Source organism: Zingiber officinale, chromosome 8A (assembly GCF_018446385.1).
Source record: "Zingiber officinale cultivar Zhangliang chromosome 8A, Zo_v1.1, whole genome shotgun sequence".
Taxonomy (NCBI): Eukaryota; Viridiplantae; Streptophyta; class Magnoliopsida; order Zingiberales; family Zingiberaceae; genus Zingiber; species Zingiber officinale.
The window spans coordinates 92906966-92979054 of record NC_056000.1 but is presented as its reverse complement, the minus strand read 5'-3'; the positions used below and the strand labels follow the sequence as shown (position 1 = coordinate 92979054).

General features: G+C 39.3%; 2 protein-coding genes, 1 non-coding gene and 1 pseudogene across 7 annotated transcripts; 3 read left to right on the top strand and 1 right to left on the bottom strand.

The window, feature by feature from the left end:
- Positions 1-6284: 6284 nt before the first annotated feature.
- LOC122009853 (protein ABSCISIC ACID-INSENSITIVE 5-like) lies at positions 6285-8137 on the top strand. 5 transcript variants are annotated; one of them, XM_042566164.1, is made up of 4 exons: positions 6285-6434; positions 6534-7537; positions 7625-7726; positions 7834-8137. In XM_042566164.1, the coding sequence occupies exons 2-4, from the start codon at positions 6548-6550 to the stop codon at positions 7921-7923; spliced, it is 1182 nt and encodes a 393-aa protein (XP_042422098.1). In that variant the 5' UTR covers positions 6285-6434; positions 6534-6547; the 3' UTR covers positions 7924-8137. The 5 variants fall into 5 exon arrangements, with proteins under 5 accessions (XP_042422098.1, XP_042422095.1, XP_042422096.1 ...); XM_042566161.1 differs by having other exon boundaries at positions 6291-6465; XM_042566162.1 differs by having other exon boundaries at positions 6295-6434; positions 6511-7537.
- A 16006-nt stretch (positions 8138-24143) lies between these two features.
- Positions 24144-26737, bottom strand: LOC122011062. The gene is made up of 4 exons (XM_042567503.1): positions 26188-26737; positions 25417-26015; positions 24706-25082; positions 24144-24507 (listed from the first exon to the last, which is right to left on the bottom strand). The coding sequence occupies exons 1-4, from the start codon at positions 26735-26737 to the stop codon at positions 24144-24146; spliced, it is 1890 nt and encodes a 629-aa protein (XP_042423437.1).
- A 5097-nt stretch (positions 26738-31834) lies between these two features.
- LOC122008566 lies at positions 31835-35911 on the top strand (annotated as a pseudogene).
- Positions 35912-54111: 18200 nt separating this feature from the next.
- On the top strand, positions 54112-54217 carry LOC122013149. The gene has a single exon (XR_006120487.1). It is a non-coding gene; the product is annotated as a small nucleolar RNA R71 (small nucleolar RNA).
- The last annotated feature ends 17872 nt before the right edge of the window (positions 54218-72089 follow it).

The following is a 72089-nucleotide window of genomic DNA, read 5'->3' as shown; positions in this document are numbered from 1 at the left end:
GAGGTTACAAGCCTCCATAGCATTTAATGTGGCCGACCCACATTAAATGAGGAGGTTACACTTGTTGCCATGTCATTGAGTGAGGTGGCAAGATGTGGACCAATAGTGTTGATCCACATCATCCTAAAGTGCCACCTCATGGGGGTTACAACTCTTAATTGTCTCCACATTAATTGGAATTAATGTGGGGAGTTACACCTCCAAGATGTGGCCGGCCACTCTAGTGGTGAATGAAAATATTCATTTTTCATTCAAGTGTGATTAAGTCATCTTCTTCCTCTAGAGCTCTCTCTTCTCCCTCTCCTCCTCTCTTGGCCGAACAAGACAAGGTGCTAGCACACCTTTGTTTGGTCTTCTCCATCAAGGATTGTTCGAGTGGATACTTCTAGAGGACCGTATACTTGACGGTCTAGAGATCCGGCACCTTGGACGAGCGGGAACGCGAAAGGCACGCTTCGAAGGTATAACCCTTATCTAGTGTAGATCTAAAGGTTTTACAAACTCGTACAAGAAAAGGTTTTTCGAAAAGTTTTTGTTTACGAATCTTTGCACGGATCTACGGCTTTGGGTGACTCGGGGTTTCCGCGACGCGAAAAAGCGGTTTTCGCGGCCCGAAGAACCCAACAAAAATTCTGCATACGACTAAACTAATGCGTAAAAACCTCGAAAGAGCTACTTATACTGCAGGTGAGGGGTTTCTTACCTCCTGCGCTAGATTTCTTACGATTCTAGTCGCTAGTTTTCTGGTGGAGAAGATCCCTTCGGCGATCTCCTTGCGTCTATGCGTTCTTCTCACGGAGAGGAGCGCCCTCGTATCCTTGATATCGCCGGGAGGTACTCCTACGCTCCTCAAGATGGAACCCTAGGTGTAACACCTCAAATTTCATGATTTAGAGTCCTGAAAGACCTTATTAAAATCTAGAAATATTTTAGAAAAATTCTAGAGATTTTTAGGAATTTATAGAGTATTTTTATGCAATTTTTGGAGTTCGTTTGGTATTTTTATCAAGAGGAAGAAGTTTAAAAAAAAAGAAGAAATAAAAGTGTTAAAGCTGGGTTTTGAACCCAAGACCTCGGACCCGAACCAGATATTAACTGGACTCAGCCAACCAGCTAGTCTACGAGAGTTTTGTTAATAAAGTATGGAATAAAATCTATATAAGCAGTTTTTTGGGAACAGAAATACCAAAATAAAAGGGAGCCGAGCAGAGTTCGAACACGCGACCTTTAACTCGCGCCAAACCGCTGCTGACCAAGTATTCCAGCCGTCGGTTCTGTTTAGAAAAGGTAGGAAAATTATTTAACCAGTTAACAGAATATGGAGATTATAAAGAGGGATAAGTTGAGGTGGTAAATTCCCAAACCGAAAACCCTTTCCCCTCTCCTTTCCTCTCCCGATCGCGAGCGACGGCGACTCCCTCTCGGGCGAAGATGCAGCAGGGGACTTAGGGCTTGGTCTCCGGCGCCGGAGAAGGGTTGTTTCCGACCGATCTTCACCCGTGTGTGGCCACTCCGACGAGGGGAGCTTGGAAACACAAAGAGGTTGCTGAGAATTGAAGCTCCTCCGAAGCCCTAGTTGCCTCCTTTCGGCTGTGAGTCCAAGAACACGAAGGTAAGTTGCTTACTCACCTGCGGTAAGATAGTTTCGAGCCTTTGATTTAGAGTTTCTCTAGTTTGTGAATGTGCCGTGAGTTTTATAAAGAAGATTGTTCTTCCCTTTTAAGCTTTCGGATTTGTTGTAAAGAATCTCGGAATTTCTAGGGATTTAGTTTCTTCTTGCTTTAGAATTTTTGTTGTGAAGATTGGGTTTACGGCTACTGCCGTGAGACTCAAAGTAAGGATATGGAAGAGTTAAGTATGTTGAGTTGTTGTTTGCTGCCGTGAGCTTCCTTGTTTTGAATGATTGCTGCTGTGAAGTTGCTTGTGAAGCTTGCTGCCATGTTTTCTACTGTGAATTGTCATTTTAGATAATTGTCGTCCATTTGTTTTTGGTGGGCAGACAGTGAGCATGAAGAAGTGCATAAACTAGTACGTAGTTTCTTTGTGGACACTACAATGGGTAGTTATATGAGCAACTTTTCTTTATGATATGCTTAGTTTGGAAGAATTAGATTGTGTAGATCTATTGGGTGCATGTTTTAGTACATCACGTGTTAACTTTTGTGATAATAGTAGTAATTTTCCTTATGCTCAGCTGGGTAAGGATTAATTTAGAATGGGTAAGTGTATCAAGTGTATGCTATTGGTTTCATGGATTAGGGCTATGAGTAGTATGCTGTTAGAGACAATTTAGATCTCTTCTACTCTATAAAAGTGTAAGCTTCAGGTTTTCAAGCGTGAGTTTCTTTGCTTTCTATGCTTTCGGATTGCATTGTACAGCATTAGAACAGCTAGAGATTATTGAGTAGCATGCATTCTTTGCTCTCTTTCTTCTATCTCTGTTGTAGCAAGATTTAAGGTTTTAATTTCAGCAAGTTTTAGATGTAGCATAAGCTTGTATGATGTGCAGATAAGTATAGCATGCAAAATTTAGATAAGTTTAGTATGCAGATTTTGTTAAGTTTAGTATGCAGATATTAGATAAGCTTAATATGCAGATTTTAGTTAAGCTTAATATGCAGATTTCTGTTTAAATTGGTTGCAGATTTTGTTTAAGCATTGCAGTGTTAGAAGTTGTTTAAACATTTCAGTTTTGTAAGAAGCATTCTTTAAGAGTTTAAGAAAAATATAAGAAAGATAAAGAAAAGAAAGAAAAAGGCCAAGGCCTTAAGTAGATCCCAAGGTCAAGACTTTAGGGATTTTGGCACACAAGGTGCTTATTAAAATGTCAAGGCATTATATAGAAGTATTAAAAGATAACAAGTATTTTACTTTTATCAGTGGCACTGTACTGGACTTTCAGTAGTCCTTGGGCTGGGCTCCCATAGTCGGTCCCTAGGTTTAGATAACCTAGTATGCAGGACTCTCAGTAGTCCTTGGGCTGGGCTCCCATAGTCGGTCCCTAGGTTTAGATAACCTAGTATGCAGGACTCTCAGTAGTCCTTGGGCTGGGCTCCCATAGTCGGTCCCTAGGTTTAGATAACCTAGCAAATCCTACTAGATTCGGGACCAGCTATCTCGGGTCTAGTTAGGGATTAAGATAGTACTAAGTCTGGGCCCAAGAAGAAGTTGATTATTATTTTGAAGTATTATAAGTATAAGTTTTGAACAAGTAAAGCAAGTTTTACATAAGTATAAAGTATTTAAAGAATAAGTCTTTAAACAAGTGAAATAAGATTCAGAAGGTGTTTAGAATTCAGTAAGCTTAGTTCTTTATGCAAGCATGATAGTATAGACTTGCCTTACATGTTTAGCCTTTCAGTATGTTTCTTTACTAATAGAAGAGCATGAGTTAGTTTACTGTTCTTTGCTATTTATGAGCATGATTAGCTATACATGTTTAGTATTTCAGTTAGTATGATTCCTTTGCTATGTATGAGCATGAGTAGCTTTACATGTTAGCATTCAGTTTTAGCATGTTTTTATTTATATACATGCATATCGAGATTTTGTGAGTTAGATAGCGCTTACTAAGCAAATTTTGCTTATAGACTACACTTCCTCTTACTGCAGATAAAGGAAAAGAAAAGATTTAGCAAGGAAGGCGACAAGGTGGCGCGGATGGTGTGTGATGCCAGGACTATGGAGAGACCTGGGAAGTTTTGAGTTTTCATGTTTAGTGGATAGAAATAGTTGAGTTGTACCTTATGGTTTATGTCTTTTTAGATTGTATTTTCATTCCGCATTGTTAGTTTAGTTTTATTCATTTGTTATTGCTAGAATAGTTTATTTTCTTTAGTTGTTGTGTCTTATAAACTGCGTGGTTGTTTGATAAATGTTCCAGTCGCCTGTGACTGTGTATATTATGTTATGTATCAATGATTATGGTCACCGGTACAGGGGAGATTCTGCCGAAATTTTTCGGTAGGGTTTCTTCGAGGATTTTAATTATACCGGTTAAGTAGAGTTAGTAGATAAGTAACGGTCATTCTTAGAGAGTAGTAGTAGTAAGAAGGGTGGTCGTTACACTAGGTCTCCTTGAGGTTGGCGCCGAGAGATGAGGGAGAAAGAGAGAGGATCGGCGGGTGAGGTTTGAGGGACAAGCTTTCTCGTTTAAGAAAAATAACAATTCCTCACTTAAATTCCCTATTTATATTAAGTGGGTAATCCGGCCCAACTCAAATATAAATATAATTGTTCCCCTTTCCTTTTAGCACGGTCCTGCTGGGTTCACTTGGTTACTAAAGCTATCTAAAGGTTACCGGACCCGATAGGTCCCGGGTTCGATTCCTACTTAAGCCATTTTACGTTTCTATTTATTTTTGCTACTTCCGCTACTCTAAAAATTCTGTAAAAATATTCTAAAATTCTAGAAAAATCATAGAAGATTTCTAATATAATTTTGAGAATTTTTCGGGCGTTACAGTTTCGCCAATGAATAAACCCTTTTGTTCATGTTGTAGTTCAGGCATAACTGCTCAAAACTCTTGGGTATTTTAGTTATAAATGTTACTTATTGTTTGTTTGTAATTTGACGCAGGAAAAGAAGCATGGAAGGTGACCGAAGCTCCTGAGACATGATGATATGCATTTTATTTTCCTTTGGATGCCTTGTTACATTTGTTGTTTGGATTATGATAGAACTTTCATTTTTGGATTTTAGGATTTGTTGAACTTATGTTTGGATTTTGGTTATTTGTATATATGAATATGATGTGTTTAGTTTTGGGATGATTTGTTGAACTTGTTGTTTGAATTTTTGTTATTTGTATATATGAATATGATGTGTTTAGTTTTGGGATGATTTGTTGAACTTGTTGTTTGAATTTTTGTTATTTGTATATATGAATATGATGTGTTTATTTTTGGGATGATTTGTTTGGATGTTGGATATGAATGTATTGGATATAATTTGTTGAAGATGTTGTAAGTGTAATATGTTAACAGGATAACAAAAAAATCAAGAAAGATTCTGGAATTTTTTTTTTGTTTTTGGGACAAATTTTGCGACAAATTTACTTTTGTCGCAAATTTATAGTAAATTTGCGACAAATGATTCGTTACAAATTTATGACAAATATGAATTCATCCCAAACTTTGTCGTAGATTTGGGACAAAAATTAGTTTTTCGTCGCAAATTAAAGAAACATCTTTTGCAATGAATCAAGATTCGTTCCAAAATTCATCGCAGATTTGAGACAAAATTTAGTTTTTCGTCGCAAATTAGGAACAACTTTTGGGGCGAATCCAGATTCGACCCAAAATTTGTTGCAAATTTGTAAAGGTTTTTTTTTTGTTGGACGTGGTTAAAGTGACATTTTTTGGGACGAATCCAGATTCGTTGCAGATCTGGGACGAATCCAGATTCGTTGCAGATCTGCGACGAATCTAGATTCGTTGCGAATCTACGACGAATCCAGATTCGTTGTGAATCTGCGACGAATCCAGATTCATTGCGAATTTGCGACGAATCCAGATTCGTTGCATATTTGCAATGAATCTGGTTTCGTTGCAAATTTGCAACGAATCTGGATTCGTTGCAGATTTGCAACGAAAATATGTTTTTGTCATAAATTTACGATGAAAATAGGATTTTTTTTTTCCTGTAGCTATTTGTAATTATGCATCGTTTTTTGCCACGAAAAATTTTCGTTGCAAATTTGGAATAAAAATATATATTTGTCGCAGATATAAAATTATGAAATTTGTAATGAATTAATGTTCGTTGCAGATTTGCAACGAATTCTGCTTTTGGGACGAATATAATTTCGTCCCAAAATTCGTTGTAAAATATTTTATGATCAATTTTTTTAATAAATTCGTCCCAAATTTCGTCCCTAAAAAATATTTTTTTTTTTTTGTAGTGTTCCTTCTCCAATTACTAAAATTTCTACCATGAGGGCATCTAATCTTTCTCTTGTCTTTGTCATCTGATCCGTGTACAATGATCGACCAACCTCAAAATCTCACACTTAGCACCTTCAACGAACAATCCGGTTGAAAACCATACATTTATATCTATGCCGATCTAAAGCGTCCAATCTTCTTCGAATAGGAAAATGAAGATTAAGATGTCACATCAGTTAAAACGATTAGGGGATATATTTTTTTCTTTACCTTTGCGGCTTTTATTGTCCTCATAAGGATACGTCTTTTTTTCTTTTTCGCAGGGAAGATTGAGATGTCTATCTTCAAATCAACATCAATCTCACTAAGTATTCAATAAATTTTTTTAGCTTTATCGGCACGCTTATCTGTTTGTTATCTTCTTTTTCTGGTTTGTAATCTGAACGTGTTAATTACCTTCGGAACTGGTTCGATTTTTGTTCGGGTCTTCGAGGTGCTTCCGTTTCCAGGCGGTGATGCATACCATTCTACCTCCATTATATGCAAGCGTCAGAAGCAATGAAATCTTTGTCATCGTTTGTCTGATTCTTCTTTTTTACTTTCATTTTTTCTTTATCTCCGCAGTGAAGCAAATCATTCTGCTGCAGCTCGCTCAGTGGACATGGCATCTCCAACCGAGATCAGGAACATGACAGCCGAAGATGCGGAGGTCACGTCAGAGCACCGGAAACCGGAGCCAATTCATCGGCAGCTCTTCTCTGGAGAGGAAGAGGATCAGAAGGCGACGGCACCACGTGCGTTCGACCTCGATTTCCCCTTGATGCGGCAGACATCCATCTACTCCCTCACGCTCGACGAGATCCAAAACGCCGTCTGCGAGCCCGGCAAAACCTTCGGGTCCATGAACATGGACGAGTTCCTCACGAACATCTGGAACGTCGAGGAGGTCCAAGCCACTGCAGCAGTGGGCAACCTTCTTCAGGATGATCGCGGAGTTGGTATGGCGCAGCAGACGCAGCCACTCCGTCGGCAGGGATCAATCACTGTCCCTCAGCCTCTTTCGAGGAAGACGGTTGACGAGGTTTGGACGGAGATCCATCGAGACGCGGCGCTCCGTCCGCAGCAAGCAGAGAGGGTTCATCCAGACAGCGACACCGAGAACTCCCCTCGCCATCCCACCTTTGGTGAGATGACTCTCGAGGACTTTCTCATAAAGGCCGGCGTCGTTCGGGAAGGTTACGTCCCGCCAGGAGCCCCACCTCAGCCAGTGGCAGCAGTACCTTCTGCCCTAGTTTCGCAGCAATACGCGATGGCTGGGTACAATGACCAGCATGGGTTGGGAGCAGCGGCAGGGGGCGTGCCCAGCGCTGGGTACCCGCTAGTTGGGAATAATTTTGGCGGGAGGTTGGGGGACGGATACGGCGCGTCTGGGATAGGGTTGCCGGCGAGCCCATTGTCTTCGGATGGAATGGGCGGTCAGTTCGACCATACGGTGGGAGGATTCATTGGAGACGTGTTTAGGAACGGCGGCGATTGTGGAGTAAGGAAGCGACTGGCCGACGGGATTGCGGTGGACAAGGTGGTGGAGCGGCGGCAGAGAAGGATGATAAAAAACCGTGAATCAGCCGCACGATCTCGCGCCAGGAAACAGGTAGAGTTCTCTAGCTCTAACCAATTTACGTTTTTTTTGGCTCCGAAATCAATAAAAATGCAAGTAATTAATTCGTTTTGCACACAGGCTTACACAGTGGAGCTGGAGGCGGAATTGAACCAGTTGAAAGAAGAGAACGCCCGGCTGAGAGAAAAGCAGCGGAGAGTCATTGCAATAAGGAAGCAACTGGTAGCTAAATGTTCTACAATTCGGCTCTGTTTTGTAGCGCATTCAATTATATTGCTTAATTAGTTGTCAAGAATAAATGTAAAATCGACTCTTTTCTGATTGAATAGTTGGTGGAGGCGATGGCAGAACAGGCGCGGGCAAATGTGCAGAAGTCGATGAGGAGTACTCTGCGACGCTGCCGCAGCAGCACTTGGTGAAGAGCTGAAGGTTGTCTGTCTGATGGACGGAATTCATGCGGATGGCTATCTAACAGGGATATATAGATCTCCACGGTTCGATGTTTCATGTTTGGTTTAAATATGTGATCAGATGTATAAATCCATGTACGTGTGTATCAGCATTTAATTTATCATGTTTTTTTAGGTTACTTTGTTAATTATGGCATCAGCGTCAATAAGCGCACAACAGTTAGTTTTTAATTATGTTTTTTTTAACGTTCGTGTGTTCGATAATGTGTCGGGAATAATTCAGAAAAGAGATACGTATCAGTAAGTATGTGCATGATTGAGATATGGAGTGCTATTATATGAGATTTTGAGATCGAATTTTAGTATATTCCATCATGTTTTTTCTTATGTTTTGGTCATCTGTACTAATGACTAGTAGTCATTCGTGATTATCTCCTCCGTATTAACCTAAGGACAGGTTGACGTGGGCCGCTGAGGATGAGCCAATCATCTTTTACCACATGATTGGATCTACAAGTTTGACAACTCAAATTATTAAATTATAGTTAAATATTAGGTAAACTCTTGTAAAAGGAGTAGGTGAGGACGCGTTCCCGTTGAAAGAACAGTAGACGTCGATTTGACCTAGGGTTTCGTTGAAATCCGAAAGTCAGAATTGGACAATTTCGAGACTGTCAAATTCATTCAAAATAATATATTTTGCTTATTGTGCTAATTTTATGGTGTAGGAAATTGGAGTTGGAAAATTGGCTAGAAAATGAGCATCTAGGCGCCTGGACATCTAGGCGGCTGGACTGGGATGAACTTAGGCACTCGAGTGCAGTTGAGGTAACACTCACTAATTAGACGACACACGTTACAGTCCAGGGGCTCGGAGGTGGATAAAGTTCGCCGGATAGAACTTCACTGAAGTGTTAGTTAGAGTCCTAGAGCGAATCATTTGATGATTGTATGGACTCATTGTATCATATTCTTGTATATTAATAAAGGCATTTGTTTGGTTATTATACTTATTTGTATTAGTGCCAAATAGACTAAGTATAATAGCGTCCTTGAGTAGAAGGTTCATACCTATATCAATCGATTAGTTGAATCGATAGTGAGATGATATAGGGAACACTACTCTAAATCATTCCTAGTCGAGTATTAACATTCAGGGACAATGTTAATGCAATAAGACTAGCATGTAGGTCAGCTCGATGACTTGATCTCACAAGTCATGGATATAGAGATATCAAGCTGACACATTGGAGAATATATACTGAATGACCCGCCATGAGAAAGTATCATGGATCGTTATATGAGTGTCATATACTTTCTCATGTGGCTATTAGTATGACTATTAGTCCTTAGACCTGAAGTCACCATGGATCCCTACATAAGGAGTTATGTACTTTGGTTTCGTCAAACGTCACCCGTAACAGGGTGGACTATAAAGGTGATTACTGGGTATGTAACAAATTATGCAGAGGGATGTGAGTGATGTAGATGGAATCTATCTCTCCCATATGACGGGAGCGACATCAATATTCTTGATAGAGTTAGACCACGAAGTGCATGGCCATGTCCAAATGAGTCAACATTAGATGTTGAACTCTTTTGATCGAGTGAGTCTACTTGGAGTTCAAGATTTAGATTGATTAGAGGATGACACGGTCTATGCCTCATATTGATCAATCTAGATGTCTAGGATAGAAGGACAATGACATATTTTGTGAGGAGTCACAATTGGTAGTCACAAGGTGATGTCGGATCTCGACATTCTTGTAACTTGGGTAGTAATGATGTGTTGCTAGATACCGCTCATTACTTATGCTCCTAAATGGGTTTAGGGCATTGCCAACGTTACAAGAACCTATAGGGTCACATACTAAGGACAATTAGATGGAGATTTGATTCATATGATGAACTAAGAGGATTAGATTCATTTGATGAATCATATTGGATTAAGAGTAATCCAAATTGGGCTAATTGAGTTGGACTCAAGTTGATTCATGTATTCAATGAGTCTAATTAAGATTATGACTCATTAAATCAACTTAATTTAATGAATTAGATTCATTATATTAAGTTGGCTTGAATCATATGGTTGGATTAGATCAACCATGAGAGAGATTTGATCAAGTTTGACTTGATTTGAGAGGAAGAGAAAAAGTCATATTTGACTTGACTTTTTGCCACATCACTAGTGAGTTGGCAAGATGTGGACCAATAGGATTGCTCCACATCATCAATGTGTGTCACCTCATGAGGTTACAAGCCTCCATAGCATTTAATGTGGCCGACCCACATTAAATGAGGAGGTTACACTTGTTGCCATGTCATTTAGTGAGGTGGCAAGATGTGGACCAATAGTGTTGATCCACATCATCCTAGAGTGCCACCTCATGGGGGTTACAACTCTTAATGGTCTCCACATTAATTGGAATTAATGTGGGGGTTACACCTCCTAGAGTGGCCGGCCACTTGATGGCTAAGGGGTTGTTTGAATTTCCTCTCATTGATTTCATTTACTCTTCTTCTCCCTTGGGTGCTCTCTCTTCTCCTTCTCCCATTCCTTGGCCGAACACTCCATTGGTGCTAGCACACCTTGTGTTTTTGGTCATCTCCTTCTACTTGTGTCCGTGTGGATACATATAGAGGTTGTCTACTTTGACAACTAGAGATCCGGCGACATCTTGGACAAGCGGGAACGCGAAGGGCTTCGCTACAAGGGTAATGATCTTAACTTTAGTGTAGATCTAAAGTTTTTACAAACTCGTACAAGAAAAAGGTTTTTCGATAATTTTGTTTACGAATCTTTGCACAAGATCCATGGCTTTGGGTGACTCGGGGTTTCCGCGACGCAAAAAAGCGGTTTTCGCGACGCGAAAAAGCGGTTTTCGCGGCCCGAAGAACCCAACATGAAGTGACGCCACATCAACCTTGTGTTGGGGGGGGGGGGGTGCTCGAGACTAGTCGAGGCGCCCAGATAGGGCTATAAAAGGAGGGTTCGACCAACACCTCAGATACAACTTTTCATACTAATTCTGTGCTTGCATAATGTTCCGAAAAGCTCTCCATAATACCCGAACGTTGATCCTACAACAAACGCTAAAGCTGCTATTCCTTTTTGAGTTGTTGGTAAAATTATCTCTTTACTATTAATTGTATTTCATTATGTGTAAACAAAGTTTCTTAGTAATTATCAAATTACTTAACAAAAGCCATCATCGATCGCAAGCCTTAGAGTAAGAGTCATCATATACTCCGAACCAAGTAAAACCAAAAGTGTTAGCATTGTCTTTTTTTCCGTTACACTTACTCCAAGTTTTTATGAAAAAAGTGAAAAAGCTAGGAGCGCTATTCAACCCCACTTTCTATTTAGCAAGAACACACTATAGGTTAGATGAAAATAACATAAAAAGAAAGTAGGAACTATGAAGATTTACTTGGTTACAACTTGGGTAGTTGTTAATCCAAGACAATAAGAAGCCCTAACGATCTCCTTTAATAATGTTAGAGGTGGAGATGCCCCTTCTAGCAATTGGAAGCTCAAAATAAAATTACAAAAGTTAATACAAGTGTGTTACTCTAACTTAGAGGATACTACCCAAGTTTTACTGACGTGACACTTCTGGAGCACCTTGAATGCTTAGAGGCGCCTCTAGCCGACTGAGTTTTATCCTTGTTGCAAGAACTTTAATTTGATATGGCGACATCAGAGGTTTCTTAGTTGGACTGAGCTGGACTCCACAGTTTATCTCTGTGGAAATGGCTCCCATTCTTCGGAGGCACCTCAAGTCCCACAGCTGACAATGACTCTTCACTGCATACAAAACGCCTTAGATCCATCGAAGGTGGCTCGAGTCTTTACTTCATCAAGGTGCCTTTGGTCAATAGGAGATGCTTGGAATGGTCAACCACAGTAGTTAACCATTCTTCATTTCGTTTGCTTGGATGATGCTTCGATCATATAGAGTTGAGCTCACTCGAACTCAACTCTCACCTTCTCCTCAAGTATGCTTCCTCCTGGCTTCTCATTTCTCGGATGCATCGTCTCAATAAGTGAGGGTCTGATGTGAACCAAGAAGAGGCATTGAAGGGAATTGGGGGACCCATGACAAGGTCCAAGACTAAGAGAATGAAGCAAGCTTTGGAAGGCTTAATAATAAGGCTCAAGGAAAAGGAGGATCAATGCACAATGGAGGCAACAACTAAGCGGATCACATTTCTTCAATTTGAAAGTGAAATTGGACCAACATGAGGACCATTTTCGTGTGCATGCATGGGGGGATTTTTCTAAAGTGACTTTTGATGTCCTTTGTGGGTTTTTAATGCATTTTTGAAAGTTCCTAAGCTAGTATAACAAATACCATGCATGCATGGTTGCATTAAGCTAGTATTAGGGATTAGTGGTTGCATTAGTGGATAATAAAACCCATGCATGCAAGCATGATATTTATTGCATAATTAGTGCATAGGGGATCTTAAGGGATGTTAAATAGGAGAACTCATGACAAATCATGTAAGTTTGAATGAAAATTTGAGTTCCTCTTTTGTGAGAGCTTCCTTCTTGTTCTTAGGCAAAGAACTAATTTCGATCTTATCAAGGCAACTTGTGGCGATCAAAACTCTATGACTTATCACTCACCTTCTCATCTTGCTTGAGTGTGGCGTCAATACCCTTCCCCAAGCTGAATTTCAAGACGATCCATTTACAAGGTTTCTTTATCATTTGGTATCAGAGCCTTGGCTCCTTGATTTTCAGGTTTGTGTCTTGTTTTCATCTTTGTTCTTGTCCATCTTTGTTGATCTCTTCGTCCCTATCTATCATAAATTTCTATTATCTATTTGGGTCCTCAACTCAAAAAAAAAAAAGGAAGGAAAATTCGAAAAAAAGAAAAAAAAATCATTAGAGTCATTGATTTCTGATTGAAAAAAAAAGAAGAAGAAAAAAAGGAGAAGGATTTGTGAATTGAAAGGACTCAATATTCTTTCTTTGTGAAATCTGAATTCAAAGATATATTCCTTCCATTGCTCTTGGTCATTGCTGAATTTCTCGTTTTATCCGTTTATTTCTCTTGTTCTACTCATATTTCTCTTGTTGGTTTCTTATTCACTTGATTATCTACTTGTTGTCTTGAGAAAGATATTGATAAGGTTCTTTCCTTAAGAACTTATAAAGGAAGCTGAGTGGATAAATTTGAGTGCAACCACGTGAGTAGAGTGGTGAGGTCCGTCTAACATTTCTTTTGTAATTTTCCTTTTCATCTTCTATTTTTTTGTTGCAAGCATGAGTGGGGAAAAATCACCTAATTCCCCTAGGCGAGATCTTAATAGGCTTCAAATGGAGGCACTTACTCAACAATTTGAGAGAATACTTCAAAGACAACTTGAAGAAATACACGAAAGGATGGACCGACTTGAAGGAGAAAAAGTTTCGAACCGTGGGGGCAATTCTAATCATGAAGAATTTCGTCAAAATGAACCATTTTATGATTCACCAAGAGAAAGAAGGAGGCATGAAGGGGGAAGAAGACATGAAAGAGGAGGTAGAGACCATAGACGAGAAGATGATCTAGGAGGTGTGAAAGTCCAGATACCTTCCTTCCAAGGGAGGAATGATCCTGAAACATATCTTGCATGGGAGATGAAAATAGAACAAATTTTCTCATGCCACAATTACAATGATGCAAAGAAAGTAAAGGTGGCTGCCCTTAAGTTCACCGATTATGCCTTAATTTGGTGGGATCAATTGCAAAAGGAGAGAAGAAGGTATGAAGAGCATCCTATCAACACTTGGGACGAAATGAAGACTTTGATGAGAAGGAGATTTGTGCCTTCCCACTACCATAGGGAATTGCACAACAAATTGCAAAGACTCACCCAAGGGAGTAGGAGTGTGGATGATTACTACAAGGAGATGGAGGTGGCTTTGATTAGGGCCAATATTGTGGAGGATAGGGAAGCTACCATGGCTCGGTTTCTCCATGGCCTAAACCGAGACATTGGAGACATTGTGGAGTTACAACATTATGTGGAGCTTGACGACTTAGTGCATCAAGCAATGAAAATAGAGCAACAATTAAAGAGAAAGGGCGTTATGAAGAAATCATCTTCTCCAAACTACTCTTCAAGTTGGAAGGACAAGCCAAAGAAGGAGGGTTCTTCTTCAAATTCTAAGGAGGAAGCAAGCACTAAGAAGCCTATTCCTACTACCTCTTCTTCCACTTCTAAGAGTAGGGATATCAAGTGTTTTAGGTGTTTGGGAAAAGGTCATATTGCATCCGAATGCCCGAATAAGAAGACTATGGTGGTGAGAGATAATGGGAGTATCTCTAGTGAAGAAATTACTTCTCATTCCTCTTCCTCAAGCGATGAGGAAAATGATGGAGCCGCCTATGCGCAAGATGGAGATCTCTTGGTGGTTAGGAGATTATTGGGAAGCCAAGCCAAGGAGCACGAGGAGGACCAAAGAGAAAATATTTTTCATACCCGCCGCCTTATTCAAGGTAAAACATGCTCTATGATCATTGATGGTGGAAGTTGTACCAATGTGGCAAGTACTAGGATGGTCACCAAACTCAACCTCAAGACTACACCACATGCAAGACCATATAAACTCCAATGGCTTAGTAATAGTGGTGAATTGGTAGTGAACCAGCAAGTGTTGATTAATTTCTCCATTGGCAAATATGAAGATCAAGTTCTATGTGATATTGTGCCTATGGAGGCAAGCCACATTCTTCTTGGAAGACCTTGGCAGTTTGATAGGCGAGCTCACCATGATGGATTCTCCAACAAGTTCTCTTTTGTCCACAATTCTCGCAAAGTCACACTTGTACCGTTATCACCAAGGGAGGTTTGTGAGGATCAAATAAAAATGAGAGAGAAAAGAGAAAAAGAAGAGCGAGAGCTTAAGAAAAAGAAAGAGTGTGTGAAAAAGAAAATACTTGATTTTGAGGACAAAATTCAAAAGAAAAGAGAGAATGAGGAAAAGAAAGAGAGAAAAATAGAAAATTTGTTTACAAGAGGAAGTGAGGTGAAGAAAGCTTATTTGACAAGGCAGCCTATATTTCTTCTTTTGAGCAAGGAAACTTGCTTGGAATCTAACCCTAACTCCTTGCCTAGTGATGTTGTTGTTATTTTACAGGATTTTGAGGATGTGTTTCCCAAGGAAGTACCTCACAGTTTGCCACCAATGAGGGGGATTGAACACCAAATAGACCTTATTCTTGGCGCTTCTCTACCCAATAGGCCAGCTTATAGGAGCAATCCTCAAGAAACAAAGGAGATACAAAATCAAGTGGAGGAGTTATTGCAAAAAGGATGGGTTAGAGAAAGTTTAAGTCCTTGTGCTGTACCTGTAATTTTGGTGCCTAGAAAGGATGGATCATGGAGGATGTGCACTGATTGTAGAGCAATCAACAACATTACAATTCGGTATAGACATCCTATCCCTAGACTTGATGATTTGCTTGATGAATTGCATGGTGCTTGCTTCTTTTCTAAAATTGATTTGAAAAGTGGGTACCATCAAATTAGGATAAGGGAAGGGGATGAATGGAAAACAGCTTTCAAAACCAAATATGGATTGTATGAATGGTTGGTAATGCCTTTCGGGTTAACTAATGCACCAAGTACTTTTATGAGGCTTATGAACCATGTCTTACGAGAATTTCTTGAAAAATTTGTGGTAGTATACTTTGATGATATTTTGGTATATTCCAAGAGTTTTGTTGAGCATCTTGCACATCTCCAATCTGTCTTGCATGTCCTTAGAAAGGAAAAACTATATGCTAACTTGGAAAAATGTTCTTTTTGCACTACTCATGTGGTTTTTCTTGGTTTTGTCATAAGTTCTAAAGGAGTGCAGGTTGATGAAGGGAAAGTTAAGGCCATTAGAGATTGGCCAACTCCTAAAACTGTAAGTGAGGTTAGGAGCTTCCATGGGTTGGCAAGTTTCTACAGGAGGTTTGTGAAGGACTTCAGCACAGTGGCAGCACCTCTAAATGAAATTGTTAAGAAAAACATGGGTTTTAGATGGGGAGAGAATCAAGAAAAGGCATTTCAAACACTTAAGGATAAACTCACACATGCACCCATTCTTGCTTTACCTGATTTTTCCAAATCATTTGAAATTGAATGTGATGCATCTCATGTGGGTATTGGTGCTGTTTTACTTCAAGATGGGATGCATGCACCCATTCTTGCTTTACCTGATTTTTCCAAATCATTTGAAATTGAATGTGATGCATCTCATGTGGGTATTGGTGCTGTTTTACTTCAAGATGGTCATCCCATTGTATATTTTAGTGAGAAACTAAGTGGCGCTACTCTCAACTATTCCACTTATGATATAGAATTGTATGCACTTGTTAGAGCATTACAAACATGGCAGCATTATCTTTTGTCTAAAGAATTTGTCATTCATAGTGATCATGAATCTTTGAAGTATTTGAAAGGGCAAGGGAAGCTCAACAAAAGGCATGCCAAATGGGTCGAATTTCTTGAACAATTTCCTTATGTGATTAAGCATAAGCAAGGAAAGGTAAACGTTGTAGCAGATGCACTTTCAAGAAGTGATGGAATAAATGAAAGAGAACAAGTTGCGCAACAAGCTAGTGATATGGGTCATGCTCAATCCACTCCAGATATTAATGATGATCCATTATGCATCAATGGAGGACCAATTATAAGGGCTAGGGCTAAAAAGATTAAGGAAGCACTTAATGTGCTAATTGAAGATGTGAAGGCCAAAGCTACTATTGAAGAAGGTTTGACCAAGAGCAAGTCATCCGGCTTAGTCAACCTAATTCGAGCCTTAGATGAGCTAAATTAGTATTTAAGTCTCATATCTATGTAGTATGGATATGTTGGCTCAATTTGGACTCATTTTTACCTTTATTTGGGTTGTAATAATGCCATATGCTTAAAATGGCTAAGTAGTCTATATGGGCCTTTACTAAATGGGCTTTCTTTTGGCCTTTTAGGATTTTTTGGTCACCTTATAGCTATAAATAAAGGGGGTGACGACCACACATGTATCTTTGATATATTTTTCAATCTAAAACACGGTGAGGCTCTCGCTTGTTGGTTCTTCATTGAACTTGAACTTATCAAGGCATCTCCTTGTGGCGTTCGAAGACTTATCAACCTCAATCCCAAGGTTGTGGCGTCTTCCATCTTCTATACCAAGGTTCGTGCTTTTCTAAGCATTGGGTCGAGGTTTCTTTTCATCCATCTTATCGACTTAGACCTTCCTTCTTTCTGTTTTCAATTCGTTGTGGGTTCTTGAGATATCTCTCTTGTTGGGTTCACATCATTTGGTATCAGAGCCAAGTTTTTCTAAATCGATTTGGTTATCCTTTTCTCTTTGTGCTTGAAACTTTGTCAATTTGTTCAAAATTATCTGCTTATCATTATCATCTCAATCCTAGTGAGTTTTATTCGTCTTGGTGCTAGCAAAGATTTAATTCTACACCTGCCTAAATTAAGTTCTGGCAAGATCCTTTTCAGTTCTTATTTCAAATATCTTTATCTCTTAGTCCCGCATTCGCATAAGTTTTGCCTAGATTCAATTCTAGCAAATTTCCTTTCTGAACTTAATTTAATTTTTCAATTCTGCAATTTGCATTCTTCTATCATTTCCTTTCTTTTATCCTATACCTTTGGGATTTTCAATCAGTCAACGATCGTTTACAAGGAATTGCCACAATTCTAAGTTCCTTAAAGAGCTAACATTAGCGAGTTGAGTGATTGAGTGACAACAGATTGCATTAATGGCGACAAGTGGAGAAGAAGCAAGACCTAGAGAAACACTTGAACAACGTGCCTTGAGACAACACTTGGAACGCATGGAAATTATATTCAATCAAATCCTCGACAGATTGGAGAGACAAGATGCTGTAATTACTGAATTGCAAAATAGCTAAGCTGGTAGAGTTCTCACACGAATTTCAAGGCAATATAACCGTGAAGACAACAACGATGATGATGATGGCATTTCTGAGGACATTGATGATAGAGTTTCTAGTGGCAGATCTGGTGGCATCAGAATTGGTGGTAGAAGGGGAAGGATGACTGATTATGTTGAAGATTCCTTCTTTTCAAGGCAAAAGTGATCCAGACGCATATTTGGAGTGGGAAAAGAAAGTGGAATTAGTATTTGATTGTCACAACTACTCTGAAGAGAAGAAGGTAAAACTTGCTGCTATCGAATTTATTGATTATGCTATTATTTGGTGGGATCAAGTTATTTTAAGCAGGAGAAGAAACAATGAGAGACCCGTTGGCACTTGGGAAGAGATGAAATCAATTATGAGGAAGAGGTTCATTCCATCACATTACTATCGAGATTTGTACCAACGGCTACAAAGTCTAACCCAAGGATCCAAGACCGTGGAGGAATACCACAAAGAGATGGAGATTGCCATGATTCGAGCCAATGTGGAGGAGGACCGAGAAGCAACCATGGCAAGATTTTTACAAGGTTTGAATTCAGAAATTGCAAATATAGTAGAGTTGCAACATTATGTGGAGCTTGAAGATATGGTGCATATGTCCATGAAAGTTGAAAGGCAACTCAAAAGGAAGGGTTCAATCAAACATGGTCAAAGTTCTAATTCATCCACTTGGAAATCTAGTTGGAACAAAAGAGAGGATAAAGTTGCATCAAAGAGTAAGACCGAGTTTTTGAAGAATAAAGATGCTAATTCTCCATTGGTTAAAGGTAAAGAACCTATCCAATCTTCAAGAAATAGAGACATTAAATGCTTTAAGTGTTTGGGAAGAGGACATATCGCTTCATAATGTCCAAACAAAAGAAGTATGCTTTTGAAAGAAAAGGGTGATATTGAAACTGAGAGTGAGTCTGAAGATGATAATGCCTTGCCACCATTGATGGAAAGTGATGTAGAAGAGTATGCCGTTGAAGGTGAAGCCCTTGTCACTAGGCATGCTCTAAATGTGCAAGTGAAGGAAGAAGATGAAGAACAACGAGACAACATATTTCATACCCGTTGCCACATCTAAGACAAGGTATGTAGTATGATTATAGATGGAGGAAATTGCACTAATGTTGCTAGTACTATATTGGTTGAGAAATTATGCTTACCAACCACTAAACATCCTAGACCTTATAAACTACAATGGTTGAATGATTGCGGGGAGGTTAAGGTCACTAAGCAAGTATTGGTTTCATTATCCATTGGTAGGTATCATGATGATGTTCTTTGTGATGTAGTACCAATGCATGCAAGTCATTTGCTTTTAGGTAGACCATGGCAATTTGATAGGAGGGTCATACACGATGGGTTCACAAATAAATATTCTTTTAAGATGCATGGTAAACTTGTAACTCTTGTACCATTAACTCCTAAGCAAGTATACGAAGATCAATTGAGGATAAAAAATGAGAGTGAAAAAAGAAAAGATTGTGAGAGAAAAAAAAATGGAAAAGAAAAGGAGTAGAGAGCGCAACGTCAAAAAAGGAGTGAGAATCATTTTTCAACCCTATGTCAAAATCATGCTCTTGGAGATAAACATAATCATAAGAATTCTGTAAGGAACTAGAGCGCTAACATGCAGAAAGCGCAACGAAAAATAGCTAGATCCTTTCCAGAAGATCCATGCGGAGGAAAATGATATACTAAGTTTTATGAAAGGAGTTACTTTTGTTGCGTAAACACGAACTCCCGACAACTTTGATCTTGGCACGATCAAGCGTTCACACCTCTTTCAGTATCCACATGAATAAGTCTTCCGTCTGTCTCATGAACTCAAGAAGTAGAGAAGAAAATCAACCAAAAGTTGTGTTAGCAACCTCTTTAGTAGATTTCAGCCAAGAGTGGAAGAAGGAAGAAAAGAAGCAAGAACACAAAAGTCTCTCCATGAAAATGAATCAAAACCCCTTTTGTACTCATTCATGAAATTGCCTTAATGTCAATTACCTTAATTAACATTAATATTTATCTTCATCCAATGCATCCAATGCATGAGCAATTCAAAATTGACCACTCTTCATCCAATGCATGATCAAGTCTAAATTGAACACTCCTCTTCCTACATGAATTTAAAATCATCAAATCACTCTATGAGTCTAACTCATTAATTATCAATCCGAATTAACTCAATGAGTCTAATTTGAATTGGACTCAATCCAATAGTTGGATCCAATTGAGTCTAACTCAATGAGTCTAATTTGACTTAATCCAATGATTCATCATATGAATTTATCTTTAAATTAACTTGTTCTTTGTGTGTGACCCAATAAGTTCTCATAATATTGACAATGTCTCTAAAACTATTTAAGATACATAAACAATGAGTGACATCTAGTAAGGTATCATTGCTACTCAAGTGACAAGAATATTGAGATCCAACCTAACCTTTCCTTATCTATTATCTTGTATGACTCAATCCTTCTATCCTTGATATCTGAATTGTTCAATGAGGCATAGACCGTATCATCCTCTTATCAATCTTTGTGTTTCTTGATCTCAAGTAGACATACTCAATCAAATAAGCTTAATATCATATATTAACTCATTTATGCATGGCCATGCATTCTTGCGTCCTACTAATCAAGGGGCTCACAATATCACTTCCATCATATGGAAGGGATAGATCCCATCTACATCACTCACATCCCTGTGCATAACTTATTACATACCCATTGATCGACTTTATGGTCCATCTTGTTACAAGTGACGTTTGTCGATACTAAAGTATACAACTCCATATATAAGGAACCATAGTGATTTTAGGTCTAAGGACTATTCATAATAATAGTCACTATGAGAATGTCTATGACACTCATATAATGATCCATGAAATATTCTAATGGAGGGTCATTTAGTATATATTCTCTAATATATACCTATGTGTTAACCTGATATCTCATATCCATGACTTGTGAGATTAAGTCATCCGTTGGCTTATATGCTAGTGTCAACACATTAATATTGTCCTTGAATATTAATGCTTGTCTAGAAATAGTTAAGAGTAGTATTCTATTTATTCACAACATCTCACTATCAATTTAACCAATTGACAAGTTGTAGACTAGAACCTACAATTCTAGGACATTATTATACTTATTTATTCGGCACTGAATTGAAGTAAATATAATAACCAACTTTATCTTTTATTAATAAGTAAAATATGATACAAAAAGTGCCCTTGTCAATCATCTCATAATTGGTATTAGGGCTAATACTAACAAATTCTTGGTACTCCGTTGCCTCGTGGATCATCTTAGCGACACTTATTTTTTAGGTGGTTGAGGTACTTGCTCATCCATATGAGATAATATCTCAATTTGAGTTATAGACTCCTCTAATTGCATTAGAGATGATATTGGAATATCTTGACTCACTACTCCCACTAGATGTGCAATATCCACAATGTGCGGTATGGAAACCATATTACAACTAATTATACTAGTAGTAATATAAGAGAATCACTGACGCTTTAATCAAAAGATATTTCTTTGACTTTATCACACCCACTATTCTCAATAAATTTAGAATTTCCTATTTCAAAAATGATCTCTTAGAGGGATCCTAAAGTTTACACCCACTTGATTTCTCAAAGTAATCTAAAAAATTGTAGCTAACTGATCTTGAGTCTAGTTTCCTTTCATAAGACCTGGAGGGCCTAGCCTCAACTGAACAACCATAGATATGTAAATGTCTAATACTAGACTTCCTATCCTGATGCGAACCTCGACGAACAATGCCGCGAGACCCAGCAACAATAAGATTGGAACTCAGTTCGGGATCGTCCAAAGGAGGTTTCGGAGGGATGGAATATTGACCCGTTGATTATAGAGAATCAAAAACCAATATTATGAGAACAATGGAGAATATCGACCCAATGATTATAACAAAACCAAGAACCGATATTATAAAAGTGCTGAGAATTATAAGTGCTCACTCGTAATCCCTGCAGAGTTGCTGAAGAGCAACAAGGAGGAAAACTCTCTCAAAATATAATGTTTGCTACTCTCTTTGATATCTACTCAAGACATTATATAGAACTGAAAATGGTAGTTTCCAAGGCATGGAAAGAGAAGATAATGAATGCAAGTCTTCATGCACACTCCCTTTCCAACAAATGGTAGTTTCCAATGCATGGAAAGAGAAGATGATGAATGCAAGTCTTTATGCACACTCCCTCTAGCTGTCTTCCAACTTGGGAATTCGTCCAAAATGTAGGTGACATTAAATGGGACACCAATTCCAACCAGAATGGTGAGTTTTCCCACCATTCTAGTATGGTATTTGGCTAGGAACATGTTGCATCATGATATTCCATTCTTCCGCAGCTAATTGACCCATTTTAGGGTCGACTTGTATGAAGTTGATCATTCGGCATGACATCGACTGTAACACCATAGCCTGCCCTTCCAAGATACGAGATGTCAATGCTTGTACAGCATGTTGAACTTGCTTGACCTCTGTTTTCATTATCAGCTCAGCTGGCACGTGCAAGTCCTCTTCATGCTCTTCGTGGTTCGGGACGTACATCTCGACTTGCAGTCCTGTCTCATTGGCTTGGAGCTAATCCGAAATTGTATCATCCCCTCCTTCCTCAAAAGGATTCGTCCTCGAATCTGAAACAACAAAAGGGGAAAGATCAGAAACATTAAAGGTTGAACTCACTTGGTACTCACCTGGAAGATCCAACTTGTATGCATTGTCGTTGATTTTCTCCAGTACTTGAAATGGTCCATCACCACATGGGTTCAGCTTGGATTGCCTTCGTTTCGGAAATTGCTCCTTTCGAAAATGAACCCAGACCCAGTCTCCAGATTGAAAAGTAATCGGCTTTCATCCCTTGTTGGCACGGGTTGCAATCTGCTCATTCCTCCTCAGCATGTGTTGCCTTGCCTTGTCATGGATCCTTTTCACCAAATCAGCCTTCGCTTGACCTTCAAGGCTAGCAATCTCATCCACAGGCAATGGAATTAAATCGAATGGAGTTAATGGATTAAAACCATAGACAATCTCAAAAGGTGAATACTTAGTAGAAGAATGCGTAACCCTATTGTATGCAAATTCAATAAATGGTATGCAATCTTCCCATGCTTTCAAATTCTTCCCAATGGCAAAACGCAACAAATTTCCCAAGGTTCGATTAACGACCTCGGTTTGCCCATCAGTCTGTGGGTGACAAGTGGTAGAGAATAACAACTTTGTCCCATGTTTTCCCCCACAAGACTCGCCAAAAATGGCTGAGGAACTTCACATCTCGATCACTAACAATTGTTCGAGGGACCCCATGCAAACGGACTACCTCCCTAAAGAATAAATTTACCACATGTGTAGCATCATCAGTTTTATGGCAAGGGATAAAGTGTGCCATCTTCAAAAATCGGTCCACAACCACAAAAATACTATCTCGGCCATTCCTAGTCCTAGGCAAACCTAACACAAAATCCATTGACACATCAGTCCAAGGGTGGCTAGGCACAGGCAAAGGCATATAAAGTCCATGTGGTTGCACCTTAGACTTGGCTTTCTTATATGCAAGGCACCTAATGCAAATCCTTTCATCATCTCTTTTTATATGAGGCCAGAAGAAATGTTCTTTCAAAATGTCCAAGGTCCACAGCTCCAAAATGCCCCATTAATAAACCCCCATGTGACTCCCTAACAAGCAACTCACGCAAAGAACTTTGGGGAATGCAAAGTCTATTTTCTCGAAACAAGTAACCATCATGCATATAGAACTTACAAATGCACCCTTTTCGCATGCTTTAAAGATATCAGCAAAGTCAGCATCATTCACATACAATTCCTTCAGGTGCTCAAATCCAAGAAACTTTGATCCTAAGGTAGAGATAAGGGTGTACCTGCGTGACAAAGCATCTGCTACCACATTCTCTTTTCCTTGCTGGTATTGGATCACATAAGGAAACATTTCAATGAATTCAATCCAACGAGCATGTCTACGATTCAATTTACCTTGGCCTTTCAAATGCTTCAGTGACTCATGGTCCGTGTGAATAATGAACTCCTTGGACCACAAGTAATGTTGTCATGTCTCCAAAGTTCGCACCAATGCATAGAGCTCCTTGTCATATGTTGAGTAGTTCAACGCTGCACCATTGAGCTTCTCACTAAAGTAGGCAATTGGCCTCTTTTCTTGCATAAGAACAGCACCTATACCAATACCAGAAGCATCACATTCGATTTCAAAAACCTTAGAAAAATCTGGTAGAAGTAGTAAAGGAGCAGTACTTAGCTTTTCTTTAATGCGTTGAAGGCTTTCTCTTGTGCCTCTCCCCACTTAAATCCAATATTCTTCTTGATGATTTCTGTTAAAGGGGCAGCGATGGTGCTGAAATTTGGCACAAACCTCCTATAGAACCCGGCTAAACCATGAAAACTCCTTACTTCAGTGATGGTGCTAGGGGTAGGCCATTCCCTGATAGCTTTCACCTTCTCCTCATCAACTTCCACGCCTCTGGAACTAACAACAAATCCAAGGAAAACAACCCTATCTACGCAAAAGTTGCATTTCTTAAGGTTATCAAATAATTTTTCACGCCTCAAAGCTTCAAGCACACATTTCAAATTATCAATATGGTCATGCAAACTCTTGCTATAGATCAGAATGTCATCAAAATAAACAACAACAAATTTTCCAATAAATGCACGTAGCACATGGTTCATGAGACGCATAAATGTGCTAGGAGCATTCGTCAATCCAAATGGCATCACTAACCATTCATATAGCCCCTGTTTTGTCTTAAAAGTTGTTTTCCACTCATCTCCTTCCTTAATTCAAATTTGATAATACCCACTCTTCAAATCAATCTTAGAAAATATAGTAGATCCATGTAATTCATCAAGCATGTCATCTAAGCGAGGAATAGGGTGACGATACTTTATCGTTATCTTGTTTACAGCTCGACAATCCACGCACATCCTCCAAGTCCCGTCTTTCTTTAGAACCAGCAACACTGGCACATCACAGGGACTCATGCTTTCACGAACATGTCCTTTGGTCATAAGTTCTTCGACTTTCCTTTGAAGCTCTTTGGTCTCTTCTGGACTACTTCGATAAGCTGGTCGGTTTGGAATGGAAGCTCCCGGAATGAGATCAATTTGATGCTCGATTCCTCTTTTGGGTGGTAACCCAGGTGGCGTATCCTCGGAAAAGACATCCTTAAAATCCTGCAAAAGAGACATCACAGCACAAGGCAAAGAAACATTATGGTCAGCCAAAGAAAGATAGGCGTCCTTGTATAGAAACAAGATCATCGGTCTATCGGAGTTCAAAGCACTTTTGATCTCTCTTTCTTTTGCATAGAAGCTCATTTTTCTTTCTTCTTTCTTTTTCAAGGCCGAACTCTCAATCTTTTCTTTTTTTTTTCACTCTCTTTTTTCATTCTTAGTCCACCATCTTTTTTTCATTTTCATTTTCACTCTCATTTTCTTTTTCTATTTCAGCCACACCTTTTCCTCTTGCTGCAACGGACTTTTTTATCTAGAGTTGTTCCTCAAATACTTGACGAGGTGTCAAAGGTGCAAGTGTAATGTTCCTACCATCCTTGCTGAAGCTGTAGCGGTTCTTATACCCATCATGTGTGGTCCGTCTGTCAAATTTCCACGGTCTTCCAAGAAGCAAATGGCTAGCTTGCATGGGTACAACATCACACAGAACCTCATCCGTGTGCCTTCCAATCATAAATGAAATAAGGACCTGCTTGGTTACCTTCATTTCTCCACTGTCATTGAGCCATTGGAGTTTATATGGCTTTGGATGCTTCAAGGTAGGTAGACCAAGCTTGTCCACCATTAACTTGCTTGCCACATTAACACAGCTGCCACCATCAATAATCAAACCGCATACCTGATCTTTCACATGGCAGCGGGTGTAGAAGATGTTCTCCCTTTGCAGCCTATCATCATCTTCTTTGGCTTGCATATGGAGAGCTCTTAGCACAACAAGAGCTTGGCCATCAACAACAAGCTCAACATCACTAGTATCTTCAACTGATGGAGTGAACTCATTTCCTTCATCTTCCTCTTCAGTTTCGATCTCCCCATTATCCAATATGATAATTGATCGCTTGTTTGGGCATTGAGAAGCAATATGACCTGATCCTAAACAACGAAAATATTTGATGTCACGATTTCTTTGAGGTTGGGAAGATGAGTTACCCCCTATCTTTGTTGCTAGGTTGTGTCTTGGCCACATTCGTCTCTCCCTTTGATTTTGAAATTGCTTTCTCAGTTGGTTTTGATGATCCCCACTTCTGCTTCCAAGGGGATGAACTCGCGGCCTCATATTTGGAAGATGATCGCACTCCTTTCTTGAGTTGTCTTTCAACTTTCATTGCCATGTGCACCACATCGTCAAGCTCCACGTAGTGATGCAGCTCAACAATATTGGCAATCTCACGGTTCAGGCCACAAATGAACCGAGCCATAGTCGCCTCTCGGTCCTCCTCAATGTTAGCCTGAATCAAGGCTATCTCCATCTCCTTGTGGTAGTCTTCCACAGTCATGGACCCCTGCTTCAGACTTTGCGATTTCAAATGTAAGTCCCGATAATAGTGAGATGGTACAAATCTTCTTCTCATAACTACTTTCATATCCTCCCAATTGTCGATGGGAAGCTCACGGTTTCGACGTCTACTCAGGGTCAGCTGATCCCACCATATAATGGCATAGTCGGTAAAAGCCATCGCAGCAAGCTTCACTTTCTTCTCCTCCGAGTAATTGTGACAATCGAATACCAACTCAACTTTCCTCTCCCATTCAATATAAACATTAGGGTCATTTTTACCTTGAAATGGAGGAATGGACAGCTTGATGGTGCCCATGTTACGATCTACGGCTTCCCTTTCTCGGTGTTGCCTTTGAACATGCCTTGGCCTTTCGGGTCTGATAGCCCTAGCCCTTCTCCAAGTAGCATTGGATGTTGGGTTTTTCGGGCCGCGAAAACCACGTTTTCGCGTCGCGGAAACCCCGAATCACCCATGCCACTGGATCTCGTGCGAAGAAAAACTTTCGAAAATACGAGTACGAGTTTAAAACTATGATCTACAGTAGATCTACAAAGGAAAAACATTTTATACCTTTGAAGCATGCCCTCGCAAATCCCGCTCGTCCAACGGTATGCCGGATCTCGAAGTTGTCAACGTAGACAACTCTCTAGTGATATCCACACGAACAAGATGTGTTCTCTAACACTCAAGGATGGAGAAGAGAGCACCATAAGTGTGCTAGCACTCTCTAGGGCTCTCGGGTAGGATTGGAAGAAGAAGAAAGGAAAAGAAGAGAACACACTCCTCTAAATACCTCTATGTGACTTTCACTAACCTTTCTTCTTGGATTAGATTCACTCTCCCTTGCTTGAAACCCATGACCAAGAGAAGAGAAGGAGCAAGAAGAGAGCTTAGGAGGAGGAAGATCACTTGAATAAGAGTTACACTTGCAAAATGAAACTCTTTTCATCTAATTAAGTGGTTTGTAACCTCCATGGGATACCAAGAGTCACAACTCTTGGTAACTCCCATGAGGTGGCACTTCACTTAAGTAACCATGATGATGTGGAGCATCATCATTGGTCCACTTAATGCCAACTCACCAATGAGGTGGCATAAAGTCAAGTCAAACTTAACTCTTCATCTTCCTCTCAAGTCAAGTCAAACTTGACTTAATCTCTCTCATGGTTGATCTAATCCAACCATTTAATTCAAGTCAATTTAATATAATGAATCTAATTCATTTAATTAAATTGATTCAATGAGTCATAATCTAAATTAGGCTCATTGAACACATGAATCAACTTGAGTCCAACTCAATTAGCCCAATTAGGATTACTCTTAATCCAATTTGATTCATCAAATGAATCTAATCCTCTTGGTTCATCATATGAACTTAATCTCCATCCACTTGTTCTTTGTGTGTGACCCAATAGGTTCTTGTAACGTTGGCAATGCCCCTAAACTCATTTAGAAACATAAGTAATGAGCGGTATCTAGCAATACATCATTACTACCCAAGTTACAAGAATGTTGAGATCCAACATCATCTTGTGACTACTAATTGTGACTCCTCACAATATATGACAAGCGTCCTTCTATCCTAGACATCTAGATTGATCAATGTGAGGCATAGACCGTGTCATCCTCTAATCAATCTAAATCTTGAACTCCAAGTAGACTCACTCAATCAAATGAGCTCAATATCCTATATTGACTCATTTGGGCATGGCCATGCACTTCGTGGTCTCACTCTATCAAGATTACCGATGTCTCTCCCGTCATATAGGAGGGATAGATCCCATCTACATCACTCACATCCCTCCGCATAATTTGTTACATACCTAGTAATCGCCTTTATGGTCCACCCAGTTACGGGTGACGTTTGACGAAACCAAAGTACATTACTCCTTATGTTGGGAACCATGGTGACTTCAGGTCTAAGGACTAGTAGTCATACTAATAGCCACATGAGAAAGTATATGACACTCATATAACGATCCATGATACTTTCTCATGGCGGGTCATTCAGTATACATTCTCTAATGCATACCCATGTGTCAACTTGATATCTCTATATCCATGACTTGTGAGATCAAGTCATCGAGTTGACCTACATGCTAGTCTTATTGCATTAACATTGTCCCTGAATGTTAATACTTGACTAGGAATAATTAAGAGTAGTGTTCCCTATATCATCTCACTATCGGTTCAACTAACCGATTGATATAGGTGAGAACCGTCTACTCAAGGATGTTATTATACTTAGTTTATTTGGCACCAATACAAGTAAGTATAATAACCAAAAACTAAATGCCTTTATTTATATAGAATATGATACAACAAGTCCAAAATACAATCATCAAATGATTGGCTCTAGGGCTCTAGCTAACATTGGAGACCACTTCATTGCTCGCCCCATCATTATAGTCATCATCTGGGACATTTGGAGTAAAATGTGGTCGCTGGTTGGGTCTCCGATGCCTAGGTAATGGCTCTTGCTGATGTTGTTCGAGTCGATCCTCATGCCTATCCAACCGATCTCGAATCTCATTGAACACGACATTCATGCGCTCAAATTGTTGTTGCATAGCCCGCATGATTGTAGTCTGATCAGCCCCTCCTCCATCACTTGGATCAACCCTGCCACCGTGCTCTCGAGACATAGTGAGCTGCAACTGAAATATTATGAACAAAGGAGGATCCTCACTCACTCCCTCACATATTTGCACTCAGTTGGATGTCACAAAAACACTCGTGTTTCGCTCAGAAAATTGAGTTCTCTCTGCTCACTTGTTTTCCTCCAAAAAGTTCTAGAGAAACTAAGCAAGTCAAAACAAGCAAACACTTATTCAACCCAACAAACTCAGAATACCGATTCTATGCTCAGTTGGATCGAGGTTACGATATCAATCAAGGAACGATGGAAAGAAGATATGAAGCAAATAGAAATGATGATATGATAGAGAAAATCAAATCAAAGCAGCACAATGGAGATGGTAAACGGAGTTGAAAAGAAACGTGCAAATGGAAACGGAATCACGTCACGAGATGCAATAAAAACAAATCAAACGATCTTTGTTCTTCCTTTTCTTTTCTGCTCTTTTCTTTCTTTTTTTTTATCTTTCTTTTCTGTTCTTTTTTTTTTCTTTTCTTTTTTGCAACAATACTAGAAAGTAGATGAAGATAACAAGATTGTGATGATAAAAACAAAATAAACACTAGGAAAGATAGATAAACCTGATTTGGAACTTGGCTCTGATAGCAAAGATGATGCGAACCTCGACGAACAATGCCGTGAGACCCAGCAATAATAAGATTGGAACCAAGTTCCGGGATCGTCCAAAGGAGGTTTCGGAGGGATGGAATATTGACCTGTTGATTATAGAGAATCAAGAACCAATATTATGAGAACAATGGAGAATATCGACCCAATGATTATAACAAAACCAAGAACCGATATTATAAAAGTGCAGAGAATTACAAGTGCTCACCCGTAATCCCCGCAGAGTTGTTGAAGAACAACAAGGAGGAAAACTCTCTCAAAATATAATGTTTGCTACTCTCTTTGATATCTACTCAAGACATTATATAGAACTGAAAATGGTAGTTTCCAAGGCATGGAAAGAGAAGATAATGAATGCAAGTAATGCAAGTCTTCATGCACACTCCCTTTCCAACAAATGGTAGTTTCCAATGCATGGAAAGAGAAGATTGATGTGAGCCAAGAAGAGGCATTGAAGGGAATTGGGGGACCCATGACAAGGTCCAAGACTAAGAGAATGAAGCAAGCTTTGGAAGGCTTAATAATGAGGCTCAAGGAAAAGGAGGATCAATGCACAATGGAGGCAACAACTAAGTGAATCACATTCCTTCAATTTGAAAGTGAAATTGGACCAACATGAGGACCATTTTCGTGTGCATGCATGGGGGGTTTTTCTAAAGTGACTTTTGATGTCCTTTGTGGGTTTTAAATGCATTTTTGAAAGTTCCTAAGCTAGTATAACAAATACCATGCATGCATGGTTGCATTAAGCTAGTATTAGGGATTAGTGGTTACATTAGTGGATAATAAAACCCATGCATGCAAACATGATATTTATTGCATAATTAGTGCATAGGGGATCTTAAGGGATGTTAAATAGGAGAACTCTTGTATGACAAATCAAGTAAGTTTGAATGAAAATTTGAGTTTCTCTTTTGTGAGAACTTCCTTCTTGTTCTTAGGCAAAGAACTAATTTCGATCTTATCAAGGCAACTTGTGGCGATCAAAACTCCATGACTTATCACTCACCTTCTCATCTTATCAAGGCAATACCCTTCCCCAAGCTGAATTTCAAGGCGATCCATTTACAAGGTTTCTTTATCATTTGGTATCAGAACCTTGGCTCCTTGATTTTCAGGTTTGTGTCTTGTTTTCATCTTTGTTCTTGTCCATCTTTGTTGATCTCTTCGTCCCTATCTATCATAAATTTCTATTCGCTATTTGGGTCCTCAACTCAAAAAAAAATAAAGAAGGAAAATTCGAAAAAAAAACAAAAAGAAAAAAAAAATCATTAGAGTCATTGATTTCTGATTGAAAAAAAAAGAAAAAAAAGAGGAGGATTTGTGAATTGAAAGGACTCAATATTCTTTCTTTGTGAAATCTGAATTCAAAGATATATTCCTTCCATTACTCTTGGTCATTGCTGAATTTCTCGTTTTATCCGTTTATTTCTCTTGTTCTACTCATATTTCTTTTGTTGGTTTCTTATTCACTTGATTGTCTACTTGTTGTCTTGAGAAAGATATTGATAAGGTTCTTTCCTTAAGAACTTATAAAGGAAGCTGAGTGGATAAATTTGAGTGCAACAACGTGAGTAGAGTGGTGAGGTCCGTCTAACATTTCTTTTGTAATTTTCCTTGTCATCTTCTATTTTTTTGTTGCAAGCATGAGTGGGGAAAAATCACCTAATTCCCCTAGGCGAGATCTTAATAGGCTTCAAATGGAGGCACTTACTCAACAATTTGAGAGAATACTTCAAAGACAACTTGAAGAAATACACGAAAGAATGGACCGACTTGAAGGAGAAAAAGTTTCGAACCGTGGGGGCAATTCTAATCATGAAGAATTTCATCAAAGTGAACCATTCTATGATTCACCAAGAGAAAGAAGGAGGCATGAAGGGGGAAGAAGACTTGAAAGAGGAGGTAGAGACCATAGACGAGAAGATGATCTAGGAGGTGTGAAAGTCCAGATACCTTCCTTCCAAGGGAGGAATGATCCTGAAACATATCTTGCATGGGAGATGAAAATAGAACAAATTTTCTCATGCCACAATTACAATGATGCAAAGAAAGTAAAGGTGGTTGCCCTTGAGTTCACCGATTATGCCTTAATTTGGTGGGATCAATTGCAAAAGGAGAGAAGAAGGTATGGAGAGCATCCTATCAACACTTGGGACGAAATGAAGACTTTGATGAGAAGGAGATTTGTGCCTTCCCACTACCATAGGGAATTGCACAACAAATTGCAAAGACTCACCCAAGGGAGTAGGAGTGTGGATGATTACTACAAGGAGATGGAGGTGGCTTTGATTAGGGCCAATATTGTGGAGGATAGGGAAGCTACCATGGCTCGGTTTCTCCATGGCCTAAACCGAGACATTGGAGACATTGTGGAGTTACAACATTATGTGGAGCTTGACGACTTAGTGCATCAAGCAATGAAAATAGAGCAACAATTAAAGAGAAAGGGCGTTATGAAGAAATCATCTTCTCCAAACTACTCTTCAAGTTGGAAGGACAAGCCAAAGAAGGAGGGTTCTTCTTCAAATTCTAAGGAGGCAGCAAGCACTAAGAAGCCTATTCCTACTACCTCTTCTTCCACTTCTAAGAGTAGGGATATCAAGTGTTTTAGGTGTTTGGGAAAAGGTCATATTGCATCCGAATGCCCGAATAAGAAGACTATGGTGGTGAGAGATAATGGGAGTATCTCTAGTGAAGAAATTACTTCTCATTCCTCTTCCTCAAGCGATGAGGAAAATGATGGAGCAGCCTATGCGCAAGATGGAGATCTCTTGGTGGTTAGGAGATTATTGGGAAGCCAAGCCAAGGAGCATGAGGAGGACCAAAGAGAAAATATTTTTCATACCCGCTGCCTTATTCAAGGTAAAACATGCTCTATGATCATTGATGGTGGAAGTTGTACCAATGTGGCAAGTACTAGGATGGTCACCAAACTCAACCTCAAGACTACACCACATGCAAGACCATATAAACTCCAATGGCTTAGTAATAGTGGTGAATTGGTAGTGAATCAGCAAGTGTTGATTAATTTCTCCATTGGCAAATATGAAGATCAAGTTCTATGTGATATTGTGCCTATGGAGGCAAGCCACATTCTTCTTGGAAGACCTTGGCAGTTTGATAGGCGAGCTCACCATGATGGATTCTCCAACAAGTTCTCTTTTGTCCACAATTCTCGCAAAGTTACACTTGTACCGTTATCACCAAGGGAGGTTTGTGAGGATCAAATAAAAATGAGAGAGAAAAGAGAAAAAGAAGAGCGAGAGCTTAAGAAAAAGAAAGAGTGTGTGAAAAAGAAAATACTTGATTTTGAGGACAAAATTCAAAAGAAAAGAGAGAATGAGGAAAAGAAAGAGAGAAAAATAGAAAATTTGTTTACAAGAGGAAGTGAGGTGAAGAAAGCTTATTTGATAAGGCAGCCTATATTTCTTCTTTTGAGCAAGGAAACTTGCTTGGAATCTAACCCTAACTCCTTGCCTAGTGAAGTTGTTGTTATTTTGCAGGATTTTGAAGATGTGTTTCCCAAAGAAGTACCTCACGGATTGCCACCAATGAGGGGGATTGAACACCAAATAGACCTTATTCCTGGCGCTTCTCTGCCCAATAGGCCAGCTTATATGAGCAATCCTCAAGAAACAAAGGAGATACAAAATCAAGTGGAGGAGTTATTGCAAAAAGGATGGGTTAGAGAAAGTTTAAGTCCTTGTGCTGTACCCGTAATTTTGGTGCCTAAAAAGGATGGAACATGGAGGATGTGCACTGACTGTAGAGCCATCAACAACATCACAATTTGGTATAGACATCCAATCCCTAGACTTGATGATTTGCTTGGTGAATTGCATGGTGCTTGCTTCTTTTCTAAAATTGATTTAAAAAGTGGGGACCATCAAATTAGGATAAGGGAAGGGGATGAATGGAAAACAGCTTTCAAAACCAAATATGGATTGTATGAATGGTTGGTAATGCCTTTTGGGTTAACTAATGCACCAAGCACTTTTATAAGGCTTATGAACCATGTCTTACGAGAATTTCTTGGAAAATTTGTGGTAGTATACTTCGATGATATTTTGGTATATTCCAAGAATTTTGTTGAGCATATTGCACATCTCCAATCTGTTTTGCATGTCCTTAGAAAGGAAAAACTATATGCTAACTTGGAAAAGTGTTCTTTTTGCACTAATCATGTGGTTTTTCTTGGTTTTGTCAAAAGTTCTAAAGGAGTGCAGGTTGATGAAGGGAAAGTTAAGGCCATTAGAGATTGGCCAACTCCTAAAACTGTGAGTGAGGTTAGGAGCTTCCATGGGTTGGCAAGTTTCTATAGGAGGTTTGTGAAGGACTTCAGCACAGTGGCAGCACCTCTAAATGAAATTGTTAAGAAAAACATGGGTTTTAGATGGGGAGAGAATCAAGAAAAGGCATTTCAAACACTTAAGGATAAACTCACACATGCACCCATTCTTGCTTTACCTGATTTTTCCAAATCTTTTGAAATTGAATGTGATGCATCTCATGTGGGTATTGGGGCTGTTTTACTTCAAGATGGTCATCCCATTGCATATTTTAGTGAGAAACTAAGTGGCGCCACTCTCAACTATTCCACTTATGATATAGAATTGTATGCACTTGTTAGAGCATTACAAACATGGCAGCATTATCTTTTGTCTAAAGAATTTGTCATTCATAGTGATCATGAATCTTTGAAGTATTTGAAAGGGCAAGGGAAGCTCAACAAAAGGCATGCCAAATGGGTCGAATTTCTTGAACAATTTCCTTATGTGATTAAGCATAAGCAAGGAAAGGTAAACGTTGTAGCAGATGCACTTTCAAGAAGGTATAACTTGTTAGCTACACTTGAAACTAAATTGCTTGGCTTTGAACATATTAAGGAATTGTATATACATGATAATGAGTTTTCCCAATTATATGCTGCGTGTGAAAAGAAATCACAAAATGGGTTTGCTAGGCATGACAACTACTTGTTTAAGAATAACAGACTTTGTGTGCCTAGAGGATCCATGCGTAAATTGCTAGTTAGGGAAGCACATGAGGGGGGTTTAATGGGACACTTTGGGGTTCAAAAGACCTTAGAAATGCTTCTTGAACATTTTTATTGGCCACACATGAAACACGATGTGCAGAAATTTTGTGCACAGTGCATTGTGTGTAGAAAAACAAAATCTAAGACATTACCTCATGGAGTTTACACGCCTTTGCCTATTCCTAATTTTCCTTGGACTAACTTGTCTATGGATTTTGTTTTAGGGCTACCACGTACTCAAAAAGGTAAGGACTCCATTTTTGTGGTAGTTGATAGATTCTCCAAGATGGCACACTTCATACCTTGCCACAAAGTGGATGATGCAACTCATGTGGCAGATTTGTTTTTCAAAGAGGTGGTAAGACTTCATGGCATGCCTAGGAGCATTGTTTCATATCGTGACACCAAATTTTTAAGCCATTTTTGGAGGACCTTATGGAACAAGCTGGGAACAAAGCTTCTTTTCTCCACCACATGCCACCCACAAACTGACGACCAGACTGAGGTGGTAAATAGGACACTTTCTACTCTTCTTAGAGCAATTATTAAGAAGAACATTAAGTCTTGGGAAGAATGTTTACCTCATGTTGAATTTGCTTATAATAGGGCGGTACATTCTACTATTCAATTTTCTCCTTTTGAGATTGTTTATGGGTTCAATCCACTAACACCTCTTGATTTGCTTCCTTTACCTAACACTTCTTCTTTAGTTCACAAGGATGGCAAAACAAAGGCAGAATATGTGAAGAAGCTTCATGAGCAAGTTAAAGCTCAAATTGAGAAGAAAATGGAGCAATATGCAAATCGAGCCAATAAAGGGAGAAAAAGAGTGGTCCTTGAACCCGGTGATTGGGTGTGGGTTCATATGAGGAAGGAACGGTTTCCTACCCAAAGGAAGCCAAAGCTTCAACCAAGAGGAGATGGACCATTCCAAGTGTTGGAAAGAATTAATGAGAATGCTTATAAAATTGATTTTCCCGGTGAGTATGGTGTTAGTGCAACATTTAATGTGGCTGATTTGAGTCCTTTTGATGTAGGAGATGAAGACCTAAATTCGAGGACGAATTCACCTAAAGAAGGAGGGAATGATGTGAGCCAAGAAGAGGCATTGAAGAGAATTGGGGGACCCATGACAAGGTCCAAGACTTAGAGAATGAAGCAAGCTTTGGAAGGCTTAATAATGAGGCTCAAGGAAAAGGAGGATCAATGCACAATGGAGGCAACAACTAAGTGGATCACATTCCTTCAATTTGAAAGTGAAATTGGACCAACATGAGGACCATTTTCGTGTGCATGCATGGGGGGGGGGGGGGTTTCTAAAGTGACTTTTAATGTCCTTTGTGGGTTTTTAATGCATTTTTTTAAGTTCCTAAGCTAGTATAACAAATACCATGCATGCATGGTTGCATTAAGCTAGTATTAGGGATTAGTGGTTGCATTAGTGGATAATAAAACCCATGCATGCAAGCATGATATTTATTGCATAATTAGTGCATAGGGGATCTCAAGGGATGTTAAATAGGAGAACTCTTGTATGACAAATCAAGTTAGTTTGAATGAAAATTTGAGTTTCTCTTTTGTGAGAGCTTCCTTCTTGTTCTTAGGCAAAGAACTAATTTCGATCTTATCAAGGCAACTTGTGGCGATCAAAACTCCATGACTTATCACTCACCTTCTCATCTTGCTTGAGTGTGGCGTCAATACCCTTCCCCAAGTTGAATTTCAAGGCGATCCATTTACAAGGTTTCTTTATCAAAGATGATGAATGCAAGTCTTTATGCACACTCCCTCTAGCTGTCCTCCCACTTGGGAATTTGTCCAAAATGTAGGTGGCATTAAATGGCACACCAATTCCAACCAGAATGGTGAGTTTTCCACCATTTTAGTATGGTATTTGGCTAGGAACATGTTGCATCATGATATTCCATTCTTCCGCAGCTAATTGACCCATTTTAGGGTCGACTTGTATGAAGTTGATCATTCGGCATGACATCGACTATAACTCCATAGCCTTCCCTTCCAAGATACGAGATGTCAATGCTTGTACAGCATGTTGAACTTGCTTGACCTCTGTTTTCATTATCAGCTCAGCTGGCACGTGCAAGTCCTCTTCATGCTCCTCGTGGTTCGGGACGTACATCTCGACTTGCAGTCCTGTCTCATTGGCTTGGAGCTGATCCGGAGTTGTATCATATCCGTTCACATCTCGAATGGGGTTTTACTTACTACCTTACTAGGTACTATATTGAGTAAATAAACTACAATTATATATATATATATATAAGGATGAAAAGGATTTAAAACCATTAAAATTGGAACTAAATAAATTTATTTAATAAATAAAATAATTAATAATTAATAAGGAAATAAATTTATAGAATTTTTTAGATTTTTTATATTTTGTATGAATATTTTTAGATTTTATAAGGATAAAGGGGTAAAAGAAAAACATGTTTTGGAATACATTATTTAAGTTGGGAGTTGATTGAAAATATTAAGCTAAGTTTTAATTAAAATACCTAAGTTCGGTTTTTTTTCCCTTCGCTACTCCTCTATTTGTTCATGTGTCCGTCCTGCTGTCGTCGTCACCATGCGTTGCCTCTGTGTGCCTGACTATTGATGTCTCCCTCATTATCGGTCGATACTACTGTGGTCGGTCGCATGCAACCACGAGCATTCCCCGATTGTCTTGCACACTTGTGTTACTGCCGTGTACAATTGTCGCAAGTAGCCCTAGCCTAGTTGAACTTCCCTAGTTCTTGTCGAGAGTTGTTGTTGTTTCCTTTCTCCTCTTCTTCCCCGTTATTACCACTGACCCTTGCTGTGTCCGAGTAGTTGCATGCTATGATGCTAGTCACCGAGATGCAATCGATTTAGATGAGGAAGCAATTACCTTCCTCCTTCACTATTGGCTGCGAACAGAAGCCACCACTTTTCTATTTCCCCACCTTGAGCTTCCATAGCAGCAGCCACCTCCACTAGTAGCCACCGAAGCCAACATCTCACCAACTATCATGGGTAGCCACCGCCGTCACTGCCTTGGCCACTAACGTTGCCTTGGCCACTACTAACAACTCTCTGCTAAGAGGCCACCTCTGCTGTTGCCAAAGAAGAAGCAACCAATTAGGGTAAATCTTGATTTAATCTGATTAGAACTTTAAATGAGTTAATTTAATTGATTTGAGTGTTAATTAATTAACTTGAGAATTAATTAAATTAATGGATTGACTAATTTATAAATTGATAAATTAATTAATGGATTAATTAATTATTGGTAGATTAATTAATCAATGGGTTGATTAATTTGTTATAGATAATTAGATATTCCTTGTGCCTTTATATGTAGGATTGGAGCTCGAGGTAAACCTTTGACTTGAAGATGGTTAGGATGATTTAGCATGAGGTAGGTAATTCCTGCTTGTCTTATTTAGATCTTTGATCTTAGTGTATGAGTTATGTTTTGATTAGTAGTTTTTGTTGGTCCGGTTAGGCCGACTAGAGAGGGTTGATTCACTTGAAATACTAAAATAAACTCCTTTCTCATCTTTCGACATAAATTAGCAAAGCAATTAAAATAGAAATAACAACTTAAAGAAAATAAGTAAAATGCCAAAAATTACTTGGTTGTTAATTCATGGCAGTAGAAAGCTCACTAATAATCTCCTTCACTAAAGGTGGAGAAGCCTTTTACACATAATGAAAGCTCAGAAAAGACTAGGAAAGTGAATACACAAGTTGTTGTTTCTTTCCTAGGTCCTAGGGTCTTTTTATAGCCCTTAGAAAATCTTATCCATAGGCTGAAGGAACCTTCCATAGGGCTCGAAGGCACCTCCAGTGAGGCCCTCATGGATAAAACTTTATCCATGGCCAACGACTCATTTCAGCCTAGTCGAAGGCGCCTTCCATAGCCTTGGAAGGCGCCTTCACACTGTTCATCGAAGGCGCCTTCCATCCTTGGAAGGCGCCTTCCACAGAAGGCGCGGAGGCGCCTTCAATAGCCTTTGAAGGTGACTCTAGCTACAATTGCAGTTCCATTTCGCTCCTTTGCTGTTGCGACTCTTGGGTGATTTCGTCCATCGGAATAGGGCTCACCTGAATCCAATTTCCGGCCTTCTCCTCGAGAAGCCTTCCTCCACGGCTTCTCATCCCTCAAACATCGCGTACGTTCTTCTCGTCCACTGGTGTACTCTTCTACGACACCTTGTCCCTTAGACGCATGAGCTCGTCGGCTCTCTCCCGTATCGTCCTTCTCGCTAGCCATGTCTTTCATTCGACTTCCTGTGCTCCTAAGCTCCTGCACACTTAGACATAGGAATCAGAACATGACCTAACCTAACTTGGTTGATCACACCAAAAATAACCTTGGGGTTTCAACAATCTCCCCTTTTTTTGATGTGAGCAACCCAATTTAAGTTAGGGTAAACTAACCATCAAATAGAGATAATATAATTACAATACCAAGTAAAGAATACGCAATAGAGTGCAAAAAGATTTTTAAATTTTAATTTAACAATTACCTCCCCCTAGACTTAACCTTCCCTTCTCCCCCTTTGATTACATAAAAAATTGGGAAAAAAATCTAAGGGTAAAAAAAAATTAAGAAAAGCTTAATTTCTAAGTAACTTGTAAGTAAAAAAATTTACAAGAGAAAAAAATTTCTAAGTGAAATTTGCAAGTCAAGAAGAAAAAAAATAATAAATGTTAAACCATTGACAACTATTGAAAGCATTAATTTAATTAACTATTTCATGCTTATTAGTTTGTCAATTAAATATTTAATTCAGTAATTGGCTTCTAGGATGTGGTGAGGCACTAGGCCTTCTTGGTTATTAGATCATCAACCACTTCTAGACAAATCCTCTTAAAGAATTCAAATATTTAATCTTCTATTTGAAAGCCCCAAGTCCAATTTTACTTTTAATTTATACAAGTTTCTGGAACCCAATATAGGTTCCTTCCTATAGGATTAATCAAGAATTTTGGGGGTACGTAACTTTTTGAAACTTTTCTAATTTGACCTCGGTGAAATCTAAGATATCAGCTTAGTCTTTTAAAATTTTGAGTTTGAATAATTGAACATGTATGGTTTCTCAAGTTTTCTACTTATGTCTTTAATTTATCGTTTTCTAATTTTAATTTTTCAAAATCTTCTAACAAACAAGTTTTGGCTAAAATTATTTTTAATTCTTTGTTTTCTTTTCAAGTTTGCAACAATCTTTAGTTAATAATTTCATAAATTTAAATAACTTGTCAGGTGGGAGAGATCGTACCTGACTTAGCTTGTCGATCCCGTCATCTGTAGCTCCCCCTGAACTACTGCTTTCTTCTGATGTAGCTCCCCCTTCATCGATGCTCTTGATACTCATTTCAGATAAGCTTTCTTCGTGATGGTCTTCTAGATGACTTGCCATCAACGCAAATTCGGAAAAGGCTTTGACCGTTGATTCGGATGACGTTTCATCCCAAGTCGCTTTAAGGGCCTTGTGTTTGTTTATTTGGATGGGCTTCTTGTCTTTGCTTTTGTCCTTTTTTTTTTTAATTTAGGGCAATTATCTTTTATATGCCCTTCTTCATTGCAGTGGTGGTATCTGATTGTCCTTTTCTTTCTACCCTGCAGATGATTAGATTTTCTAATTTTAAATAATTTCTTAAACTGTCTTACCATCATTACCGTTTCATTGTCATTGAGAGAGGATTATGAATCTTGTTCATCCATCTTTGCCTTAAGGGTAATGTTGTGCTTCAGCTCCTTCTTCGAATTTGCACATCTCATTTCATAGATTTCAAATGTTGAAAATAACTCTTTTAAGGTAACAGACTCTAGATCTTTAGAGATATAATAGGCATCTATTAATGATGCTCATTCCTTATTTCTATGGAATGTGCTAAGTGTGTTGCTTACCTTTTCTTCGAAATTCGAAAGTCCAGTGATGAGCTCCTTAATCTGCTAGTGAAGGTGTGCAACGGTTTCGTCTTCTTCTAATCAAAGGTTGGTGATTTGGTTGCGAAGTAGGTCCTGTCTCGCAAGTTTCGCCTCTGAGGTTCCTTCGTGTAGTTCCAAGAATTTTTCCCAAAGCTCCTTGGTAGACTTGTAAGCACCGATCCAGTTGACTTCTTGTGATGGTAGACCGCTTAGCAGATGAAACTCTGCTTTATCGTTTGCCATGAAGTTGGCTTGTTCCTTCTTCGTCCATTGATACTTTTCCTTCCTCTCGGGTGCTTCAAAACCAAATTCCATTGTTAAAAATAATTCAAAGTTGATTTTAAAGAATACCTCCTTTTTCTTTTTCCAGCTCGTAAATTCCCCCACATATTTTGGTGGGCAGATGCTTAGTCCGGCCATCTCATTTGCTTCGTTCAGCGGTTAGTCCTTCTGAAACTGTTAGGCTCTGATACCACTTGTTGGTCCGATTTGGCCGCATGGAGAGGGTTGAGTCACTTGAAACACTAAAATAAACTCCTTTCTTGTCTTTCGACTCAGATTAACAAAGCAATTAAAATAGAAATAACAACTTAAATAAAATAAGTAAAAGGCCATGAATTACTTGGTTACAACCTAGATGGTTGTTAATCCAAGGCAATAAAAAGCTCACTAAGAATCTCCTTCACTGAAGGTGGAGAAACCTTTTACACACAATGAAAGCTCAGAAAAGACTAGAAAAGTGAATGCACAAGTTGTTGTTTCTTTTCTACATCCAAGGGTCTTTTTATAGCCCTTGGAAAATCTTATCTGTAAGCTGAAGGCGTCTTCCATAGGGCTGGAAAGCGCCTCCAGCGAGGCGCTTGTGGATAAAACTTTATCCACGGCCAACGACTCATTTCAGCCTGGTCAAAGGCGCCTTCCATAGCTTTGGAAGACGCCTTCACACTGTTCATCGAAGGAGCCTTCCATCCATGGAAGGCACCTTCCACAGAAGGTGTGAAAGCGCCTTCAACAACCATTGAAGGCGCCTCCAGTAGCACTTGCAGCTCTATTTCAGTCCTTTGCTGCTGTGATCCCTTGGGTGATTTCAGCCACCGGAATTTTCGACCTCGTCAAACCCAATTTTTGACCTTCTCGTCGAGCAGCCTTCCTTCTCGACTTCACATCCCTCGAACGTCGTGTACCTTCTTATCGTCCACCGGTGTACTCTTCCACGACACCTCGTCCCTCAGACATCGAGCTTGTTGGGTCTCTCCCATGTGGTCCTTCTCGCTAACCATGACTTCTGCTCGACTTCCTGTGCTCCTAAGCTCCTGCACACTTAGACACAGGGATCAGAACATAACAGGACCTAACTTAACTTGGTTGATCACACTAAAAATAATATTAGGGTTCCAACAATTTTATTACCTTGATTTTATTCATATTGTTGCTTGAGCTTGATACTTATGTTGCTTGACCCTAGAGATGATCCATTTTATATCTACGCAGTCTCACTTCATGCTTGATTTTTATATATGTATGATATTACCATACCATAGTGTAGGATGTTTACTATTTTGCTAAACCCCTAGTTGATGACTTGAGCTTGTGCTTATTGTTAGTTAGATCATAAGGTAGTATAGGATATCAAGTATCCTACTAGATCCTTGTTTGTTATTTAGGCTCATGTCTATACACTAGTAAGGTTAGATCGAGGTGTGGTTATAGAGTGTTTGTATTGGATATGATTATTCATTTTCTACTTATCGTTACGTGGTTATATCCTGACGACCATTGTCTCCCTTTTGTGGTTGAGAGAGTCGTTAGAGAAGGTTGGTATATCTTGTCGACCATTGTCTCCCATTCATGGTTGAGAGGGTTGCCAACAATCATGATACATACAACTACCCATGGGACCATCCATGGTAGCGTGTTATCGCCTACAGTCTGTAGCTAGATAGTTACACGTCTTGTCAGCCCACTAGACCAAATAATGGTAGTGTGAGTTTGTACGCATATAGTGACATTTATACACTCTGACTACCCACTAGATTAGATTGTTGGCGCAATATCTCTTGGGTTAGGTTGACTAAGTTTGAGTTAGTTCAAGCTTGAGTCTTGATATTTGGATTTTGATATTTGACAATATATGGAGATTGCAGGAGTAATTGTTAGATTGGGGAGATTATTGGAGAAATTCCCCTCTGGTTAAGGTTTGACCAGTCTGATGTGAAGAAGAGTCAAGTAGGTTAAAGGGTTGACCGGATATTTGACTGGGAAAGTCCTAACTTGAGGTTAGGTGTTACAAACCGCAAGTGTATGGTTACGTCGTCAGTAATAATAAAAGATATTGTATCCACAGGGACTGATTATAATCACTTAAGATGTCTCAAAAGTGAATTAGCTAAACAAATGATTAAAATATCATTTACAACTAAAGATTAGATGTAAGGGTTAAATGCAGAAATTCAGTTTTATAAAGGTTCTAGGAGCCTTGGTTTCTTTGTGATATTCATCGATGTAAAGCAATCTACAAATTCTTGCCCTCAATCAAAATGTATTCATAAGAAGTCACTGGTTATCTTCTGGAGAAAACACCGGTCAAGGACTCACATCTAACCCCTAAGAAATCAAAGAGTCATGATCCCTATGAAGTCCATTAGCGGGGCATCCTTGTCACGACGCCCCTCGGTCATACGACATAGAAACACATCACTAATCAATTCGCCTTAAGATAAGCATATCAATCCGTCCTACTTCTTTGCATGTTCTTGCTTTATCCCTAAAGGTGATCCCCTAAAGAGTTCGTTAGCGGGGCAGCCCTGTCATGACGCCTCTCGATCATACAATTTAGCGAATTTCTCGGCAAGATTCCACAAGAAATACAAACAACCAATCTAGAATGGTAATTAGGCACAAAACATAACAATCCATACAAAATTGATCGATACAAAACATAACAATATCCTTGAATCAAGAAGATGGCAAATCCATGAATCGTACATCAAATTACATCACAAATACTCTTTCCTTCCTAGAACAAAGGATCTACTCCATAGAGAATGAGGAAAGAATCGAAGACAAGAAGATCCAAGACATTCCGATCCAAATCAAGAAGAAGAATAGAAAGGAATGCTTATCTCAATACGACGAGTGATCTTTACAACTAATCCTCCGCTCTTGGAGTCAAATCATGGATAGAAATCTCCTTCCGAACGCTGGAAATTCGCCCAAGAACAGATCTCCCCAAAGGGAGAGGCTCCCCCGTTCAAAGAGGAAGAAGCTCTATATATAGAGGAGGGCATTTGGGCGCCTTACGGCCCAGGAAACGACCGTGTGAGATCCACATGGCCAGGGCGTTCCTCCTCTTGGCCAAGGTCACATGACCGTGTGATTCTAACACGACCGTGCCATGTTCCATTCCTGCTTGCTTGCACGCCCGTGTGAAACCACACGACCTGGTTAATTCTTGCCTCTGGAAGTGTTGCACGACCGTGTGGCACACACGGCCATGCCATTCTTCGGCTCTGGATGTAACGCCCGCCCTCCCTGCTACTAAAGGGATGGGGCTACTTACTTACTTAACTATTCCAGGATACACATGCATATTTAAAATTTCTTTCTAGTAACATAAAGCAGCGGAAATGTCATGAAGTTATACTGGAATGTAACATAATACACTTGGTTCATGTCAGACATAACAAAAAAAATAACATAGCAGGTCTTTATTTGTCTTAGCCGAGCCACTGCCACACACATCTCCTTGCCTCTCCTGCAGCTCCCTTAGGTCATCCATTCCTTGCCTCTATCTGTGGTACAAGGAAAGTATGCTATGAACACACAAGCTCAGTAAGATCCTTTTCCTACTCACAAAAACCGTATCTCATAGCATAGTCATATAAGCATATAATCAATGGAGACATAATCATCTAACATTATATCATGTGAACATAGCCTCGTATCATATCATATTATTAAGAAACATCATACTCTAATATATCATAAATAAAGGAATCATGTGATGTGAATCATAGAAGCATAACATATCATCAGGTCATATGAATCATAAACGAAACATCTCATAACATCATGTCCTATAAGTTATAAGAGTATGACATAACATCATATCATATAATTCATAAAAAAAAAACATATCATATCATGAATGGGTGCATCATGCAGAATGTCTTTTTAAAACATATGCCATGTCAAGTGCAAGATGTCTTTAAACATATCTTTTGATACTTAAACATAATATCATCATCATGAGGGCCCGGCTTGTACCACATACATACATAAATGCGTGCAATCCCTAGGACAGGGTAGCTAGCCCCGAACCTACTAGGGATCTAACCCGTTCATAGTCTGTCGGCCTAGGGGCGTACTAAGGAGCCCATCCCTTTTTACTAGACCCGTTCATAGTCCGTCGGCCTAGGGGCGTACTAAGAGCCCATCCCTTTTTACTAGACCCGTTCATAGTCCTCGGCCTAGGGGTACTTATGGAGCCCACCCTTGGTACAAGCCATACAAAGTAAAATACATGTCATGCATATCATACCATCATAACTGTCATATCATATCAACATAAATGTCATGCTCTTGTCTTAACATGAAGAGTGCTCTTAATCCCAACTTAAGGGAAACAACTCTTAGCCATTTTCTTATCATATCATAAGGCATGCATACTTGGGCACATAGCCATCATAAAAATCATTTTCATGCCTGGTTCATAAGCTTACATAAATGAGCATGCAGCATATTTGAAATCATACATACTTAGGTACATAGCCATCATAAGAATCATTTCATACATGGTTCATAAGCATACATAAATAGGCATGTTACTTGTCTTATCATAAAGCATGCATACTTAAGCATAAAACACATCATAAAAGTCATCATCATACATAGTTCATAAGCATACTTAAATGAGCATATAATGCATCATAGAAACATAATCATACATGGAAAAATATTTACTAGCATCTCCTAATTCATATCCTAGTATGTGAGACACCTAGCAAAAATCATAATTGGGTCTCTAACCCTAATTCCATATAGTGGCCAAAAGTCACCATGCTTGGTTCTAGATTACAACATCATATAAGCTTGTGAACCTTAGATAAATTTCAGATCATAAACTACAAAATATCATGAGCATAAGAAGTTTAGGTTCTAAGCTTCCTAGGCCTTTTAATTTAGTTGTGGCTGAACCCTTTAAGAGTATGAAACTAAGTTCTATACAAGCATAAGAATACCAAACTAACTCCATATCATATCATAAGGGGATCCATGAGCTTTCTAAGTTTAAATTTAAACTTCCTTGAACCCTAGAATATAGTCATGGCCGAAAGTTCATGAAAGGGAAAACTAAGCTCTAACAACATACAAACATGAATATTGAATTGCATTCATATCATATCATGAGAAGATTCATGTGCATGCTAGGCTTTTAAAGTTAAACTTCTTGGAATCCTAAAATCTATCATGGCCGAAACTTCAAGAAAAAGAAATAAACTTCTAAGCGACATACAAACATGAATATCTAGCCAAGTGCATATCATATCATGAAGAAGTCTATGAGCATGTTACATTAGGTTTTGAGCTTCTTGAAACACTAAAATCTGTCATGGCCGAAACTTCAAGGAAAGGAAAGTAAATTCCAAGCACATACCAACATGAATACCTAGCCAAGTTCTTATCATATCATAAGGGAGTCTATAAGCATGTTAAATTAGGTTTTAAGCTTCTTGAAACCCTATACCCTATACCCTATCATGGCCGAAACTTCAAGGAAAGGAAATTAAATTCCAAGCAACATACAAACATGAATACCTAGCCAAGTTCTTATCATATTATAAAGGAATCTATAAGCAAGTTAAATTAGATTTTTAGCTTCTTGAAACCCTAGATCCATCATGGCCTAATCTTTACAATAAAGGAAATAAAATTTCCAAGCAACATACAAACATGAATACTTAGTCAAGTTCATATCCTATCATAAAGGAGTCTATAAGCAAGTTAAATTAGGTTTTGAGCTTCTTGAAACCCTAGATCCATCATGGCCGAACCTTTACAATAAAGGAAATAAAACTTCCAAGCAACATACAAACATGAATACTTAGTCAAGTTCATATCCTATCATAAAGGAGTCTATAAGCAAGTTAAATTAGGTTTTGAGCTTCTTGAAACCCTAGATCCATCATGGCCGAACCTTTACATTAAAGGAAATAGAATTTCCAAGCAACATACAAACATGAATACTTAGTCAAGTTCATATCTTATCATAAAGGAGTCTATAAGCATGCTAGATTAGATTTTACGCTTCTTAAAGCCCTAGAATATTCATGGCCGAAACATCTAAAGAAGAAGATCATGCTTTAAACACATCCAACATAAATCTTTAACTAAGTTCATATCATAACATAATGAGATCCATGAGCATGGGTTTCTTTTCTTTTATTCTTATTTTTAAACATTCTAACCTTACGGAAATTTCATAAACGACTTGTACCACAGGTGAGGGGATACTTACATCCTTGTGTTTGATTTCCTTAGGGAAGAAATCTTGATTGTGGTGCCTTCCTAAAGATGAGTCCTCCTTTGTTTGGGTTTCGGCAATGGAGGTGGGGAGAAGGCTTGGTCACGGTGAAGAGAAGGAGGGAGGAGGAAGAGAGAAAAATGGAATCTCTTCTTTAATTTCCCCTTTTATTCTACATGAGAGGAGGAAGGAAAAATGAGTTTTTCCTTCTCTTTTGCTTTACTTCTCCTTTAATGAAAAGAGGAAGCAAGAATCCTCTTTTCTTTTGAGAGGAAGAAGGCAACTCTAACTTCTCCTTCTAAATGAAAGAAGCTCTTTTCTTACTCTTAACTATATTGTCACTTCTCTCTCTAACAATATCTTCTCTTGGTCTATTGGTTAACACATACATGTATCTAGTAAGAGATCAAAGGTTCAAACCTTGGTCATCTCTTTTTGGTTCAATTTTTATTATTTTTGTAAATTTACACATAAGGCCTATTTTTATTCATGATAAAAAAAATATCTAAAATCTTGCAACGTAACTGGGAGAGATGCCCAGGTGTCTTTTATGAGGATTTGGGGCTGTGAGGCTTACGTTCGACGTCAAGTCTCAGACAAACTGGGACCGAAATCCGATAAGTGTTATTTTATTGGATATCCCAAGGAAATTAAGGGATATTACTTCTACATTCCCAGTAAACACAAGGTAGTTGTGGCTAAGACTGGGGTATTTCTAGAAAGGGATTCGTTCGATCTTGAAGAAGTTCAAGATGTGGACCATAGCACTGAAGCCTCGATGGAAGTGAACTGGAACCACAAACTGTTGTGGATGATGTTGTTCCACAAGGAGTTGAGGAACCGCAACCAGTTCAAGAAGACCTACCTCTTCGCAGATTTGATAGGGTACGTCGTCAGCCTGAGAGATATTCATTTCTCTTGTCTGACCATGATGACGTTGTGCTCATTGAGGATGAGCCCACCTCCTATCAGGAAGCTGTGATGAGACCAGATTCTGAGAAATGGCTAGAGGCCATGAGATCCGAGATGGAATCCATGTACACTAACCAAGTATGGACTTTGGTTGATCCACCTGAGGGCGTAAAACCCATAGGGTGTAAGTGGGTCTTTAAGAGAAAGACTGACATGGATGGACTTATCTATAAGGGTCGCTTGGTAGCTAAAGGTTTCAAGCATATTCATGGTATTGACTATCATGAAACCTTTTCTCCAGTTAGCAATGTTTAAATTCTTTCAGATCATGCTTGCTATTGCAGCATACCATGACTATGAGATATGGCAGATGGATGTCAAAATCACGTTTCTGAATGGAAACATGCTCGAGGATGTGTACATGACACAACCTGAGGGTTTTGTAGATCCACAGCATACTAGCAGAGTATGCAAGCTGCATAGGTCCATTTATGGACTAAAGCAAGCTTCTCGGAGCTGGAATCTTAGATTCGATGATGCAATCAAACAGTTTAGTTTCATCTTGTGTCTACAAGAAGGTTGTTGAGAGCACAGTTGTCTTCCTTATATTGTATGTGGATGACATACTATTCATTGGGAAAGACATCCCTTTGCTACAATCTGTTAATACTTGGTTAGGGACTTGTTTCTTAATGAAGGACTTAGGTGAAGCATTCCGCATTCTAGGCATATAGATCTATAGAGATAGATCTAAGAGATTGCTTGGCCTAAGTCAGAGTACATACATTGACAAGGTATTACTTCAGTTTGTCATGCAGAACTCCAAGAAGGGATTTCTGTCGATGTCACATGGCGTGAGTCTTTCGAAAACTCAAGGTCCCTCTTCTAGAGAGGAGAGAGATCGCATGGATCAGATCCCTTATGCCTGAGCCATTGGATCTATCATGTACGCCATGCTATGTACTCGTCCTGATATCTCGTATGCTTTGAGCATGAGGAGCAGGTACCAGTCAGATCCAGGTGAAAGTCACTGGATAGCGGTCAAGAATATTCTTAAGTACTTGAGAAGGACTAAAGAATATTTCTTGATATATGGAGGCGATGATGAGCTAGCTGTAAAGGGTTACAGTGATGCTATCTTCCAGACCAACCAGGATGATTATCGATCGCAGTCAGGGTTCATGTTTTGCATAAATGGTGGTGCTGTGAGCTGGAAGAGTTCGAAGTAGAACACAGTCGCTGATTCTACAACAGAGGCCGAGTATATTGCTGCATCAGAGGCAGCAAAGGAGGCAGTTTGGATCCACAAGTTCATCACTGAACTTGGGGTGGTTCCTAACATCGCTGACCCTATTGAGCTCTATTGTGACAACAATGGAGCAATTGCGCAGGCTAAGGAACCTCGCTCACACCAGCGGACCAAACACATACTACGGCGCTTCCATCTCATTCGAGAGATCATCGATAGAGGAGATGTGAAGATTTGCAGAGTACCCACTAAGGCTAATATCACAGATCCCTTGACCAAGGCTTTGGCACAGAGAAAGCATGATGGTCACACTAGGTCATTAGGCCTTAGAGCCTATACTGATTGGCACTAGTGCTAGTGGGAAATTGTTAGTTAGAGCCCTAGATCCAATCATTTGATGATTATTGTATGGACTCGTTGTATCATATTCTTGTATATAAATAGAGTCATTTGTTTTTGGTTATTATACTTACTTGTATTGGTGCCAAATAACTAAGTATAATAGCGTCCTTGAGTAGAAGGTTCTTAGTGATACAATCGATTGGTTGAATCGATAGTGACATGATATAGGGAACACTACTCTTAATCATTCCTAGTCGAGTATTAACATTAAGGGACAATGTTAATGCGACAAGACTAGCATGTAGGTCAACTCGATGACTTGATCTCACAAGTCATGGATATGGAGATATCAAGTTGACACATGGGTATGCATTGGAGAATGTATACTGAATGACCCGCCATGAGAAAGTATCATGGATCGTTATATGAATATCATATACTTTCTCATGTGGCTATTAGTATGACTACTAGTCCTTGGACCTGAAGTCACCATGGTTCCCTACATAAGGAGTTACGTACTTTGACTTCGTCAAACGTCGCCCGTAACTGGGTGGACTATAAAGGCTATTACTGGGTTATGTAACAAATTATGCGGAGGGATGTGAGTGATGTAGATGAGATCTATCCCTCCTATATGACGGGAGAGACATCGATATTCTTGATAGAGTGAGACCACTAAGTGAATGACCATGCCCAAATGAGTCAATATGTGATATTGAGCTCATTTGATTGAGTGAGTCTACATGGAGTTCAAAATTTAGATTGATTAGAGGATGACACAGTCTATGCCTCATATTGATCAATCTAGATGTCTAGGATAGAAGGACAATTTAATATATTATGAGGAGTCACAATTAGTAGTCACAAGGTGATGTTGGATCTCATCATTCTTATAACTTGGGTAGTAATGATATGTTGCTAGATACCGCTCATTACTTATGCTTCTAAATGGGTTTAGGAGTATTGCCAATGTTATAAGAACCTATAGGGTCACACACAAAGGACAATTAGATGGAGATTAGGTTCATTTGATGAACCTAAAGGATTAGGTTCATGTGATGAACCAAATTGGATTAAGAGTAATCCAAATTGTGCTAATTGAGTTGGACTCAATTTGATTCATGTATTAAGTGAGTCTAATTTGGACTTAGACTCATTTAATTAATTTAATTCAATAAATAGAGATTCATTAAATTAAAATTGGCTTGAACCAATGGTTAGATTAGATCAACCAAGGGAGAGAAGTGGTCAAGTTTGACTTGACTTGAGAGGAAGATGAAGGGTCAAGTTTGACTTGACCATTTGCCACCACATTGGTGAGTTGGCATTAAGTGGCTAATGGTGATGTGCCACATAATCAAGGCTAGCACATGTGTGTGCCACCTCATGAGGGAGATCAAGAGTTTTTGACTCTTGAAATTCCATAGAGTATATAACTACTCATGAAAAGTGGCCGACCACTTTAGTGCTTGTGAGGAGTTTCATTTTGTGTGGTAACTCCATCTTCTTCTTCCTCAAGCTCTTTCTTCTCTCCCTCTCCTCCACCCTTGGCCAAAACTTCATAGATTGCTAGCACACTCTAAAGTTTCTCCTCCATCGCCTTGTTTGTGTTGATATGCATAGAGGAGTATCTACCTTGATACTCTCGAGATTCGGCGAACCTAGGACGAGCGGGATTATGCGAAGGGCTTCGCTTCAAAGATATACCCTCTGATCTTGTAGATCCAGTGTAGATCTAGGAGTAGAAAACATGTATATGAAATTTTTTCTTCGCACGGATCCGGTGGCGGGGGATTTCGGGGGTTCCGCAACGCAAAAAGCGGTTTTTGCGGCCCGAAAAACCCAACAGTTTATGGAGAGAAATGAGTTTGAGATCTAGATCTGAGAAGATTTAGAAGAGAGGAGTTTGGGAGAGAGGTATGTCTTGAGGATGAGGGTTGTGTATGGCTGACACGGCCTAGGTCTGGCCGTGTCTTCTAGAAACGACCAAGGTAAATGGCTCAACACGGGCCGTGTAGATCTACACGACCCCGACCTCTCCTTGTCGGGTTGGTCAGCACGGTCGTGCCAACTGGCACGGCCACATCCATCTTCTTCTAGGTCTAACTCACACGACCGTATATGAGACACGACCTCGTCCTTTTCCTCTTCGGGTTGCCTTGCACGACTGTGCTGGATGGCACGGGCAATGCAGACTCCTCCTCTGGATTTTTACACGGTCGTGTGTGGGACATGGCTGAGCACATTTCCTCTTCTAGAATCATCACACGATCGTGTTTGGTACACGGCCGGGCAGTTTTTCTTCTCGGGACTCCTTACACGGTCGTGTCTTAGAGAAATGACCCATGCATCCTCCATCTCTACAGGTCATACACGGCCGTGTTTAACACACGACCGAGCTCTGTTTTGCTCCAAAGGATAGTTCTACTCCTTCCCTGATTCTCTAATGCTTCCATGCCCATGAAATAGTCATGGCCACTCATGGAAGCAAAATTTCAACCTGAAAACAAAAGTAACACAACTTTAAAAGTACTACTAAAAAAAACTAAAACTAAAAAATACTAAAGGAATCCTTGGGTCCCTCCCAAGAAGCGCTTGTTTAAGGTCTTTAGCTCGACCAATCTTCTTAGTTCCCTTTTCTTTTCCTTTCCCTAGGAGGGAAGACGTATTTCTCATTTTTATTGGGAGGCCTCCTCCTAATATCGCTCGTCGGATCATGTTCCTCATCCGGTGGCCTCCCATGAGGATGGAAATTCCACTCCTCAAGTTGATAAGCGCCGCCCTGCTGCAAACACTTAATAAGAAAGAAGAGACATGGTTAGAAGAGTTAGACAAGTCATACTCCAACCTTTCCTTACCGATTACCAATGAAAGCCTATGATTTTTAACATCGATTATTGCTCCAGCAGTTGCAAGGAAGGGTCTTCCTAATATGAGTGGAATCTTCGGGTCTTCTACCATGTCCAGAACTACAAAATCTGTGGGAATTGTAATCCCACCAACCTCTATCGACACATCTTCAATAACGGCCATAGGATATCTGCAAGAATGATTAGCTAATTATAGTGCTATAGTAGTAAGTTTCATGTTTTTGAGACCTAACTTATTACAGATTGAATAGTGAATCAGGCTAACACTTGCCCCCAAATCACAATAAGCTTTTTCTATGAATTTAGATCCTATGTTGCAAGGAATGTAAAAGCTTCTTGAATCTTTAAGCTTTGGGGGCATGTTATTCTCAAATAAAGCGCTGCATCCCTCAGTCAGTGCAATGGTCTCAATATCTCCCCTTCTTCTTTTATTTGACATAATGTCCTTCATAAATTTTGCAAACTTTGACATTTAGAGGATTATATCAATTAAAGGCACTTCAACACAAATTTCTTTGACTTTATCAAAAAATCTGTCAAACTCTTCATCCTTCTTTAGCATTACTAATCTCTGAGGAAAAGGAATTACTTGACTCTGTTGGTTTAGTGGAAGAGTCTCTTCAACTTTAATGGTACTCTCCACATTTTCTTGAATTTGATTTGGTTCAAATGCTGGAGGAGAGAGCTCTTCTTCAGCTTTTATCCCTTTTGGAGCAGTCACTTGAGGATCCCCCAAGGTCCGTCCTCTCCTAAGCTCAATCCAATTGCAATGCTCTATTGGATTAACATAAGGTTTTCTAGGAAATTACCCTGGTGCTCTTGAAGATGATGAGGCTACCTGAGCAATTTGACTATCTTGAATCTTTTGATGCTTTTCAGAATTATCTATTCTCTGAGTTAGCTTCAAAATGTCTTGCTTCATTTCAGTTTGATTGGAGATAATTTCTTCAAGCATCTTCTCAATTTTAGAAAACTAATAGCCTTGAGAAGATTGTTGTTGTTGCTGAAAATTCTGTTGCTTGGATTGGAAATTCTGTTTGCTTCCCATGGATGGTCCTTGTTCTTGATTGTTTCTATAAGAGAAATTAGGATGCTTTTTCCACCCAGGGTTGTATATGTTAGAATATGGATTATTCTGCCTTTGATTAAAACCCATGATAGCGCCACATTGCTCTAACTGATTTATTTGTGCAGAGATAGCTCTCAAAGGACATGAGTCTTGAGAATGATCAGAACTTCCACATGTTTCACAACAGCATACTATGACTGTATTAGTGCTAGTCCCCATGTTTACTAGTTTCTTTGTAAGAGCATCCAGCTTTGCAACCATTAGAGTGACTGCATCTACATCAAATTTTCCTGATGCCTTTGTTGGGTTTGAATAAGAGTAGCCTCCACTTATCTCTCTTGCCCATTGGTGATGATTCTGTGCTACACTCTCAATGATTTCTTCAGCTTCATCTAAACTTTGTTCATAAGTGTCCCACCAGCTGCTGAATCTAGGGACACTTTAGTATGATAGTTAATGTCATTATAAAAAGTGTGTAACACCAACCATTTCTCTAAACCATGTTGTGGGCATTATCTGAGCATATTATTGTATCTATCCCATGCTTCAAATAAAGATTCTAAATCAGATTGTCTGAATCTTGCGATAAGATTTCTCATATGAGTTGTCTTGCTAGGAGGATAGAATTTATCTATGAATTGCTGCTCACATTGTTCCCAAGTGGAAATGCTATTTGGGGGGTAAGGAATTGAACCATTGTTTAGCTCTATCCCTTAAAGAAAACCCAAACAGTAATAGTCTAACTGCTTCTGAAGGAACACCATTCATTTTCATGGTACCGCATATTTCATAGAAGACCTCCAAATACTGATTAGGATCTTCATGCGGTCCACCTCCAAACTAATTTTGCTGCACCATATTGATTATTTCAGGCTTGATCTCAAAGTTATTTGCTTCAACAGAGGGTCTTGTAATGCTTGAGTGAAACCCTCTAGCATAAGGTGCTGCATAATCCTTAAGTGGTATATTAGCCATTGTTGATTGTTCTTGTTCTTTTTGATGTCTTTGCAAGATTTTCCTTCTATGAAATGTTCTATCAATTTCAGGATCAAGAGGAAGTAATTCTTCTGCAAAGTTAGATCTTCGCATACGAGAATAGGATCAAAGAATTTGATACAAAGAAAAGAAAAGAATACAAGAATAGAAAGAATGTAGTTTACAAAAAGAATTAAAGAACAATGTAATGAATGAATGAAAGAATGAATGCAATGAAAGAATGTAATGAAAGAATGCAAAACAGAACAAGAAAATTGGCTACAAGTCAGATGTAAGAAAAGAAAAGAAAAGTTTAGTCTAATGATGTGCGCAAATATTATGATCTTCTACGCATGTTTTAAAGCACATTCACGCGACTGATGCAAATATATTCTTCACATGGTCGCATCTTTTTTCTTGTATTCATCATATCTATTGTTTTGTTCGGATATCCGTTCATTGTTTGGTTTTATGTTGACAGGAAAGATTTTCGGAGCTCAAACGGAGGACATTGATGCACCGGAACCAACTAGACGACATGACCATGCAACCCTGCACGGTCGTGTGGCCAAACAGGAGAGGAAGAGCACACGGTCGTGCAACCCTGCACGGCCGTGCCACCCCAGGCAGAGAAGGAGATTCACACAGTCGTGCACGCCTTTACGGCCTTGCCCCAGGAGACAGAGCCCAAGGGCTACACGACCGTGCAACCTTGCACGGCCGTGCAGCCACGTACCGAGCCAAAGAAGGGCACGACCGTGCCGCAGCGGCCAAGACCTAGGCTATAAAAGGGGTATTAACCCTTTCGCCAGGGGAGAGGCGAGCCGTCAGGGAGAAACATGTCTTGGAGCAATTCTACGCCGCTTGGGATCGCCGTTTAGCGAACTTCCACCACCGCATCGACTCCAGAAGCAGAGAGTTAGATCCGAAGGCCGCTCTTCGACGCCCGATAAGCATATCCCTTCTTACTTGCTGAGAATCGTATGTCTATTTATACTATGTTTTCGGATATCTCTCTAGTGTTCATGGAGTAGATGCCCTTGTTATGGGATTAGGGAGTAGTCGTGGTATGGATTGATGTAAGACTCGAATTGTGTTTGTACTTGCTGGATGAACCTTCATGCTTTGTTTCAATTGTTAATTGTCACTTTTGATTGTGAAGAACTTCTCAGCCTCGTAGGGGATTATCATTAGATCGTACACCCGAGGGGCTCTAGTGATAGGTGCAACCCGTTCACGGACATCTAGGATAGCTCCTCGAGAGGAAGGGAAATTCTCCCCAAGGGAGCGAGAGACCAGGCTTAGCTCCACTCACCATTCTCAATTTACCAGTTAGAGTTACGACCTCAAGATTTGCCAAGGTGCCCTAGTGGCAGGGGTAAACCGTAACAGGACTTCTTAGGGTATTACCCAAATCTGGCTCTTGAGAATGCCCACTTTGCTTCCGGCAATAGCAGGAATAAGGACAGCGAGAATAAGACAAACCAAGACGCATTAATGCTACCACGACGAAACCGACCTCCTGGAACTCCTCATCACCAAGTAATATTTCGACCTTGCGACTCTTGACTCTCTCCCTCGACCTTCCTTTTCCCTTAGCCTAATCAAGACCCTTGGTAGTCCAGCTAACCATAAGTGAGCGATTGCTAGTGCTTATAGCCAGTCCCTGTGGGATCGATATTTTTATTACTGACGACGAATCCGTGCACTTGCGGAAGCGTAACAAGTTTTTGGCGCCGTTGCCGGGGACTGCGCCCATAACACTAGCTAAGTCACATTGGAGTAGATTAGGCTTCTTTCTTTTGTTTACTGCATCTTTATTCTTTCTCCTATCATTCTTCATTTCGTATTGTCATATTCTATATCTTTTCTTTTGCATGCGTAGAACTAATCTTTCAGGACAGCTGCTACCATTTGATATGGAGATTGACAGGACCTTTCTGAGGAGAAGGAACTTACAGAAGGCTTTCCAAGCAGCAAAAGAACCCTCAGGAATGGTCGATAAACTGCTGAAAGATTATGCGGCACCAGATGCACGAGGGGTCCAATCCAGTATCACCCGACCACCCATCGATGCTGACAACTTTGAGATCAAGCCCGCAGTAATCCACATGGTCCAGTGAAATCAGTTCAGAGGGGGGCCACACTGGAAATTCGTCCAAGAACAGATCTCCCCAAAGGGAGAGCCTCCCCCTTTCAAAGAGGAAGAAGCTCTATATATAGAGGAGGGCATTTGGGTGCGACACGACCCTGGACACGGCCATGTGAGATCCACATGGCCAGGGCGTTCCTCCTCTCAGCCAAGGTCACACGGTCGTGTGACCCTCACACGACCGTGCCATGTTCCATTCCGGCTTGCTTGCACGACCGTGTGAAACCACACGGCCAGGTTAATTCTTGCCTCTGGAAGTGTTCCACAGCCGTGTGGCACACACAGCCATGCCATTCTTCGGCTCTGGAATAGCTACACAACCATGTAATCATACAGGCAAGCCACAAAGGCTAATCTAATCTAGTATAACTACACCTGTTATAGACGCAGTCCTCGGCAACGGCGCCTGTAATTTCTATTACGATTCCGCAAGTGCACGGATTCATCGTCAGTAATAAAGATTATCGATCCTACGAGAACTAGTTATAAGCACTTGCAATGGTTCACTTAGGATTAGCTCAACTATCGATTGTTGTAAGTTATCTAAAGAAAATAGATAACTTATTTTCTGAAGAGTTCTAGGAGTTCAGTTTCATTGTTGTAGTATTGACGAAGCTTGAACCTTTGGTAAGTGACAAGCTTTAAGTAGAATAGGATAACCAATAGCTCAAGAGAAAGTATTGTTAGGAAGGAAAGGGAAGTTGTAGTTAAGAGTAGGGAGGGTGAAGGGACACCTTCCACATAGAAGAAAAGTTTATCTTTTCTTTCTTCCTCCACTTAGAATGATTCATTTTTACTTCTTTCTTTTTAGAAATGAATGGAAATAAATAGGTAAGAGAAAGAAAAGTTCATTCTTTCTTCTTCCTTTTTCATGTAGAATAAGAAGGAAGAAAAGGGCAAGGGAATTTGGTTTCTCCTTTCTTCCTTCTTCTTCTTCCTCCACCGAAAACTCCAAGCTTCCTCCACTATTGCTGAATCCAAGCTAAGAGTTTTCTCCCTAAGGAAGCTTCACAAAGAGAAGTTCTTGAAGCATACTTCTCATTACAAAAAAAAAAACAAAAAAAAGAAAGGGAAAGGAAATTCTAGAAGCGAAAAGGGTCTTCTTCTTCTTCTCCACCAAGGGTATTCTCTTAGTAAACCAAGCAAGAGGATGTAAGTATCTCCCTCACCTGCGGTACAAGTAGTTACGAGTGTTTTTCCATGATATATGTTGCTTGAAAACCTAGAAATCATGCTTATAGGTTTCGGCCAAGAAGAGATTTAGGGCTTAGGAAAGTTTAAATTCCATTTAGGTTTGCTCATGTATTTTCCTATGATTCCTAATAAGTTAGATGATGTTATTAAGATGTTATTCATGATATATGTTGCTTGAAGACCTAGAAATCATGCTTATAGGTTTCGGACAAGAAAAGATTTAGGGCTTAGGAAAGTTTAAATTCCATTTAGGTTGCTCATGTATTTTCCTATGATGCCTAATAAGTTAGATGATGTTATTAAGATGTTATTCATGATATATGTTGCTTGAAGACCTAGAAATCATGCTTATAGGTTTCGGACAAGAAAAGATTTAGGGCTTAGGAAAGTTTAAATTCCATTTAGGTTGCTCATGTATTTTCCTATGATGCCTAATAAGTTAGATGATGTTATTAAGATGTTATTCATGATATATGTTGCTTGAAAACCTAGAAATCATGCTTATAGGTTTCGGCCAAGATGAATTAAAAGGACTAGAGAAGTCTAAACTCAAATTGTCTAGCTTATGTTGCTTTCTTATGATATCTAATATGTGATGTGATGTTATCAAAAGGTTATTCATGATTTATGTAGCTTAAAAACCCTTGAAACAAGCCTTGTGAGTTCGGCTAAGAAGAAAATGAAAAAGGGTTTAGGGAAGTTGAACTCCAACTAGATTTGCTTAGGTTTTCTTCTATGTCATGCTATGTATCATATGGTCTTAGTTTAAGGTTCATGCTTAAAAGAAAACCCTAGATTCATGCTTATATGTTTCGGCCATGACTTGGAATTAGGGTTGGAGACTTCATGTATGCTTGCTAAGGGTCTCACTTGTTATGCCATGTATCATGTGATCTTAATTTAATGTTTCATGCTTAAGGTTGCTTAAAAGAAAACCCAAGATTCATGCTTATTTGTTTCGGCCATGACTTGGAAATTAGGGTTGGAAACTTCATGTATGCTTGCTAAGGGTCTCACTTGTTATGCCATGTATCATGTGATCTTAATTTAATGTTTCATGCTTAAGGTTGCTTAAAAGAAAACCCTAGATTCATGTTTATATGTTTCGGCCATGACTTGGAAATTAGGGTTGGAAACTTCATGTATGCTTGCTAAGGGTCTCACTTGTTATGCCATGTATCATGTGATCTTAATTTAATGTTTCATGCTTAAGGTTGCTTAAAAGAAAACCCTAGATTCATGTTTATATGTTTCGGCCATGACTTGGAAATTAGGGTTGGAAACTTCATGTATGCTTGCTAAGGGTCTCACTTGTTATGCCATGTATCATGTGATCTTAATTTAATGTTTCATACTCAAGGTTGCTAAAAAGAAAACTCTAGATTCATGCTTGTATGTTTCGGCCATGACTTGGAAATTAGGGTTGGAGACTTCATGTATGTTTGCTAAGAGTCTCACTTGTTAAATAAATGTTTCATGCTTAATGTTGTTTAAAAGAACCCTAGAACCATGCTCTATAGGTTTCGGCCAAGATGAATTAAAAGAGACTTGAGAAAGTTTTAAAACATAACCTATGCTTGCTTATGATTCCTTATGGTATGTGATCCACTATATGATTTTAGTTAAGGTTTTCATGTTTTAAAGTTGTTTGAAATTTAAGAACATGTCCATGCAAGTTTCGGCCAAGACGTGAATTAGGATTTGTGGAAAGTTCAAAACCCTAACTATGCATGATAATGACTCTCTATGTTATGTTATGTGATATGTGAACTTTATGTCACCATGTTATGCTTATGAAAAGATTATGTATGATGAAATGTCTAAGAGATGCTTCCTTTTAAGTTGGGACTAAGAGCACTCTTCATGATATGACAAGAACATGATATGCTTCATGATATGACAAGAACATGATATGCTTCATGATATGACAAAGAACATGCTATGTTTCATGATATGACAAAAACATGATATGCTATTTTACTTTTGTATGGGCTTGTACCGGACCCTAAGAATGGTCCATGGGAGGGGCTCCTAAGTTGCCTCTAGGTCGATGGTCAAGGAAACTAGCATTGGTCCTAGTAGGTTCAAGATTAGCTACCTTGGATTTATTTAGGATGCGCGCAATTCATGTATGTGGTACAATGTCGGACCCTCATGTTGAGATTTATGTTTAAGTACCTATAATATATATGTTTGCAAAAAGGACATATTGCATATACTTGTTTCATGCTATATGATTTTGATACATGTTTTCAAAAGAACATCTTGCATATATATGTGATTTCATGTTATGTGAATGTTATGCTTTAAGGAAGGTGCTCTCTTGAGATATGTCTATGATACATAGAAGAACATGCTACTGCATTATGCTTATGCTTTCTTATACTATGTTATGATTTGCCTAATGAATATGACACTACCTCATGCTAACATGAAATGTTAAATCTAGATATTGGTTAAATGAATATATCACTACTCTATGTTTAATTCATGATTTATGACTTTTGTGAGTAGGAAAGGATCTTACTAAGCCTATGTGCTTATAGTTTTATTCCCTTGTACTGCAGAAAAGGGTAAAGCATGGTTAAACTAAAGGGAGCAGCAGGAAGGGCAAAGATGTGTGTGCAGTGGCATGGTGGAAGAGATCTGTTTTGTGTTTCAGGACTTATGCATATTCTAAGTTTGCATGTTAACTTATTTTTCCTATTAGATACTTCTGATGGTTGCTATTTGATATTATCTTGAACTTATTGGATAGTTGAATGCTTAAATATGAACTTATATTCTCTTATGTTTCATGAAACCTTGAAATGTTAAGAATTGTTAGATATCATGAACTCTAGAGAATAGAATACATGTTTAGTTCCCTCTTATTTAGTACACTTTATGATCTAGTTAACAAGCATGTATCATGTTCCAAGTAATAGATAGTAAGAAATCAAATTTTATATGCCTGAATGCTAGCATGTTCACATGTTTTGGTTTTAAGCTTTAAGTTGTACAAAAAAAAAACAAAATTTTTCTTCCGCTGCAATGATTTCTTATGCATGTATGTATGTCCGCGTAGCGCCGCCTTGACCATCAGTAGGGGAAGGGCGGGCATTACAATTGTGGTGGTATTGATGTATTACGTTCTATCCTTTACTCATTGTCCATCAACATGCATTCGGTAGAAGTTAAAAAACTATCCTTAAGCACTAAATAGAGAAGATCCCTATGAAATCCTGTTACTGTTAACCCTTGTTACTAGAACGCCTCGATAGATCACGAGAGCGCAACTCTAATTGGTGTCATTAAGGATAGAAATAAGGGCTTGGTTTGGTCTCTTACTTCCTTGGGGAGAAGTTGCCTCTCCTTTCGAGGAAATACCCTAGATGTCTGTGAATGGGTTACCCCTGCAACTAGGGCCCCTCGGGTATACGATCTAAGATACTCTCTCTACGAGGTTAGCAATCCCTATACAATCAATTAATACGATATGAAAATCTAGCTACAAGTCTCATGCATAGTAGTTGAAACAAAGCAAGCGAAATAATCTAATGAATAATGGCATAAAGATGAGTCTTACATCAAAACCAATCCACAACTACTCCCTAATCCTAGAACAAGGAATCTACTCCATAGACGCCGGAGAAAAACCCGAAGACATAATGTAATTAAGCATACAATCCTCAAACAAGAAGAGAGAAAGAGAAAGGATGCTTATCCAACGATGACGAGTGATCTTTGGATCCAATCCTTTGCTTCTGGAGTTGATGTGGTGATGAAGGATCACTAGATGGAGGTCTTGGATGGTGTGGAACAGTACCAAGGCAATTCTCCCTTTAACGGCTCGCTCCCCCTTGAGGAGAAGGGTTAGAATCCTTTTTATAGGCTAGGGCACGGCCGCGACATGACCGTGCAGATGTGGCACGACTGTGCCTTCTTTTGCCTCTGGCCACACTGCTCGGCCGTGCCAATTGGCACGATCGTGTGGATCTAGGGCATTGCTCCTGGGACACGACCGTGAAGGATTGCACGACCATGCATGGCTTGGCTGCTAGTCATGGGGGGCACAACCGTGCATATTTGCATGGTCGTGCGCGGATCCATTTCTGTTTGGCCACACGGTCATGCAAGAGTTGCACGACCATGCACTGTTCTTCCTCTGTTTGGCCACACGGTCGTGCAAGGTTGCACAACCGTGTTCTCTGCCTCGTTCCGGTGCATCAACAATCGCTGTTTTTGCTCCGAAAGTTGTCCCTATCAACACAAAACCAAACAAAGAGCATATCTCCGAAGAAAAGAGTATTTATGATGAGTATATGGTCAGAGAGACGATCATGCAAAGAATATATACGCATAAAGTAAGTGAATGTGCGTTAAAACATGCATAAACGATCATAATATTTACGCACATCACATCCCTAGACTTGAACCTTTGCTTGTCCTCAAGCAAAACGCTGCAAACTATGTTCATGAGTTCCTGCAGTGTTTCATAATCCCTAATGCATTCGCCTAACTCTATCAACTAGTTTCATTGATAAGCACGATTGTGGAGTAACCTAAGTATGGCCTAAGCATAAGTTCTTTGCTCGGTGCAATAAGTAACTCAAACTCTTCAAGTTTCAATTCTCTGTCTTAGTTAAGTCGTCATACAATTGAGTTCCTAATGTTCATGTTGACAGGCACTTACCTGCAACACACTTGGTTCGTTTTCCTTAAATTACACAAGGTTTCAAAGGATACCACTAAGAATCAAGAGAAACATAACATGTATTTCCTCAGTAACCTAACTCGGTCTCAAAGGGGTAAATTGTTAGTTTCCACTCACGACAACAGTTTTTTATCCCTTATTCAACACATTTTTTTTGGGGGTGCTATAGAGGTGTAGCACTAATCACAAATGCGAGATGCATATGTCGGGATTTAGATTTTTCCAAATGAGCTTCCATGATCCAAGGTCATCCAGTAACCAAAATATAAATAAGAAATCACCATGGGAACAAAAGTACTAAACAATTTGGATGAATCATAACTATTTCAAAAAATATTTCTACTATTCAAGGTTAAGTACTTAAGTGTAGTGAAAATAAGATTCTTAAGGTTAGGCCAAGACTTATACCAAACTCTGTACATTACTTAGCTTATTTCATGCTACTAAAGATAGAGAAAGGAGATACACCAAACATACTAACACTATCTTGACAACACATAAACTAAGAAAATGCTAGTCATTTTGCTATCAGACAAGTTAGCAGAAAAAATAGAAGGTTTGATGTTCTCAAATATGCCTCAAAACTATTTTTTTACATTTTTTTTCAAAAAGAAACAAAAATGATGAAGAATTACAAGTAGGAAAGGAAAGTGCAAATGAGATACAAGTACAAATATGAAACTAATAAAATATGAGTAAACAAAACAAACTAAATAAACAAAGCATACTAATAAAATATGCAGAAAGAAAAGAAAAACTTGACTTGACGCAAGTTGTGCAGACACAACACCCCCCAGACTTAGACTTTTCATCATCCTGATGGAATCAAAATGGTCAATGAGGCTGAAGGTCGGGGAGATCTGGAAGCTCAAGATAAGTCTCAACTACCCATCTCAAGTCCCTTACCTTTTTATGATACGCGAACAACTCATCAATATTATTCTGAAAGTTCCTCATATACCATCTAAAATCTTCGTTCCAAACCATTCACTTTCTATGGGCCTCCATAAATTCAAGCATTCATGTGCATAATTCTCTCTCTCTTAAAACACTCCTGCAAACACTTAAATCGCTCATCCTTCATGCAAATGTTTCAAGTGAACAATCCATTATTTTGTTCTAAGTCATGATGAAGAAAGTCAATGATAGGGCGAAATTCTTGGAAATTAAACCGTAAAACATCTCGAGTAGCTGAAGGCACATCTAAAGGCACGGAGGGTGGAGGTTGGTTAAGATGTTGCTTCGCTAAAGTCAAACGCCAATTCTCCTTAACATGGATCATGGTCAAAGCCGGGTTGGACAATCTAAGGGGAAAACTATCCTTAATCAATAAACTATACCTATATTCCTCTCGGCGAATCAAATGAGTGGTTAAACAAAAATTTAAATCCATTCGATAGACATCTTCAATCTTTTCAAGACCACTAAGATCATAACCTAATACTACAGCAATATGAGTAAGTAATCCACCTAAAACAATGGGGGTAGGGGAGGAAATTTTCCCTAAGTTTACCAAGTACTTCAAAAAGAAATATCCTTAATTAATAGACACATTTTCTACCATTACCCATAAATAATACAAGTTAGAGAGCCTTACAATTCCGTCTTTACACCCCCCCCCCCCCCCCCCCTTCCCCTTCCAAATATTGTGTTGCTTATCATCAAGTGGACATATCGAAATATTGGGTTGACAATACTAGTACTAGTAGAAGCATGTGGATTGAATCGAGACCAACCACAAATTTGTTGCCATAGGTTAGAGTTTTCGAAAGCGGGTAGAATTATGGAGGTCCCATCTCTAGGCAAATCATAGCATACATTAAATTCTTTAAGAGTCCATTCATACTCATCATTAAATAAACGAAATTTTATTTTTCCTCCTCCTTGAACATTATCAACATTGATTGAACTTAAAATTTCCAAAACGATACGCGGATAGGTTGGGTATTCCATGCTCATTAAGTTAGTCCAACCTATTCTATCAAGCAACCAATCAATATCATTCCCAAACCCCAATACTTATAAGGTTTCTCGGTCCATAAATCTAGTGCTCAAAATGGAGCGTTTAGATAAAGAATGATAATGATGCAATTGTTCGTCATTAGAGAAAGTAATGCCAAAGTTGTTCGATATACCTTTGAAGCGTGCATTCCCCTCGTTTGAGACAACCAACAACTCTTTTCCTTTCCTTTGACAAGAGCTCCCTTCGACGAAGTTCGACACCATTGATGACGAGAGAGGTAGATTTGAGTGAGATGAACGTGGGGAGTGGGTGGTAGCACCTTGGGAAGTTGGAGGAGGAAAGGAAAAGAAAGGAGGTATGGGGAAGGGGTGAAGGTGGCGGCACGAGCGTGCAAGCCTCTGCACACCCGTGCCCTAATAAGGAGGGATTTTGGCCCAGGTCGTGTAGGGTTGCACACCCTCCTCTTGGCGACTCTACACAGCCGTGCCAATTGGCACGGCCGGCTCCTTCCTACCCTCTGCCATGATCGCACGGCCGTGCCGATTGGCACGACCTGTGTTTCCTTCTTCACTGGTGGTCTTGAACGACCGTGCCAATTGGCACGGCCCGTGTCCTTCTTTTCTCTACACAGGCCACACAACCGTGCAAGGTTGCACGGCCAATGGCCTTTGTCCCCTTGTTGGCTTCGCACCGCCGTGTGGGGTCACATGGCCGACTCCCTTAAGCGCACGGTGACTCACCTTTCGCCATTTTGGCTCCTCTGACGCCTCCACGCCCATGAAACACTCATGGCCAGCTCATGGAGGCTATGCACATCCTGAAAGAGAATACCCAAAAATAAAAATTAATAACAGTACTCGACTAATCTTACCAGAGAAATAAAACGATAAACAGAATAATGAACTAAAATGAAAAACCCTTGGGTTGCCTCCCAAGAAGTGTTTGTTTTAGGTCTTTAGCTCGACCCCATTTTAACTCATTTAGGTGGGCGCGAATCTGAGAAGTATATCAGCATATCTTCCTCCACCGATACATCATGGAAGTATATTTTTAAACGCTGGCCGGTTACTTTAAATTCTCCACGCTCTTCACTCCAAATGCCAACAGCTTCGAATGGGTAAACTTTTTAACTTGGAATGATCCTGTCCGTCTCGATTTTAACTTTCTAGGAAAAAGCTTCAATCTTGAATTAAACAATAACACTGAGTCCCTTTCCTTGAATTCTCTCCGCATGATATGTTGATCATGTCATCCCTTTGTTCTCTCTTTGTAGGATTTGGCATGTTCGTAGGCATCCATCCTCAACTCATGAAGCTCATTTAATTGGAGTTTTCTTTTATCTCCTGCTAACTTCAGGTCCATGTTAAGCTGTTTTATCTCCAAGTAAGTCTTGTGTTCTAATTCTACTGGAAGATGACATGACTTCCTGTACACAAGTCGGAATGGGGTCATACCGATTGAAGTCTTGAAAGTAGTACGGTATGCCTATAAAGCATCATCCAATTTCAATGACTAGTCTTTGTGGGAATTGGACACTGTCTTTTCTAATATAGCTTTGATCTCTCGGTTGGAAATCTCAGCTTGTCCATTGGTCTGGGGATGGTAGGGTGTTACTACTTTGTGGCTCACTCCGTATTTCCTTAGCATTCAAATTATAATGATAAGCAGATAATTTTGAACAAATTGCCAAAGTTACACGAACCATGAGAAAAGGATCACCAAATAGATTTAGAATTACTTAGCTCTGATACCAAATGATGTGAACCCAACGAGAGAGATATCTCAAGAACCCACAACGAATTGAAAACAGAAAGAAGGAAGGTCTAAGTCGATAAGATGGATGAAAAGAAACCTCGACCCAATGCTTAGAAAAGCACGAACCTTGGTATAGAAGATGGAAGACGCCACAACCATGGGATTGAGGTTGATAAGTCTTCGAACGCCACAAGGAGATGCCTTGATAAGTTCAAGTTCAATGAAGAACCAACAAGCGAGAGCCTCACCGTGTTATAGATTGAAAAAATATATCAAAGATACATATGTGGCCGTCACCCCCTTTATTTATAGCTATAAGATGACCAAAAAACCCTAAAAGGCCAAAAGAAAGCCCATTTAGTAAAGGCTCATATAGACTACTTAGACATTTTAAGCATATGGCATTATTACAACCCAAATAAAGGTAAAATGAGTCCAAATTGAGCCAACATATCCATACTACATAGATATGAGACTTAAATACTAATTTAGCTCATCTAAGGCTTGAATTAGGTTGACTAAGCCGGATGACTTGCTCTTGGTCAAACCTTCTTCAATAGTAGCTTTGGCCTTCACATCTTCAATTAGCACATTAAGTGCTTCCTTCATCTTTTTAGCCCTAGCCCTTGTAATTGGTCCTCCATTGATGCATAATGGATCATCATTAATATCTGGAGTGGATTGAGCATGACCCATATCACTAGCTTGTTGCGCAACTTGTTCTCTTTCATTTATTCCATCATTCCCCCTCTCCTCAAAAGGATTCGTCCTCGAATCTTGATCACCTACATCAAAAGGAGAAAGATCAGAAACATTAAATGTAGCACTCACATTATACTCACCTGGTAAGTCAAGCTTGTATGCATTATCATTGATTCGAGCAATGACTTGAAATGGACCATCTCCTCGTGGATGCAACTTAGTACGACGTTTAGTTGGAAATCTTTCCTTCCTCATATGAACCCAAACCCAATCTCCGGGTTCAAAGATCACTTTCTTTCGTCCCTTGTTGGCTTGCGCAGCATATTGTTCAGTCCTCTTTTCAATTTGCAATCGAACTTTCTCATGCAGTTGCCTCACAAACTCAGCTTTTCTGGTACCATCTAAACTGGCACGCTCAGAGATAGGCAAAGGCGATAAATCTAAAGGAATTAAAGGTTTGAACCCATATACCACTTCAAAAGGAGAAAAATTAGTAGTAGAATGCATAGATCTATTATAAGCAAATTCAACATGTGGTAAACAATCTTCCCAACCTTTTAAATTCTTTTGAATGATAGCTCTTAACAAAGTAGATAAAGTTCGATTTACTACCTCAGTTTGTCCATCTGTTTGTGGATGACAAGTTGTGGAAAACAAAAGCTTTGTTCCTAACTTTCCCCACAATGTCTTCCAAAAGTAGCTTAGAAACTTTGCATCACGATCTGAAACTATGCTCCTCGGTACTCCATGAAGTCGCACGATCTCCCTAAAAAATAGATCAGCAATATGGTTAGCATCATCTGTTTTCCTACAAGGAATAAAATGAGCCATTTTAGAAAATCTGTCCACAACCACAAAAATAGAATCCATACCTCGTTTAGACCTTGGTAGTCCTAAAACAAAATCCATGGAAATATCAACCCAAGGTTCACTAGGAATTGGTAAAGGTGTATACAGTCCATGAGGTAAAGATCTAGATTTCGCTTGCCTACAGATCGAGGGTGGCTGGATGTTAGGCATGATGTACCAACAGATCATGGTTGATTGGATATTGGTTTAGGGGACTTTGGACTTGGTTTTGGGCAAAAACCATGAGCTGGATCGATTAGTCGATCAATTGGCTCATGCCCAATCGATCGGCTGATCGATTGGGTGAGTCTCCACGACAAGCCTCCTCCCAATCGATCAGTGGATTGATTGGGAGAAGCTCACGATCGCACAGAATAGCCCTGGATCGATCGGCCGATTGATTCAGAGCCTCCAATCGATCAACCGATCGATTGGGAGCTGTAATTTCATGCGATAAGCCCTGGATTGATCGACCGATCGATCCAGGCAATTCCCGAGAGCACAGAGGCGCTCTGGATCGATCGGCCGATCGATCCAAAGCCTCCCCAATCGATTTGGAGCAATCCAATCGATTGGGATTCGACCGTTCGCTGGATAAAGACGTTGGCGTGAAATTTCGTCGACAAAACGCTCGGCTTTCTTCTCTAACGACACCAACGATTCCACAACTTCTCCACAGAGTCCTCACCGCCAGTTCTTGAAGGTTCTTGGAGGTTCATCCAAGTCAAGAGGCGAGTTACAACAAGAAGAAGAAGAAGATAGTGGTTTCATTGTAATCTTGTAAGATTCATTTGTATTTTGCTTCTTTCTTTCTCATTGTTGTATTGTGAGATTGTAAGGCTTCTCCGCCTTCGGTAGTTACCGAGAAGGAGTGTTTTTATAGTGGAGGGTGAGTAAGTGTGTGGATCCTTGGACTAGTCACCTCTTCTTGAGGTGGATACAAAGTAAATCCCTAGAGTTAGCGTTGTGTGTTTGTTTTCTTGTATTTCCGCTGCACATCATCGCAAGAGGCAAGCCACGACGAGCACGAGATCGCGCCGAGCTATTCACCCCCTCCTCTAGCTACATTTTCAGTCCCAACAAGTGGTATCAGAGCAAGGTTGCTCTTCACCGGAATCATCGCCAGAAGGGGCAAAAAGCTAGAGGGTGAAGAAGTTGGAGCAATTCTACAAGTCAAAGACTTCATTCAAGAAGCTCAACTTCAAATGGAATTCCAAGATGGATTTGGATTTGATACAAGGGTGCCTCCATTGTTCACAATGATGAGTTTCGATCTTTGGAAATCAAGGATCGAAAATTTTTTGATGGTGGAGATAGAGCAATGGTTTGCTCTCATGGAAGGCTTCGAAGCTCCAACAAGTTCAAAGGGCAAAGTTCTCAAGAGAAGCAAGTGGAGCCAAGAACAAATTCAAAGGAGCGAGGCAAATGATAAAGTGACCAAGCTTTTGGTCAATCTATTGCCTAGCCATATTTTGGAGCAAATTGGGGAATTCAAGGATGCCAAGGAGCTTTGGAGCAAATTGACAACCATTCATGAGATCCCCTCCACTGTACCAATCTAAGAAGAATCAAATGAGGGTGATTCATTGAATCAAGATCAAAAGGAAGAAGAAGAGGACTCCGAGGTTGAGAGGTGCTCAACATCGGAAGAAAAAGAAGTCCTAGAAGCTTTATCCTCAAAGGAGTGCAACCAAAAGAGCAAGGAAGGAGGATATTCCTTGTTTCATGTACAAGAGGATGAAGAAGAAGATGAAGTCTCCACCTAGGATTGAGGGGGAGAGACCTTTGTTGACATCGGATCAGGAAGAAGGAGAAACTTCTACATCTGGGTCAAATGGAGAAGAAGATGATACATCCTCCAAAAATCAAGAATAATCAAATGGAGGAGCAAGTGTCATCCCTACACATGAATGTAAAAATGGTTCAATTAAGAATAAAAATCATATTATATGTTGAGTGTAGGGAACATGGGCACTACAAAAGCAAATGCCCAAAATTAGCCAAGAAGAAGAGCCAAGTGGCACTAAAGGGCAAGGAGAAGCCCAAAGAGACCACTCCCAGAACAAAGAAGAGCAAGGAGCACATTGTGTGCTTCTCTTGCAATCAAAAGGGACAATATTGTAGTCAATGTCCCAAGGGGAAGAAAGCGGTCAAGGCTCAAGGAGGAAGTACAATTCAAGGGGGAGCCTCCAATGTAAAACGCAAGGTATCATTTATTGAGCCTACCCCTTTAAATAATGGTAAAAAGCATGCTAGTTCAAATTTATATCATTGTAATGCTATTTACCATAAAAATAGGAAGCATGATAGCATTAAGAAAAAATATGTAGCTCTTCATGCTAAAACTACCACACCTAGGTCTAGGAAGGTAGATAAAAATTTAGACAAGAATTCTAAGGATTTTAGTTACAAGCCTAAAAATAAAATTGCTCAAGGATTAAATGAAAAACCAAAAGTTGAGGAGTTATGGAGAGAAAATCAAGTCTTAATGTCAAGAATTGATAAATTGGAAAGGACTCTTAGAAAAATCACAAATAATACACAAGGGTTCAAGAGTCAAAACCTAGGTTTAGAGAAACAAGGGTTATCCTATGGTCATAAAGGTTTGGGATACAAACCTAAGGCTAAGAAGGATGCAATTTCTTACCTAGGGTTCCATATAGCTATGGAACTAACCCTAAGCCTAGTGGTCAAGTCAAAAATACAAGGGAAGTTATCCCTAGAAGTATTTTTCCAACAACAAATGTGACTAAGACTTCTAAGAAGTGTAAGAAAGTCATTAGGAAGGTCACAAGGGAAGAAATCCCTAGAGTTGATCTAGAAAAAGTAACCAAGGCTTCTAAGAAGCCTAACAAGGTCATTAAGAAGGTATCTAGGGAAGTTATCCCTAGTGAGTACCTAGAGCATCAAAGGAGCACCAATAGGTTTTGGGTTCCTAGGAGCATTTTATCTACCCCTTAGATGGGATAGAGTGTGTTGATTCCGATTAGAAGGGTAGTTAACCCAACTTTGATGAAGTTGACACTCGGAGAGCATTTTCAAGGTTATTATTATTAACCTTTGAAAATGAAAACGATTATCATTTACTTCTTAAATGGAGTCAAATGTGCCTTAGTTTGAGTATTTGGATATAATTTTAATTGGCACAAGAGATCAAGTGTAAAAAAATGCCAAGTTGGGATTTTGACATTTTTTTTTGGAAGTTAAAGGCAAATCTAAGTCTTATTTTAATTTGTTACTCTTTAAAAGAGTAATTTGTGCCAAAATTTGAGGAATATGCTTAATTTAAATTGGCACAATGTAGGGAAAGTAAAAGAAATGTCAATTTGGGTTTTGGCATTTTCTTGGGTAATCTTGGGCAATCAAGGTTTAAATTTTAAGATTAGCTAAGGTTTAAGGATACTTAGATAGTTAATCTAGGTATTCTATTTATACTAATTTTCCATGCTTTGTTTGTTCATAAGATGCCATGACATCATGTTTTGCATTCATTTTTTATTATGAAAAATACAGAAATACCATGTCATGTCATACATACATCATGTAGTTATAGGAAATTTTCTTTTGAGAATTATTCATCTTTGATGTATGTCATAACACATCATGTATTATTTTAATTCCTTGCAAATTAAGGACAAATGACATTCATTAACAAGTAACATCCTTAGTGGATGTTCCTAATCTCAAATTGCCTAGATAGATATGCATGATTCCTAGATTAGGGCAAAACCAAGGTTTACATCTCACTAAAGAACTATAAGTGACTTGTATGTGTTTTAGTACACATTAGATACAAGTGAGATGTTAGGATGATGAACAAAACTCAAGGTGTTGATGTAGTGCATTCTTTTGAGTTTTAAGTTCATCAAAACACATAGTTATGTGTTTTCCAATCATTGGGAAAGCTAATGTACAAGTCATGTACATTGAGCCCAACGAACATAGTTGGATATTGGTTTTGAAAATGATTTTAAATATATTTTGGAAAACCTTGATGAAGGCTATCTTTTGATAGTAATCAAAATTGAATAGTTAAACACAAACTTGAAGAAACCACTTAAGTTTTTACAAGTTTTCAAGTTTGTGTCAATCTTTGAAAATAGGAAGTATTTTCATAGAAAAATATTTTTCCATGATAATATATACCCTAAATAATGTCTACAATGATTTTCATGATTTTTGGAATT

Bases quoted from the DNA above. Each gene is read 5' to 3' on its own strand.
- LOC122011062 (XM_042567503.1), bottom strand. From the start codon at position 26,737: ATGGGCACCATCAAGCTGTCCATTCCTCCATTTCAAGGTAAAAATGAC. The intron at 26,016-26,187 runs GTTCATCCCCTT...TTCGTTGTTTAG, and splicing joins TTCCAAATATGAGGCCGCGA to GATCAGGTCATATTGCTTCT. The intron at 25,083-25,416 runs GTATTTGAGGAA...TCTCTTTTGCAG, and splicing joins CACCTTTGACACCTCGTCAA to GATTTTAAGGATGTCTTTTC.
- LOC122009853 (XM_042566161.1), top strand. From the start codon at position 6,402: ATGCATACCATTCTACCTCCATTATATGCAAGCGTCAGAAGCAATGAA. The intron at 6,466-6,533 runs GTCTGATTCTTC...ATTCTGCTGCAG, and splicing joins TGAAATCTTTGTCATCGTTT to CTCGCTCAGTGGACATGGCA. The intron at 7,538-7,624 runs GTAGAGTTCTCT...TTTTGCACACAG, and splicing joins GATCTCGCGCCAGGAAACAG to GCTTACACAGTGGAGCTGGA.